Here is a 72,089-nt window from a genome sequence, read left to right on the forward strand (position 1 = left end):
TCTAAAATGTCAATTCTCTCTTGATATTTAAATACTGTTAACTTTGGTCCTACATTTTCTTCATACTTGTTATTTTCTGAAGGACGAACATTCCTGGGTTCACACTTCCCATTTCAGTCCAAAACATTTCTCTTCTACGGTTGAGTTACAGACCTTTAAAAATAGGTTTGCAATGGAAACGCTGACATGCCAGCTGGCTGTTGCTGCAATGACACATTCACAATAGGCAACTCTCTTCAGCAGGCGCAGCGACGGGGAACTGGTAATCGTTACCTTTGTGAGACAGGTCGCTCTAATTTAATCAAGGACTACAGCAGCACAGCATCTTATACCATAGACTTGTTTGTACAATGGTTGACTTCTGAGTTAAAAAAAATCAGCAAGGGAAAGATTCTCGGCCATGAGGTGTACCAGCTTGTTCCCTTGGTCATGCTTATTTCATCAAAATTATTTGGCAATTGAGAACGGTTTGAGAACTCCTCCACCAGCTGTACCTAAAGGGCTGGACTTACTGGTAAGGCATGCAGAGTGTTTAAATGAGTGTCATTGAGGCAGTTTTCTATCCTTAAAAACATGTATGTATGATAGTATCATTTAGTGTTTTCCAGCTCCTAAGATCAAACTGTGATGGAGAAATACTATTTTTTTATCTGTGGTCTTTTTTCTACCCCCTCAGGTTTAGAAATACTGTGGTATTTCTCTCCAAACACATGCTTGGAAACAAAGGAGTCCATCCCCTGGCGTCTGTAACCACGGTGAAGCAGCCTCTCGCTCTCCTAGCCGAGCACACGGCGTATGCACGCTCTTCATCTCACGAAGAACCGAAGAGGAACCAGACGATGGTTTTCCACTTTCCAGCCGCCCGTGCGTTTTATCCTGCCACCTCTAAATTTTGAAAACCAAAACTTTTTGTGTGTCGTGTTCCCCCCCACCCCCGTTACTTCATCGGGAAGGAGAGGCCCCCTCCTCCCAGCCGGGCTGCCCGAGGGCCGCCTTTTTGCGAGGGAGCCGCTCCCGGGCGGGCCTGCCCGCGCCCGTGGGGGGAACCGGCGGCACCTCAGGTAGGGACCGGGCACTCCTGGGTGGGCTGAGGGGACAACGGCCTCTTCGCCTGCGGGCACTTCACCGACTTCACCCCATCGCTCTTTTCACCCGCTTTGCTTTGTTTCACGTGCCGCTCTCCGACACCCTCCCTCCGTTTCCCCTCAGGCCCAGGCGGAACGTCCAGGTGCCGCCGCCGCCACGACGGCTACTTCACCGCGGTCCCTCAGGCGGGGCCGCCCTCACGGGAGCCCTCCCCGTGCCGCCGGCGAACACCGCTCCTCGCCCCTGCTCCCCCCTTCCCGCCCCTGTCCCCCCAGCGAGGCGCCGCCCCGCCGAGCGAACGTTAACGGCACCGGACGTCACCGCGCGTCACCGCCTCCCCCCTCCTTCCCCTCCCCATGCAGGGGATTCTCCGGCCCGCCCTGACGTCATCCCCATGCCGCGCAGGCCCCGCCCCCGCCGGCCGCCATGTTGGGGGGTGTGCGCGGGGGAGCGCAGAGCGGAGCCGCCCCCGCCGGCCGGCAGCAGCAGTAGCCCGAGCTCCGCCGCCGCGTTCCATGGGCAGGAGAAGGGGGCCCGCCGCGGCCGCCCGCCGCCTCTGAGCCGGCCGCGGAGGCGGGGAATGCGCAGCGGCTGGCGGCGGCTGCCCGGCTAGGAGGAGAGCCGGGACATGGTGCCGTTCGCTCCGCTGGAGGACGCGGAGGAGCCGGAGCCCTGCCACAAAATGGAGCTGTACGTGAGCGGCGGCGAGGTCAGTGTGGGGCCGGGGGGGGGCGGGGCTCCCCGCGCCGCGGCCGGCTCCCCGCCGGCACCTGCCTCCTTGGCCCCCGCCGCCGCCCGGCAGCAGCCGGCCCGAGGGCGGAGGGCGGGCAGACTGCAACGCCCCCGGCCCCGGCCTCTCCCCGCCGGCCCCCGCCCCTCCTGGGCTTCGCGGGTCTCCCCCCCCCCCCCCCCCTCCCCTTCCTCGCCTCGCTGCCCCTTGTCTGTCCGCCGCCCTCCCCCGGCAGATCCCGGCGTCGCTACCGCCGCTTCCCCGCCTCCCTCGGGATCCCCCCCGGCCCTGCCGCCCAGGCACCTGGCTTGCACCTCGTCCCCCGGCGCAGCCGCGCCGGGACCGGCCTGCCTGGCAGCTCGCCCCGGCTCTGGCCCGTCCCGCGAAGGCGGCGGCCCCGAGGCGCGACCCGCAGACCGTCCCCGCCGCCGCGGGAGGGCCCGTCCCCGCGGGCCTCCCCCGCCGCCCCTCGGCGGCCGCGGCCGGCGCCGCTGCCTCACAGCCGGCCCTACGCCCGGCGGCGGCTCCGGGGCTCGGACAGCGGCGGCGAACGGCGCTCCCCGCCTGCGTGCGGGCTGCGAGGCAGCGGTAACACGTGTGGAGTTAGGGGGGAACCAGCTTAGCTGGTAAGAATAATGCGTATTAAAGAGCATTAAAGGCCGATTGTGCTTTGTGTCGCCTTCGTAACGATATTAATGTCACAGTTGTCCGTTCCCGGTTAACGCACAGCTCTGGGGGTTTTCTGTAAACTCGGTTTTATGGCCGTTGCTCTTGTGGAAAGTTACTTTAACTTCTGAGAATTCGATTGTACTAATCTGGGTGCGTATTCAGGTAGGTTGTCACTAGGAGAGGTCCCTTTTTGGTTGAGTAACTACACAATAATTATCATACACACAACTACCGGAACGAGCCAGGAGCGCGTGACTGAGGTTTGCGTGCTTAAACGTAAAGAACGAGGATCGACCTCGAGAGTGTCTTCGAGGTGTTGCTTAGCACTCTAGGTGCATCCATAAGCAAGTACCAAATGCTATTTAAAAAAAAATAAATGGTAAAACTGGTTATGCTGTAACAATGCGTGTATCTTGGCAGAATGAGACACTCAAGTGTTAAAACTTTTGCACTTCTAAATCAGAAGCGTAGGATTGCATATGACAAATAAAAGATTACACCTAGGTGTATTAGACACACAAAAGATATTATCTAAATAAAGCTTCTTAAAACTGGTCAGACTTGCTTTCCATGATGCAGTAGGCTTTTCTTATCGTAAGTAAAAAAGGTCTGTAGCAAATTCATCTCCAAGTACAAAGTGTGCAAAACAGGCATTGGTTGAAGTTTTGGGAAGAGTGAAAGAACATCCTTTAAGCGATCTTGTTGAAATTTTATTCTCTGATAAAAGTTTATGCATATAAAGGGGAAGAAACCCCAGTAATTCACAATAGGACTAAAGCCATGAGGTTTTAAATTTCTTAGGGTTGGGGTTGGTGTTTTTGTTATTATTTTCTGTAGCTGTGTCCATGGAGTGCCACTTCCAAATACTGTAATTACTGGACATGCATTTCTACACCATGGCTGTTACATTTTAGCACTTTATTCTAGTGATCCAAGCATACTTGACGCAGTCCCTGTGCCTTAATATTAGGGAAGTCCTTATTATGTTATTGAAGCTACAGGTAAGGATTAAAAAGTCAGCAGAAGTAATAAGGCTTATTTGTTAATCTTATGGTTTGTAAAAATAGTATACTGTGGTTAAGGTGTGAAGCTTATTGAAGGTCTGAGAACTTTCTTGGCCCTGTTGATCTGTCCTTTAAGATTATTACCATATGCAAGTGTTAAAATAATCGAACTTAGAGTATTGCAGCTACAATGTGAACATTTGTGGTTATTGTGCATCTCAGTATTTTTCAGCTGGGCAAATACCCCTCTACCGAGGCTGGCGCTACTTAAAGTACTGTGTTCAGTGCTGCTTTTGTGTGCAGACTTTGCCATATGTATGGATTGGCAGTTAGCAGGGGTGGCTGGAGAACCAGCCCTGGCTCCAGCACAGCGAAGCTCAGACAGGTAGTTCTGCTGCTGGTGGTGATGTTTAAGTTCTCTTTGAACACTTGACTGGGCTAGGGCTAACAAAGTGATGTGGGCTTAGCAGTGCACTGCTGTAGGAGCTTGGTTCTGAAGTCACGCTCATCTAGCCAACAGAGCTCAGGATGGTGGATGTCCAGCTGAAACAGCTGTGTGTTCCTAACATCTGAAGGTGACTGTTTGCCACACTCATTCTTGAAATTGTATTTTCCTCAAGTCTGTACATGGACTACTTACTTAATAGGGTCTGTGTGAAACTATTTCAATTGTGCTCCGATTAAAATGAGACATCATGTTTGTTACGTCCGTGTTACATTTGGCTAGCAGCATTTGAGACTTCATTTATACCAAACCCAGTTTCTTCAAGTTGTGTATGAAGCTCCCAAATTACATTAACAAATACTTGTTATTGTTGTAATGCTTTTTTATTAAGTGCATCTCAGGGATATGTAGTAGTATTCGCTTGTTGGAATTCTACATTCACATAGTTTGGGGATTTAACAAAGATTTATTTCCTCTCTGAGGAATCTGCTTGTTGACTAAATTTAGGATTACATTATTAGAAATAAGTGCATTTCCAGTGAAGTAATGCTCATGTTGACTTGAAGTAAAAAACAGTTGGCAACGGAAGGATGAGGTCTTGAAGGTAGGAGCCGAATTTTCATGCTTCAAGGCATTGAAACCAACATGAACTTTTGGAAGAAATACAGGGTTGAAATATTTTGTACTTTTTCACATTGGTAGTCTTTGAAGTGCTAAGGACTACATGTCAGACAGTACACTGCCCTGTTCCTGGCTGTTCGTACCTTCCTATGATGCTGTCACTTGTGAAGCAGTTTGTGACTGTGGGAATTCCTCAAGCCTAGGTAAGAAGGGTCAGCATCATGCAGTTCAAGCTTCAAATACCGAGTGAACTTCTTTCCTCCTACATATAGGATTAATAAGAATTTTCATGGTAATAAAAATAGGTACGAGGGTGTTGATTGTAATCAACTGTTACAGATTATTGAAATATGATAGCAGTCTACAAAGAAACAGTAAATGTTAACGTTTTATTGACTAAGCTGAATGAAGCAAAAATACTTGGAATTGGGCAGAATATAGTAATTTTGGAATTTTCTGCCTGTTTAGTAGAAGTAGTCTTGCATTTAAAAGGAGAAGTGTAATTGACTGAAGCGCAGGCTGTTTGCAATACATGAATATTGTGAATTGCATAAATGTGACCTCATACTCAAATATTTATTTTTTTAAATAAATACTTCAGAAACCAGTTTCTTAATTGACTGACAGTGACAAGGAAGAGGAGGCTGAAACAACAAAGTCGCTGGAAACTAAGGTCTTCTGCTAGAAAACTGGACTGCGTTGAAAGTTGCTGCCTTCCGAAAGGCACGTTCATGAATTGAGCTTTGCTGCTGTCATACATGATCTGTTGCTCATGCCAGTTTAAATAAATACATCTTTGATTTTGGCCGATGTTTTCAGTCCATCCTCTTCAGCATGTTCTGAGCCTGGTCTGTCAAAGGCCACTGAATTTTGTCAGTGTTAGGAGTTGCATAACTCCTTTGTGAGTAATTACTGGCAGCGACATGGATGACTCAGCTACCTAGTTTTGTGCATCACTGAAAATCTCCACAATTAGGTGGTGTGTTATGTTAAGAAAAGAAAGTAATCGTATTGCCCGTAACTTGAATTCAGTGCCCTCAGCCATTGCGATAATCTATAGCTTATAATTTATAAAGACCTAAGAGAGAACAAGCTGCCTTAAAAAAAAAAAAAAGTACATTAATACTCTTAAATGGAAAACAATTAGAGTCTTTATGCATTGAACATGCTACAATATAATAATAATAATAATTCAGTTTTGGCATACCACTTTTGGAGATAATTTTTGGAAATCTGCTGTGGTATTCTGAGTCTTTAAAAGGAGAGGGGGTCTGTTCGAGGTAGCTCACCTCTGTTCCCACGGGATAGTTTTGGAGAGACTTCATGGTAACTCTAAAACAGAAGAATGGTATGGTTTGTTAATGCATAATATATAGAATTTTAATGTTCATGTAGATGTACTTCTTCATTATGTTAAGAATAAGCTTTGAAATGTGTTGTTTTCATCACATTTAAATCTCACCCTTTTCCAGTATTCTTTAGTCTGCTATTAAACACAATTTCCAGAGTGGCTGCTTTATGCCCTTTGATTGTGGAGTTAGTCTTCTCCCAGACAGGCGGTAGTGAAAAGATCCCAAGACCTTTACTAGTTCAGTGATCCCTGTGCTTTATGGTTAGGTTTGTGTTTTGTCAGAGGTATAACTAGTCTGAGATGCATGTAGTTCTCCCCTGATCTCTGATAATGGGAAAGATCAAAATGTTCTCTTAAAATCAGTAATTATATGTTGCTGAAGGTTTGTGATCCTGTCTGAATGCATTTTTTTTGCCACAGGAAAAGAACTTTATAATTTTCCCTAGTAATGGACTGGGTTTAAGTATTTCCTTTTTTTAAGGTAGATGGCTTTATCTTCCTCTTTTACTTGGTCTGCTTAAAGAAAGTGAGAGTTATGTGTCCTCTTCCTTTTGCGAGAGGAATTGGGGGACTGAGGCTAGCACAGTGTTTGTGCAGGCGGTGAGTGGACAAGAAGAAAATTCAGTGTAGACCTGCAGAATGTCACGTGGCCACCGCCATCAGCAGGACATCCTTCCTCTGGTCACATTGTGGTAGGGTGGGACTCTGCTTTGGTTGATGTAGCTCTGTGTTGGGTAACCCTAATAACACTGCTTCGTCTTCCACGTAATGGGGTTCGCTGCTGTGCTAGGGGAGATTGTTCCTTCCCAAAAATGTGTGAGCGCTGGCAGTAAAGAGCACTGACTCCAGCTTGGGCACCTGCACCCAATAATAATATCTACTGGTTAAAAAAAAAAGCCCAACCCCCCCAAAAGAACTAAACAAACTGTTGCATGGAGAAAGGTTGTGGATGTTTTATAGGAAGAACAGGTGCCTTTAAGCTTCAGTTTTGTTCACAGTGACTTTTAGACATTTAAAAAGAAAAATAAAACCACTCCCCTGTTTGGCTGTGCACAGAACCCCCAAATTTCTCAAACCTATCTCAGGAAATAAGATTCGGTAAGGCAATGTGTTGCTAATTAAGTTAATGATGCAAACTCTCTGCAGATGTAATTCAGAATAAATGAGGAACAAACGTGGTTGCCTTAACAGGATTTTTTTTCAAAGGATTTTTTCAGTCTTCAAAATAATTGGGGTTTCTAATATAAGCTTCCACTCTAACATTTTGAAATAAGTATGTGAAGTAATACCTTTGTAAGTGGGGAAGCAAACTGGTTAGTCTCGTGGTCATTTGGAAGAATTGAGAGATGTAGGTCTGGTGACTGTAGCGGCAGTAACTAAGCAAATTAAGTGCAGTGAAGGAAGAACCGTGGAGGATGCAGAAGCTTTTGTTGGTCCTTATGTAGAATTTTACCTGTTTGAAGTCAGACTAGATTATACGTGAGTGGTGATGAATAATGCTTCCTACTTCTAATAATATTATGGTTATAAAATTCCAAGTACTGTTTTGTCTATAACGTTTTTAATTGTTTGTATGCCTAAATGAAGATGTGTAAAGCAGGGCAGAAGGAACCAGCTTTACATCTTTTACTGTTTTTCCTTGTAGTTAGATGTTTTTGCTGACCGTTTGTCTAGCTTCTTTTGGCTAAAACCTATAGATCCATGAAACCATAATGCATTGACCATGTAAACAGTTAAAACATCCTTAATGTGGGGGGAAGATAGTTCAAATCTTTGGTAATACCGAGATTCCTCTGTTCTACTGTAATTATCAGAGGAAAAGCATGTGCAATAGTAGTTAAGCCTTTTACCAGCCCACAGAAGCCCTTTGGATGTTCTCCCAAGGTAACAGGGTACAGTCCCAGTGAGTCATGGGATCCGTCGCAGCCATTTAAATCAGAAGGCAGATTGTGCTCTGTTACCTTGGAGGCAGTTTGGCGGCGGAGGATTGGGTCTCATAGCCTGCACCTCTGGAAAAGTAAGTTTCTTACCTGCCAGGCCCTCTGACCTTAACTTTGCTCTCATCTTTTTATTTAGTTGTTTTGGTTATTTTTATAACAACAACAACAATGTGGAGTACTTTCTGTAATTTTCAGAACTTGTATGTGGAAAGTATTAACACTGTTTGCCTAGATGTCTCAGTTCAGTTTGTGTTTTCATGAAAAGCTAGCATTTGGAACGTTCGGTTAGTTGTAGGACTTCAGCAGTACTGAAGAGCAAACTGATTCAAGGATGAAAGAATCTCCTTCAGAATAATGGGACTTGCTTGCTTTCAACCTGTTCTTTAAGGAGATATATGTGCTTTCTAAATCTCAATAATGAATTAAATTTGTGCGTTCATAGATATTTAGTAAGTAATAACTTGGAGGTTAAAATAGTTCTGTGCTGTATAAGTTTGTGCATAAATATTCATGATTAAGTCACTGAAAGGGATCCCACTTGGCTGCAGAAGCAGGATTTTGTATCTGGTTTCCACGGAGGTGGGAATTAAGTATTAATTGTAACTTTTTTCCTTTTTGCCTAGTGGGGGGGAGGGGGGGCGGGCGGACAGTGGAAACTTATAGTTACTGAAACTTGGCCAATACAGCCAACTCTACAGAACAGTTAATATGATTTGATTTTTGTGATTGAATTTTTTAACTGAATAGCTAATAGACTACTAGACTTTGGGTTGCAATCCAACAGGTTTGTTGTTGTTGTTTTTTTTAATGGACAGTGACTAGGGCTCACAAACAAATAAGGCAAAAGTGTGGTTGTGTATATCAGGCAATAAAAGTAGATTCATGCACTTAGACATAAAATTCCTTGGGCTAAAAATTGGCAGGCATCCCAGTTTTTGTAGTTATAGAGAGACTAGACAGGGGAAAAAAAAATCCAGGAGCAACAAGGAAGGGGAAAAGTGTATGATAGGAAATTGTTAATTAAGATGACATTTGATTACCTGCCATAAAAATCCAACAACTTACTATATTTGATTTGCCTGAAAGTATGCTCACATAGCGTGCTCAGGAACTATGTAGATCAAATAAAATACTGATTTTTGGTTCAAGTCCCCATTCTGGCAGGGACAGCTTTCTGTATCTGGTTGCCTGGAGTTAAGCTACTGTCTTCAGTTCTATCTGGTAGCATTGGTTTCAAAGCTTAAATTTAAGTAGCAGAACTTGGAAAATGTTGGCTATATTCAAAGGAAGAAAAGGTGAAATGCACACTAAATTCACTTCAACTAAAGACCACGAGTGAATAATTGTATTTCTGAGCAACCTCAGTGGAAACCCATTTTATTACTAGGTCCAAATAAGTTGCTTGAACAACTTTGGTGAGCCTCACATTGATTCACGCTTGAATGTAATCTAGTGATACTGTGAAAAGAAATTACATGGCAGTGAATCATCTGAAATAAAGTTGGAGTTCATATGTGACCTGAACTTTGATATTAGTTCTTGAGGTATTCAATTAATTCATACAATAACAAGTATAGTGGATATCTCGTCCCTCCCAGTATCTAATTTGGAAAAAATATTTATGTGAAAAAGAAATGTTATGTAACAAATTAGTAGCATTGGTTTCTGTAGCATATGAGGTTTCTGAATCCATGGTGATAGGTCAGTGATTTTTGACCTTGAGAAGTTGGGGTGGCAATGCATGATGGATATGAATGGTGAATGTGTGTTGAATATGCCAGTGCTTGGTTAAACTGACCGATTATAGTTAATGTGAAGAGTCTGTGTGTAAACTGTTGTTAAAATAAATAGAATCTTAGAGAATATTGAAAGTAACAAAAGCCTCATGCTACCTTCCTTGATTTTTTTTTTTTTTCAGTGAGGATATGGTTCAAAAATAAGTGCCAGTATCTTGATACAAAAATTGGAGATTTAGTTATATCCAAATAATTAATTTAGGAATTAGCTCTTAAAAGCTCTGCTTGAAATCGAAAGTCCTAGAAGAAGCAGTGGAAGTGGTTGAGGGTTTGCTTAGGTGACGCAGTGGTGGTGGTATAAACCTGCCCCTTCAGCTCTACTTGTTCGTCAAGTTTTCTGTTTTGTTTTTAAACAGGGGCATGGTCTATATGGCATTTCAAGTTTCTTTGTGGTCCTGTGTCTTACCAGTTCACATACTGATAATCACACCATATTGTGGTATCTTAAGCATGTATTTTAGATAACAACATTTTTTCTTGTACTTCTGAAGTTATGTGGTTCAAGAACTTAATTGCTTCAACTTCTGTTTTCAGGAAAAAAAGTAAATTTGAGTTTTCTTACGTTATTTCTAGTCACTATTTTGTTGTGAGATCACTGCCACATGAAGGTAGTGATGCCGAACAATTAACATCTAAGTAAATTGGCAATTATCACTAACAAAATCCATAATTGGCTTCACCCATTTGGTAAGGTATTTCCAGTTTTTAATTAATGCTTTGCATGTTAAAACAGAGCATGTCCTTTATATTTCTGGTTGTTTTGTTTTTTTTTTTTAAATTTGTTTCAGTTGTTAAAAAGAATTGATTTGTTTGTTACTTAGAGAGCTTAAACTAAATAACTTTATAAATTAAACTCTATTACTGTGACTGTGGGCTTGGTATCTTCTTTGTTGTTTGAAGTGTGTGAAGGGAGGTAGGCAACTGCTAGCAAGTATTGTGTGCATTTAAGAGCATGCCATTCATTTGCTTCTGTCCAGATGCAGATCATACTTTTCTGCCTCTGGAAGGTGTTGGTTTTGAAATTGATCCACAAATATTGCAATATACAGATTTACAGTTTCTAAACTACTTGATTAAAGTTTGGGCATTCCTTTTGCTAGATATTTAAATAACTTTTGATGCAAGCAAATCTTGAGAGGAATCTAACTTTTTTATGGAAATAGGTAGTTATTTTTGTCCATAAGAATACTGTGGTATATATTCTCCATTCTACCTGCTCTTGCACTTCTCCCTCTTGCCCCAAACAGACTTGAAATCACTTTTGAATCTTTTCACTTTAAACTGCAAATTAATTTTCATCAGATTTTAGGAATTGAGGTTTTTGAAAAGCATCTGCAATACAAATTTTGTGCATAACAAGAATTTTACGTTAGTGTCCTCTTGTATGGATGGTATCTGTAGCTTTTAAAGAAGGAATTTTTAATTAATTCCAATTAAAAAAACACTATGGAATGATGGTTACAAAGGGATATGCTAAATGATACATAAGGGAGATGCTAAATATAACTACTAAGTAGTAGTATTTGTTTGAAACTAAAGTTTTAAATTAGAGCAACAAGAACACCAGTTTTCATGTGTGTGCTCTGAAATGTAAATTGGGCAAATTATGAACTCTGCTTATTTGAAAATGTTAGGTCTTAATGTTGTTTTTGTTCTTTTTTTCTTTCTTTCTCTTCTGCGTTTCCCTTCCTTCCCCTCTTTAGCTAAATGGCCTTAAAATGGCAGATGAGCCTATGGAAGAAGGTGAACCATATTCCTACCACGTAAGTATACTTGATAGATGTTCAGTTTAGACACTCATTAGTAGGACTTCCTTTTTAAGCAAAATTTATGCATTCCTTGCTCTGTAATAACTTCTGAACCCATCATTTTATTTCACCAGATCTGTAGAGGCTCTAAGTCTCAAAGATGATTTTTGAAAATTAGTACCTGGGTAGGGAACATAAGTGCCTTGTTTGGGAAAGTTTGCCCCATGAGGCGGTGCTTTATGGAAACCAGTTTCTGTGTGCTGGAGAGAGCATTTATAGATCCCTCTGCCTCAGAAAATGCTCAGTCCAACCTCGAACCTCTTATACACAGAGTGCTTAATGTTGCTTTTACTACACTGTCATCTGTTCTTCCTTTGTATTTTTTTAATGTAGTTGTTGTGCATTCATCTGGAAGGTGCTTAATTCCTGCTATTTTAGAACAGAACTCATTTTTACACGAGTATGTTAATTTGGCTTTTATGTAGAAATATCCCAGATAAATCCTGTTGAGCATGATTTTTGTCCGGTGCCTTGGTGATGTGCATATTTAGGAGTTGCTGAAGATCAGTGTTCTGTGTGCAGGCTAAATCTTTGGCTGAACTTCACGCTAATTCTGCACTGTTGTGAAATGCCTGACTTTGCATGGAAAAATTTGCCATAATTTTTCAACACACCCACCCCTATATTTTTGAACAGGATCATGGAAGAAGATATCAAGTAGGTCTTACTGCCCACTGTAACCACTGCTTTGTATTGCAATAATAACTTTTTAAGTAGGTGATTTGGAGGATAAACTCTTGGGGATAGAACCGTGTGGTGCTTGGACGTTTCCTGGTGTGGAGTAAGTAAATAAGGCGTCAGTGTCATAGTCTTCTTACACGTAGCAAAGGCAGATGAGCAATGGCTTGTCTCAGTCTTTCACTGTACTTGAACCAGAAGGATGTTGCTGAGCTTGTTTGTTAGGTGCTTGGAGCTACATACCAGTCAAGCTGTAACGAAGTAAGATGGCACAAAGCCATAATTGACTGCGGCGTTTCTTTCAGTGCTTTGTCTTCTGTTGATCCTGGTGGGAGTAGTTGCCTCTTGTGCAAGGCAACTCAGTGGGAGCTGGCACCTGAACCCTGAAATAGATTTGATTCTCAAGCAGCGGAGCATAAAAATCAGATAACCAAATTTGCAGTTCATGGAGGCCAAACTAGAAATGAAAATGAAACTGGCTTATACATCTGTTCAACTCTTTACCAGCTCATTTCTTGTTGGTGATGCAGAGGACTTCTTATACTTCAGTCATGCTGATTTTTAGTGCTTTGATGATAGTTAAGTAGATGAAATTATGTAGACATCTTTTGTGAAGGTAAAACACTTGTATGAAATGAGTTATTTCTTTATAATCTCAAGTTATTAATTATTTGCATGGAGAACATTTTTTTTCCTCAGTTCACATTTAGAAATACTCTGTCAGTCTCTGCAACAGCCACATGTGATGTCACAGGCTAATGACTCAAGGTGGGTGATAAACAGAAGAGCGGGTGACCGCTTAAAGATCTTTTCTCATGTAAAGGTTCACAGTGTTAAGGAATACAAATAAGGATGAAGTAAAAAGGCTTTTAAATAGAGTATTTACAGATTTCACAGAATGAACTAGCCATTAAGTCTGTTGTACAACTTGATGTATAACTAGATGACTTGCTGCTTTCATCTGTTCTCAGATGACTTGAAATGCTAGTGTTCTTACCTGCATTAAATTCCAGGCATGTGTTTTTTTAAAAGAAAAAAATTAAGATACGTGTATTTTTCCTACAAATCCATATATGCATAGTCAACAAGATGGATGGATGAAATGAAGTTGGGATGTATATACTGTCATCAGTGTATGTCAGCTGTCTTTTTTGTGGACAAGGAGGAAAATGAAGTACCTTAGAGTGAATTAAAGAATTAACTTTGTTATCCAGCAGTGTCTGGTGTTAGTGCCTACCTTTGCATGGGAAGTAGGCAGAACAAACAGGCCTTTTCCAGAAAGAGTATGAAATAAGAGAGAAATAAGAGATGTAGGGGAGAAGAGAGGACCCGTGCTAGAACAACTGGACTGTAGTCGTGAATGTACTAAGATGTTAGTTTGATCTCCTTCTTTCCCCCTCTGGACATAGACACTTAATGCGATCTGGTGATTGTCGTGTGTCCCCCCCTCGCTTTTTAATTATTACAGTAAGTAAGTACACATTTAGATGATCAGATTTCTACCCTGAATTTTTGTGTAAACACATCTAGATAATTTAATCTAGATACTCTTGTATCAAGTCTGATAATGCTGATTATAAGTTTTGATGCATGGTCGTGGGCAGCAAGACTTTCTGTAGTTAACCTGACTGTAGAATGATGTTCTTTGCTAAAACCAACTGTTTCATCAAGCGGTTAGGTCTTTTTCTGGTGGTGTTCATACTTGTAATTGGGGGAGAGCAATGCACCACAGGGTGGGTTTTTTTGGTCTCCACTAAGAGAAGCTTTCAAGATGGAGATCTAATGAGAGGCTAGGAGGACAATTAATCATCATTTGGGTACCCTAAAGACTTCAAGGTACTGCAAATCAGGTGGGATTTTCTGTTGTGATTGGGTTGTATTTGCAGTGTGCAAGAAATTAATTGGTATTGTTGATAGGGCTGAAGGGTGCTGCTCGTTTTGTATGTGCAAGCTCAGGTTGCTGCTGTAGGCCTTAGCACGTAGTTTGTAGTTTCAAGGGTGTGCTTATTTTGACATCTTACTTGTTTTGGCTCACAGAAACTTCACTTACACCATAAAAGCTGCAATTCATCATGTGATTTGTTTTCATCATGAATGTTTGTCTTTTCACAATTGTAGCTGCTGTGCCCTGCTTTGCTAAAGATGAGAGTAACAGGAAAAAGTCAACAGAACACTAAATCTTTTGCTCGCTTCAGAATTACCCTCAGCTTTCTGAAGGAGTTCTCTACACAGGAGAGTCTTTCCATGCACTCTGCACTCCAGAGCTGTATTTCTTCTGTTGAATGCAAGAATTCTCAGAGTTCTTAAGATGACTCATATCTTATTTATGCTCTTCAAATGATGCATGTTCCTCTAGCTACAAATGGATGACCATATTTATTTGCTGCCGTGAAAAGCAATAATTACTTAAAATGATGAAATTCAATTTAGCTTTCATTAAGACTATTTCAGGAATGGGAAAGATGAGAAGAGTGATCACTGGGAAAACTAAAGGCTGCTAGAACAGAGGTGAAGCACAGAAAGATCATCTTAGACTTTGTTTTAAAGATCTGTACATTTATTCCTTTCATGTAAGAAAATCCATCTTTGTAGTTGTAATATTTATGACAAAAGGAAATGAGCAGTCTTTGAGAATTTTACTTCAGTTTAGAAATTTTAGATGCATCTATTTCAGAAAAGATGGGAAAACTCTTCATTTGAACAGCTTTTATGCCTTATTAGAATTTCAAATATTTTAATTTAAAAAAATAAGAGGCGAGCAGGCATTTACATGCACCTCTAACAAGAGTTGATTAATTCAGGCCTGTTCGTTGTTGTATTTTGTTTGCCTTGAAATAATAGGATGAAGGAAGTGTGAAAGAAATTCCTATTACACACCATGTGAAAGAAGGATGTGAGAAAGCAGATCCAGCACAGTTTGAACTACTTAAGGTTCTTGGACAGGGATCATTTGGAAAGGTAAGATAACTAACTTTTGATCTGATGTCTGCTTTGGACCCACTTTGTCTTTCTTCCCTTATTTTTACAATACTACAAGGTTAGGTATAAACCTAAGAAGTCTGAGTACAGGTAGATATGCTTGTGGAAGATGCCCTGTTTTGGAGGGGGGCTGTGTTCTCATTTTTACTATGATAGCGTTTCTGACTTCACGTTTTTTCAAAGAAAAGTGATGTCTTTTTCCACAGACCTGTCCAGACATTCAAGAAAGGTAGTGCCATAGCAGAGTTGCTGGGAATATTTGAAAAGATACTGACAAATTTCATCTCTTTCCAATCTTGCTCTGGTGCCAAGGGGGCACTGTTTATAGCAGGACATCAAATCATATCAGACACAGAGGCAGCAGCCTCAGTCTCTAGGCAGAAGGGTCAGTCAGTAGCAAATTTGAGGAGGTCTGTCATGGAAAGTTACAGTCTGCTTTAACTGAGTAGAGGGGCACGTTTGTGGTTCGTCTGGACTGGCATCTGCAGCTGGTACCCACAGCAAGGGATCTTACCAGTTGGGTTAGAGTTAGGCGTGTTTTCTATGCAGCAGCTCTGGTGTTGACAAGCTCTGTTTGCCTAATGCCAAGGCTATTTGAAATAAAATTGTGGTATTTTCAACCGCCTCAGGACTTAATTGCAGCATCTAGTGAGGAATCAGAAAGAACAATATCTGTGTTCCCTATAGGTTGCCTCGCTTCTTCTGTAGCTTAGGTTGCTGCTTGGGAGGCACCAGCAGTGCAATAGACACTGATAGACGCTTCTGGAGGAGATGGTAATTTGTCTTTTAATGCTGGTACTTGACATGCTTTGAATGTTTGAATTTTTTCAATATATGTAATCTGTGTCAGTGTAGATACAGAAGAAAGATTGTAGTAGTTTGGAACTTGAACCGAAGTAACAATAAAGTAAATAACCTAGGAAATGTATTTCAGGTTTTTTATTTTGCTGTATTTGTGAGGTCATCTACAGCTAAAAGACATTTAAGTGAACAACTATTGAAAGAGCATGTAGAAGAAATATGGCAATTTTTTTGTTACAATAATTTCTTTTTGTAATGTGCCACTTGGTGTCACATTGCAGAAATGAAATTAAAAGTCAAATGTCTCAGTCACTACTTTGAAACACATTAGTTGAAATATTAATCCTAGTGTATAAGAAGCTAATTTATTTTTTAAAACCAGACTCTTAAAATAGATCTTGCGACACATAAAAAGTAGACAATCAGCTTTACATATGTTTTCATTTTCCTATTGTTCTGTTGGTTTTGTCTGTCTCATGGCAGGAACAAACCTCTGCATGGAGTTGTATGAGAGGGGGAAAAAAATTAGGCGTTAGGAGTGTATTCTGTGAATAAGTGACTGTTTGGAAAATCGAGTGTAAAATCTTTCTTAATGTTTTACAGCTTAAGAAACAGTTCTTTATCTGGTAATGTTGCTTGCCAGTTCCCTCGTACACTTCTCGTCCTCAGAGCCGAAAAGGCTCCACACATTTATTACTCCTCACGTGAGATGTCTCAAGCTATCTCAGGGTTTAGCACCTCTGGTAGGGACATCTTAGCCCCGATTCAAACAGATTCTTACTTCACAGAGTTCAGATTTCTGTCAGTCCAGGGATCATTCATGCTCAGAATTCCACCAGCTTGGCGAGATGTCTGTTACAGAGCTCTTGAAACCTGGCAGTACATAGTTCAGGAGCTAGCTTCAGGAATCAGATGGTGACTGTTGCACACCTGGGCAGAGCTCTTTTTACCTAATATTTGTTGCTTTCTATTGAAAAGGGAAACAACAAAAATCAATGGCTGTTGCCTTCATGGTATTTTTCTCTCTCTAGTGTATACTTCCCAGGGATCTCCCTTTGGGTGTAGCAAACCCAAGGTTTGTTTGCTCTAGCCTGGTATAGTGCTACAGCCCATCCTCTACCTGTCCTCTTTGGCATCTGTGCAGGATTTAATGCTGCTTCACAGAAACAAATGGTTAAACCTCGTCTGTTACTGAGTTTCTCTCATCAGCCTTTGATAACACTCTGAGGCTTCAGCAGCCAGTCTGCTGAAAATGGTCTTCGATTCACTTGCATATTGTGCAAAGCAATTCACCTGTCCATCTAGATTTTGCATTACAATTGAAAACCTGACCATGGCAGCTCTGCAAGATGTGGGATTATGGAGATTTTGTCTGCAAATTAAATAGATGGTGCTTGAGTAGTTTTCAGTGGCAGCTATTTTGGTCCTTATTAGCTAGAATTTGTAACTTATACACAAATTCCTTACATTCTCCCAAGCTGCTAGTTATTAAGCACTAAAATACTTGTACATGCTTATTAATAGTTTACTTTTATAATTGTGAGCATATTGATCTGTAGATATTTTCTTATTTACTGGTGTTTGAATTGCTTGCTTTAGTATTTGAGCATCAACATTGAGAGCAGTGCTGTAGGTCAATCATTGGCCAAAATTTAGACAAAAAAAGGCGCCCGAAAACCTTGAAACATGATGATGTTTTTCACCTAACCAGAGCTTAAAATAAAAACAAGCGCTCTCCCAACCCTGGAAACTTTACTGAGTGACGATGTATGAACTTCCGATTCTAGAATGAAAAAGTTGACAAGTTTAATTTCGCTATTTTTTAAAAATAATTTCTAAATATTTAATGTCTTCTAACAAAGTGTATATGTAAATAAATTTAGTGGTAAAGAAAATCTGAATAAGGTAAGATCAGAGGGGCAGTTTTGGGTAGCTCTTGGCATTCTCTTGTGACTTTTTTACAGTGCAAACATTCCTCATAACTAATAATTGCTATTACAAGAAAAACAACTTGGAAACAGGAGCACATACCAAACAATTTTGTAAATTGAAAGACCTAGTAGTTAGAATATTAGTCAGTAGAGATACATGTATTTGTACTGCGTTATTGTATCTAATCCTGTGTATTTCTTAGATGGTATATAACGTGATGATATCTTTAAAACTCCTCTGGAAAGAAAAGAGTAGAAAAACCTGTTGGAGTTGCTATTCCAGAGGGAAAGGGTGCTTTGATCTTAAATGGTGAGGTTTCCTTGCTTTTGTCTCACCACTCTTACAGAATTCATTAATATAGCCTGTTACATTCTTGAGACTTGGGTCTTAAACCTCAAAAATCTCTTAGGAGGTGGCAGACCAGGCAGAATTGTCGTTCTCCAAGAAAGTAATGTAAAGAAACACATTTATGTAAGTACTTACTTGAGAAGTACTTGTTTAAATGGCTTGCTATAGGAAAGAATGTGTAGTTTCTGACCAGTCTGAATACTTCAGAGAGCTTGGTGGTGCATGTAACTCTAATCTGATTAAGGGAATGCAAGTTTGCCCTTCCTTTAAAGATGTGTACTTAGACAGCTTTCAGTGTTCTTTCCTGAAATTAGTAGGAGGTTTGTGATAGTTGCTTATTGGGCTACTAAGCTTGCTTATGCAAAAAGACTTACTATGAACGTTTGGCATCTTTTCATTCCTTGGAGATTTTGAGGCATGAGGTGGGACTAGGGATGTGCTATCTCCTTGTCTGTATTCATGAAGTTAGAAGTAGTCATAGTAATGGGTTTTAGTCAAGTTTACATAAAATATTTTTAGCAGTAATCTTGTAAGTGTTTATATTACTAGGTCTTCCTCGTACGGAAAATAATTGGTCCTGATGCTGGGCAACTTTATGCAATGAAAGTATTGAAAAAAGCTTCTTTAAAAGGTATGTGTATCTTTTGAATCATAGAATGGTTTGGTTTGGAAGGGACCTCAAAGATCATCTAGTTCCGACCCCCCTGCCATGGTAGGGGCATCTCCTGCTAGACCAGGTTGCTCAAGGCTCTGTCCAACCTCTTCTTGAACGCTTCCATTTTTGGAACTTTAGAAAATGGTTTTCATTGCACCTGTATCTCTTAAATGAGGCTTGTAAATACTTCTTAAATTCTTTTTTTTTATTCTTCCATATTCTTCAGTAAGTTCATAACTCTTCTCTGAAAGTAGCTTTTTTCCTAGAGTAACTTGTAAGTTCATGTTTAAGAATTATTTTGTCTGGCCAGATAGCTTTAATTATGTGGTTAAAAGTACTCTTTCAAGGTTTAAAATTGCGTTATTTAATTATGTTTAGTCTTTTCATTATATTAAAACAAATTAATTCCATAAACAATTTTTCTTTTGTTAGGTTAGAACTCTACTGTGGTTGAAATTAAGCCATTCCCTCTTGTATTAGGTGCCATAGCAAGCTAACTTACTATATCGGCTTTCAGAAGACACTTTAATGGATGCAAGTCCCCTGTGTGTAAATAGGGACTATTACTAGTTGGAGAGGAAAAACTAAAATTTAGCAGACAAAAAAATATATATTCAGTACAGGTAGTTAATTCAGAGTTTGAAGGTAGCTGCCTGGAAATGTAGATGAAGCATTTTTTCTTGAAAATAATATGGATTATCACAAAATATTGGGATGTATTGGAAAAAAATTAAGACAGTAAGGAAGCTGGGGCAGGTAAGAAACAAAATAGTTTTACTCTCTGAAAGCATTGGAGTTTGTGGGAGACTTAAAAGTTAAAAACAAATAAGGTGACAAGGAAAAGTATTTCTTTAGATGGCAGAGACTTCCTATATGCTAATTTCTGTTCCATCTGTATTATATCAAATAAATTTGTTTCATACTAGTCTTTTTTTTTTTCCTTCCCTCCCCCCCCCCCCTCAGTTCGGGATAGAGTTCGTACAAAAATGGAGAGAGATATATTAGTAGAAGTAAATCATCCGTTTATCGTCAAACTGCACTATGGTTGGTATTTTTATGATTTTTTTGCTACACTTTCATTATTTCAAGGCATAGCTGACCTTGCTCTTTCTCAGTTTTGTTGTATCCATTTTAATGCCTAAACTAGGTTCATGCAAGTTTAAATCACAAGGCTAAAAAAAGGAATGTAAATATACATGTATATGAAAGTTTAAGTTAAGTCCTTCTGATTAAAGATTTCCTGGGAAATTCTTACAAATGCTGCAGAGATTATTTTTTTTAATTTTTTTTTTCTTTACTTTTCGTTGAGTAAAACCAAAACACAGTAATTCACATACTTGGTGTTTCCCTGTTTGACAAAGAAGAAATAAAAGAACGGTGTTTTAATGATCTCTTATGACTAAGGTTTTCTTCTGTGAAGAGGCAAGCAATCATTCAATAAATTACCTCATGTGCTGCTGAATTATTTCAGTTCTGTAACAAAAGTGTTGCCTTTCACTGAAATTTTCAAGTTGTAAAAGCATTCAGATAGGTTTTGTAGATCATCTTTGTCAAACAATTATTGATTTTTTTTTCTAATTATTATTTTTTTTTTAAGCCTTTCAGACTGAAGGGAAGCTATATTTAATACTGGATTTTCTCAGGGGAGGAGATGTATTCACGCGATTATCCAAAGAGGTAAGTACCTAAAATTTTATCTTCACTCAGTGTTGGACAGGGTTTTTCTGTCAGTATAGGGTTATCTGCTATTGCTGTTTCATCCCTATTTCTTGTCATAGTCAAGTTTTCAATAACTTAGTCGGGCTTCCCTTATGTGTTCTAGAATGTAGTCTATAACCTTAAGAAACATGAGTGTGTATTGATTGGTAGCCTAAGTTTTAATTTGGTATCTGTGAAGTACAGTTCTTTTGTCTAAAAATGTTTTGTTGCTTGGAAACCTAACTGAAGTAAATTAAAATTTAGCAGTAGGGGACGTGTAGTTCTCATGCTCATAGTCAGCCTAGGTGCTCCTGGAAGCCTGCATCTACAAGAGGTTTCTACTGCATTGTAAAATTTTATAATGCTGTAACACAAATCCTAATGCTTAACTTTATGAAGTGTGAACATTGAGTATTTTTGAGATGACTCCATCTAACATTGGCATGCAACTGGAACTTTAATTTTTCATTTCTAATTTTGTTTTCTGGAGAGGGAGCTTCAGAGGAGGGAATGATGCAGCCTCTATTATTTCTTTTCTTTTTTTTAAACATTTGTCATCAAGTATTTATTATGTTACCTTAAGTATAATATGTGTACAAGACTCTTATTTTCTTTTTGCAAACCTTTCATAAAAATCTAAATTTTTAATGGCAGTTTCTCAACAACTTCACAGAGAGCTTTTCAGTGTTTCCACCAGTGTAAATACATGTATATTGCTAATGCATAGGAAAAGCTACTTTCTTAAATGAGAAAACTGGGTATCTGACCGGTTTTTCATGACATGAAGGAGGTGGTTGTATCCCCAGTGTGTAAGGCCGTGAGATAGTGTTTTGTTGGGTTTTTTTTTTTCCCCATATACTTTTTGTAAAAATAATACTTTACTTTAGGAACAGGCAAAACAGAAGGAAGAATTTAAAAGCGTTTTTGTTTTCCTTCTTTATAAAAAGCTGACCTTTGTAAAACAGTGATCATGTCTAAGAATTGAGCTGAAAATTAATTAACCTTGAGGCTAAAAGCTTAAACAAACTGACCGACGTGTGAAGGGTTATTGCAACAGCAGGTAGGGAAGAGGTCAATCTCTGCTTTGATATAGGACGTGTAATTATAGAGGAAATTCTGGTATAGCAGGAAGAACTATTCTTTTGCACTAACACAGCTGGGATTACTGAGTATGCAACATTCTTAAATAAGGGATGCAAGTCTATCCATAATAACGCTAGCTGGATGGTTGAAAGAGGTATGTATTCCCTTTGGGAATAAAGAAGTAATAGTTGTCAAGTTTTCTTACTGTTCAGTCTCTATGTGTTTTTTGGAAGACTTCAGTTACCGTCTGTGATGGCTCTTAAACACTTACTGTGTCTATAAATAAGAACAAAAAAAATTTCAGGCGCCTGTATTTTTCTGGTGGGAAGACAAGGTGTTTTCAAAAGCACATGGTATAAAACACAGTGAGCAATACACGAGGGCAAATTCCCCATGGCATTTTACACTTTCCACACAAGGATTATTCTAAATTAATTTGGTTTATTTATGAGGTTATTAACACACTTTTGTTCATCTTTAAATTCTAATGTGGGTATGAGAGTTTCAGAAGTGAAATGAGTGTATAATGAAGTTTTTCATTGGTAACGTTTAATGAAGTTGACTTGCATTGTGCTTAATTTGACACAGAAAGCAGTTTTAAATGAAATTATTATTGGGAGGCTGTAGGTTACCGTTTAGCGTCATTGTATTCTGAGATGCACATTTTGACTACTCCAAGGAGTAATGATACCCGAGGTTTCCTCTTGCTCTTTTGGATATAGATGAAAAGCGGTATCAACATTACTCTTTTAAAAATCAAGGTGAAATTTTGTGTAGCTTAACTTTATTCATGCAATGTTAATACCCTATCTTTATGTAAATCGGGAATATTTCTGATGCCAATAGGGCAGATTACATATGTGCAATTCCAAGCACAGATCAGTGTACTAGGTAAGCCCAGTTACCTTAATTTAAGTCTTGTTAGTTGTCTGCTGTGCAGTTGAGATGGCTGTTCTCCCTGTTCCTGGTGTTTTCAACAAATAAGGGAATAGTTCACTTAAACCTCAAATTTGGTTCCAGTAATTTAAAGATTACTGGCTTCTCCAGTAATTTGTAGCGCATGACAAGAGCCAAAGCAGGTATGGTTCTTGTATATGAAACTAGAAGTGACCTGTTGAGTATTTAGGGTAGAAATGCGTCTCTCAAACATTCTATATGCAACATCAGTCAGTTTTTCAGTATCTCACTAGGATTCTTCAAATTTCTTTTCCTAAGAGCAGAGTAGGTTCTTCAACTCCCACTGCAGGTTTTCATGTCGCTGTTTCGCCACTGATTTATTTTGCATACTTTCTTCTAAATTTTTTCTGCTTTTTGTTTCTAAATATTCTTAATGTGAATTCAGAGACAGTCACCCAATACAGCAGTCATATACTAAATTTTATGATGCAGTGGAAAACAATCTGTGTAGGATTGTGGCGGAAGGAGTGCTGGTGATCAATAACACCAAATATAACATTTATTACCTTCAAAGTTAGCTAATGCTCTACAGTAACTGCTGATGTTTCTGATTAAGTATTGCAGGTAGTTCTTTTGTAAACATGATGATTAGCCTGTATTAGTATATCATTTCTGTTAGGTGAATTCCCGAGTTATGAGTTCATAAGGTATTTGAAAACTTATTTTGAAATTTAGGCAGACAGGACTATTTTTTAGATTGCAGTTTTAAAAACTGAAGACAAGATCAGAAGGTAAATCTATACAGTTCTTATTAGGTTATGTTTACAGAGGAAGATGTGAAATTCTACCTCGCAGAACTGGCCCTTGCTTTGGATCACCTTCACAGCTTGGGAATTGTATACAGGGACCTGAAGCCAGAAAAGTAAAGTAAAATGTATTTTACCACTATTACATGTATCTTGTTACTTTGCATTTTCTACTATAGTGATGTAAAAAATTTTAAAATATTTTTGTTAGACTATGTAAATAAACATAAAATGTATTTTAAAAAAATCTGATTTCAATGAAATAATATTGGCTTGTTAAATTAGTAACAAGTTGGATATCAAAATTCTTAAGTACTATATTTTAAATGTTATATGTAAACGTTTTTCTTTATGTGTATTGGTGAATGTGAATTTTAATTTTCAGCATTTTGCTTGATGAAGCAGGACATATCAAGTTAACAGGTAGGTAACACTTATTAGTATAGCACTTTCTGAACATATCTCTGTATTTGCTTTTAGTTATAAGCCTAATATATGTACAGTCATGGCTGGAGTATGTGAAAGCCAGTATTTAGCTGTTAGGAAATTTTTTTTATTGGACAGACTTTTTATAAAAAAATCTGTATCCCTTCCCTATACAATAGTTCTTTATCTAGTATTAAGTACTTTTATTGAAGTCTTTTAGATAGTCAGAGACTGTATCTGATGTTTTTGATTGATTATCAGATCCTGATGTCCGTGCAGGTTCCACTGAAGTTAGTTTTTCTTGTTAGCTAGTATTTGCGTAGATCGAGTAACCACAGCAATATGAGTGCAGATCCTAATTGCCGTGGTTAAAATAGAAGAAATGTAGTTGAAAATACAAAACCAGACACTGAATATGTTTTCTTTAAAGGAGCTTTAGTTCAGATGGTGGTATGTCAGTAACTATAACTAAAACTATCCACTATTCAGGTTAGAAAGTGAGCTGTATCAAGACTTACTGTGAAATGCCTTTAACTGAAGATCAAGAGATCATAGACCCAGGCTAAAGTTGCTGACCATGAGACTATTATAAGGGAGCGGAGATGGTTTTGGTGCCACAGAAGGCACAAGAAAACTTCTGAAATATTACTTTTTTCTTGTGTTTCTGGATTATCTCTTTTAAATCCATATAAAATGACAGAAGAATGTCCTATGAGGAATAATTAAAATAAATATATATTCTAGGAAATGATGTGTACTAAAGACTATTTGGAACCCAAATTACTATGAATTTATGAAAGCATTAAATAACATTTAAGGTGATGCTTTTGTATTATAAATTAAATTATTTTCATCTATAGATATTACTGTTAGATTCCAGGAGAAAATGGAGGGGTTTAAACTCTTAAAGATTTGATGGAATAATGGTGATAGAAATCATGTTTATAAAGAGCATCATTTTGTAAAATTCTGCATGACATATTTAAATCCAATTCAATCCTAAAATTCTCACTTCCTTTTGAAACTGGAAAGAATAATTGATGGGATTATTGATTAGCAATCATTTCTCCCTTGAAAAAAGGGGCTCTTGAGAGTTGGGCTACTATAAAGGATTTGTGTATTCAATGGCATTCTTCAAACTAGGAAAAAAATACTCTGGAAATAAAGTGAGAATATATGCAAGAGACTACTGAACTTGAGACAGGTTGCAGAACCATATTGTCTTATGTAACAACAATATTTTTAGTCTGATTTTCTTTATTAATCATTCAGTAATACTAGACCATGCAGACTGTACTCTCTTTGAAACTTTTTCACTTCTGACAGATTTTTTTGTGTGAATAAAGCGGGAAATAAACAGAGAAAATGATAACTTTTTATTATCCTAAGGCTCTAAATATGTAATATTTTGAATATTGAGGTATTTTGAGTGTTAATATTGATGGCTTATCATCAATTTAATGTAACTTACCAAATGGTATGGTGGTATCTCTAGATATCTGCAGTTTTTTATTTAGTGAAGAGGTAAGATAATGACATAATGTTCCTGAGAGCAAACAAACAAAAAGCTGTCAACATTTTGATCTTGAAATACTGTATACAGTGTTGTTTTTTTCTAAAGTTCTTTACTGGCTGTATTCTTGTAATGCTGTTGTTGTAGACTTTGGACTCAGCAAAGAATCAGTAGATCAAGAGAAGAAGGCCTATTCTTTCTGTGGTACTGTAGAATACATGGCACCTGAAGTAGTAAACAGGCGAGGGCACAACCAGAGTGCTGACTGGTGGTCCTTTGGTGTTCTCATGGTACTGTATGCTTCATTGCTTACCTTGCTTAAGGTCATACATACACTGTGTATGTCTAAGTGAATATGAAATAATGTAATTAGAATAAGCTTGTCCAGATCTAATTATAAATACTTGGGTAAAGGGAGGAGAGAATTCAGTAACTGAATTGCTACTAAAATAGCAACTTCTTTGAATAAAATTTAATTTTCACATGCTTAGCCTGGTAAGGAGTACTTACCAGGAACCGTAAAAATTGTGTGCAGTCCGTTAGTAGTTTAGAACAGCTGTAGTCAGTGTGAAACTTGTGTTTGCATATTTAGTTCGCATGTGACTTGATAGTTAAAGGAAAAAAAACCTGAACACTTGGTTTAATGGAATATTACTTACGTTTTTCTAAGAGTAAGCCTGCTGAATGAATACTGGAGTAGTAAAATAAGCCAGTAACTGCCAGCACTCATGCCTTTGCTGTGGTGTGTTAGAGTATCAGGCTGAAATATGTATATTGACATTAAAAGTGAAGCATTGTTTTAGAATTTATTATTCTTGCTGTTTTCAGAGCATGGCAACGTCTAAAACTTTGTTGTGGAGGGGATTTTATGACTTTAAGTATCTTAGGGATGTAAAATATTTCTACATTATCATTACATTGCACTTCCTGCTGTTTTTATGTAAACTGCCAATGAAAACAAAATTTTGATTTGGAGCTTTTTAATAGTCTTTTAAAAGCTCAAGCCAGTATGTCTGCTGTAGTGATGGGGAATAGTACAGTACTTAACTCTGTTTGAGCAATTGGGGGAAGAATTGTTGATTTAGATTAACATTTGTTCTTTTCAGTTTGAAATGCTTACTGGTACACTACCATTTCAAGGTAAAGATCGAAATGAAACTATGAATATGATACTGAAGTAAGTATATCTTCTTTCTTTTTGGAAAGTCAGAAAATGTAATTTTTAAATGTGTTAAAACAGCTTGTTATAACCCCTTGTGCTTTAAGAGTGTTAAGCTAGAGCAGGAACAAAAAAGTCAAGCCCTCCCTCCCAGTAAGGTGTAGATCCCAGACCATGCAAATACTATTAAGTATCTACGGAAATTAAAATCTTAGGGATGAACTCGTATTTTCATTGTAGGTGTGTATAATAAAAACAGTGCAGTAAATTAGACCAGCGTTATTTACCACTTATGTTGTTGTTATACTCTCTTGCTACTGTTACAGCATACCTGATTTTGTAAGCAATAGTTAATCAGGTGTTGCTTTGTGTATGTATGTATGGAGAGTGCACATAAATGCTCACATTTTCCATATTAAATTACCTCGGTTACAACAGAAGCTGCCTAACTAGACAAACAGGGTAAACTGGTGATTAGTAAGTGAAGTTGTTGGGCAAATATGTTCTTGTCATTATTTGTGCTTACCTAACAAATAATTTCCTTTAGACCACATGCAGAGCCTTGGGCCCTTTTGAGGGGGTGATAATCAGGGAAGGGGATGAGAGAGAAGCTCTGTTCTTTCCAGCATAGAGCAGTTTGAGCTTACCCTGAGTATGAGTTCATAGTGCTATTGCCTGTGCAAGTGGACAGATTAGGTCGGTAGCCTCACTTGGAGCTGTAATTGATGTTACAGTTCTGCAGAAGAATTTCTTGCCGTAGCGTAATTGTTTTCATAAAATAAGCATGATAAAGTCAGTAAGCTTTTATAGGATGGTGTAATGATCTACTTCTTGATGCTCTTGCTTCGTGGAATATTAGCAGTCACTTCAGGGGCAGGTAATTTGGGATTTGGTGAGTCTCTTCTGGTTTTGATTCTGGTAGAGGTATTTTGGTGATAAGTTCCTGGTGACATAAAGATATCTTTGAAAATACTTATTCCAGAGATAACTATTTTACTCTGTGTTAGCATAAAGCTTGTTTTGGGGGCTTGGGTGGGATTTGAGGTTTTTGGTCTTGTGTGTTCTTTGTTTGGTTGGGGGATTTTTTTTTTTTCTCCTTTAACCCACTCATGAAACTTAGAAGCTGATAAGTTAAATATGTACGCTTTACAAGGCTTCGGAATAGATCCTTGATACATCCCGTTGTGCAATGAAGTCTATGTAGACAATTTTTAGTGAGATACGATTCTGCCTCTTACTTTTTTTTCTGTTTTCCTTTAGAGCAAAACTTGGAATGCCTCAGTTCCTCAGCCCTGAAGCACAAAGTCTTCTGAGGATGTTGTTTAAAAGGAACCCATCAAATAGATTAGGTTGGTTCATTTATTTGGATCTTTGAAATAAAAGTAGTCAGGTCGAGTTGATTATTTGAAGACAACAGTTGCTAGAGACTCTTAAGCTCCAGATGGTCAGTAAGATTTGGGTTCAGATACCATTTCTTGTTAGCTTAGATCATGACTTCCTGGGTTTGGATAATGAATTATTACTTTCTTGCGCCAGTGACTCTGAGCAATGAGCTAAAGCTTTGACAGTGTCAGAGCAAAGAATATCAACACTCTGTATTTATGGGCTTCTTGTACTCCATTTGCTTCCCTGATGAAATGTACACTACTTAATTGAGTATTTTACATCCTTGGAATATTCTATATTCACAATTTCCTCAAACAACTATGTCCATGCAAAATTTTTAGAAGTTGACTAATTTTTAGTGCTATCTTCTTCAAAGACTTTACCTAAAAATGTTTTTAAATACAGTGTTTTCTTTGTTCAGGAGCTGGTTCAGATGGAGTTGAAGAAATCAAGAGGCATCCTTTTTTTTCTACTGTTGACTGGAATGTAAGTACCAAATTATCTGAATGATAAAGCTGTATTTTTTTTTTCCCAATTTTTCTATGTTGTAGCATTGTAAGTATTTGCATCTGAACAGGGCACAATAAACACTGCAGTACTGCTGACTTACATTCTGGCTTCTACTGTAATCTTACTTGGCATCTGGAGCTGTAGTATTTATGGTACAGAGAGTATTAATTATAAGTTGTACATTTACTTTTTAAATAATTAGAGTTGCAGCATTCTAAAGCTTAAATTGTCTGTTAGAGCATTTGTAGCTGAGACACGATGCTGGTGTTCTCTGTGTGCAAGAATCCTTCTCTTCAGTAAGTGTCCGTCTGCTGCTTCCATGCAGGGCACAAAAGCTCACTCTGGCTATAATTTTCTGACTTCTCTCTAGTTAGACACAGCACATTCCTGTTTTATCAGTTGTATTCCATTTGCAGCTGAAGTATTGACTCTCATGCTCTGAGACGATCAGAAGTCTGTACAAGTTCATGATTGCTTAAATTTTTAACAGGCACCTTGATGCTTTTTGTCTGTGGTTCTCTAATCTGAGAAGTGTTTCCTAGAAACATTCTCAAAACCCAGAAGCTCTATGTCAAATCAATCCACTCTGAAAACACTCCTTTGCTATAATGCCTACAAAAGGGTAGACGCAGTAAAGATGATGTTGCTGTGCTGACAGGACTACCTGCAATGCTAGCCAATACTGTGCCCAGCTGTTTCTTTAAAGCCCGTTGTCATTATCCTTCTCTCTGTCTTGAATTTACTTCTGAGAAGGTGTTTTTTCTAGCTGTGTTTGTGCAGCATCTACCATAGTCCTGATTAGCAAGTAGAGTTTTCAGTAACAGCAAAACTTCGCTGTCTTGTGTGAGTACATGTCGTAAGAGAAGGCTTTGTTGTTATGGCTTGATTATCTACTTTTTCTTTTAAGGTACTGATCTTGAAATAAATATCAGGAAGGAAGTTTGAGAGATCTGCAGTTCTAACCTTTTTTCTTTTATTTATATATATATATGTATATATATTTTTTATTATTATTATTAATAGATACAGTACTTTGTATTTATTTCACTATGGTGGTGTTGATGACCACCTCTGTATTTTATCTCACTATTTCTTTGGGATGAATTCAGATCCCTCTTCTTTTCCTTTTTTTTTTTTTTTGGTAATTTAAATATGTTGCATTTTCTTGTGCAGGAAGATTAAATGAAAGGAACTGCAAAAAATAGGTCTGAAAGGATGAAAGAAATGCCAAGAAAATGTTCTCGAAACTTCCTCAACTTTGCATGGGGCTTTGCCATCATTTGACATGAAATTTTCACTTTCTTAACTTTACATGGGACTTATTGCTGATTCAAGATCACTTGGGCAATGCATTTTTCTAAAGCATATTGAGTAAAGGAGAAAAAATAAAAAAAGAAGCCATTGTTCTGCTTTGCCTTCCTCCCCCCCCCCCCCCACTTAGCTTAGCAGATTAGGAAAAACCTGGAATAGATCTTTGAGAATTGGCAGTTCCTTGCCAAGAGGGACACACCTGTCGCTGGTGAGAGGTCTTTGGGACCCAGAACAGAAGGGTGAAGACTGTGTTCCCTATCTTTCCTTTGGAGTGGGTTTTTCAGAGTTCTGACAAAACAGCAGTGAGCCAGATCTGAGATAGTGGTGGAAGGTAAGATGTGCTATGGCTGTTCCATGTTCTTCTGAATAAGCCAAAGATGAACTGATGATCAGTATCAGCCTGCTGTTGTAGTTTTAAAAGTACAGATCTGGTAGATGAGGCAGACTCAAAAGAATTAAGGAAAGTGCTCTGTATTGTTTGACTTGTTTGGTAACGTTTCTGGTAGCATTTCAAAGGTAAATGAAAGTAACTCAGTCTTTCCGTATTTACTTGTGGTTTTCTACTTGCTATATATTATTCGCTGTTTCAGAAAACTATTTTAATGCAGCAATAATGCTTGAGTTGCTTTTTAGCTTGGCAAAATTACAGCACCCATGGAGGTTTCGTTCACTCTTAATTATGTGACTTTGTCCTTCTACTGTAGAAACTGTTCAGAAGAGAAATTCAACCCCCATTTAAACCTGCTTCTGGAAAGCCAGAAGATACCTTTTGTTTTGATCCAGAATTCACAGCAAAAACACCAAAAGGTAATTGGGCATAGTTATAAATTGGTGAGGTTTGTGAGCCAAGAGGGGTCAAAGTAATGTTACAACAAGCATACTAAGAGAAAAAGCCAGTGACAAAAGGAAAGGATGCAACAGGGTTCCAGTACAAAGGAAGGAGTATGTTCTCCTCAGTGTGTTCCTGTTCTTTGAAATATTCTGTGAAACTTTGATTCAACAACAACAACAACAAAAAAAAGGAATATTAGCATAGTTTCTAGTTCTGGTTTAAAGTCAGATATGCAGTGTTTGGGGGGGAGGTATTTAATACTAAAAGTAAACTAAATCTGATTGCAGCAGTGATTATTTTTAGGATCAGTATTCCACTGAAAATTACTTGCTTTAATGACAATAATTAATAGGCTCAAGAAAGTTATTAAAATTAAATCTTAAAACTAACTATAATGATTTTTTCATTGAGCTGTTCCCCTCGCTATCCACACTGAGTTTGACTTCACTTTTGAGAAAATGGTGATTCAAAGGTGGAGAAGGGTGGGGAAAATGTAGTATGGTACCCACTCCACTGTACTAGATCAGTTGCAAAGACATCTCAAATAGTTTCAAGAAGCCTATGAAAATTTATCTTTAAAATATGCCTTAGATTATTGCACTATGAAAATTTTCAAGTAACTGAACTTGGAAACAAAGTCAGTAAGTGCAAACACTTATTGCTTAGTATGCTTCAAGTTTCACTTCAGGTTTTCTTCTGTGATTTTTTTTTTTCTTTACTGCTGCATCCAGCTTTTAAAACAATTTGTCATGTTTGTTTGGAGAATGCCTGTGGTTCTAATAGGCTACACAGAATTATCAAGCTGTGCTTACTGTGGAATTTCAAACAGCGAATTCAGAGGTGTGCGTAGTATAATCTGAGGAAAATTTGGTTCTAATTATTCAGTAGTACTACTCTTGAATATTCTTGTATTGCCTCACTTCTGCCTTGCCAGCAGCACATATACCACTGAAGCAGCAAAACCTGCGGACACTCTTCTTTGTGATGCAGTACTTGAACATAAGACTATGATCTCTATTTCTTTCTCATAAGTAGTGTTGTGCTTCAGTAAACTTATTCCTAACAACATGTATTCATACACTAGTTCCTGCAGTGTTTTGCAGATAAAACCAAGGAATACTTGCTTTTTGTGTGTTATTGAAATAAGACAGGTAACTGAGTAGAAGTATTACTCAATGTCTAGCATTGCCCTTGTTTGCTTCCCTTCCCTTAAAATGTTTCTTCCAACATATCTCTCCTGAGTGTTAAAAAAATAGCCTTACTAGGGTTTAGCTGTGCTAATCAAATGCGTATGCCACTAGATTCTCCAGGAGTCCCGCCTAGTGCAAATGCACATCAGCTCTTCAAAGGATTTAGTTTTGTTGCAACTACTACTGTAGAAGATCATAAAATATCACCACTCACCAATATACTACCAATAGTACAGGTAACACTTTATTTTTTGGGAAACTTTTTTGACATGCCATGTTTAGTGTTTACAGTCTCTTCTCTCTTGGCTGGGGAGACTATTATAAAATGTGCATTATTAAAATGCTTTTGTGGGTTGTTTTTAAATTTTAAAAAGCAACTTGCTGTTTTTCTGGAGGCAGAATTCAAAAGAGAAAGCATGGGCAAGCAGAAGAAACTTTTGTTGTTGAAAACAGTATTGTGCAAAGAGTGTCTCATTGCTTTAGATGACAGCTCTCATGTTTGTTTTTTTTTTAAAGCAACTTCATGGAAACAGCGCACAGTTTACTGATGCATATGAACTGAAGGAAGATATTGGTGTTGGTTCCTACTCTGTTTGCAAGCGATGTATACACATAGCTACAAATATGGAGTTTGCTGTGAAGGTACTTTTGAATAAATTCTGCTGTGACAGTTCTGAAACTATTGTGTAGTAGATTTGTAAATTTAAATGCATGAATTTTCTAGTTACTGTAGCTGTTAGTATGCTGTGAGAAACTGGGTTTTTTCCCTTGTTTAAATTGTGTACTGGCTTCCGTAGCTCTCTTTGTGGGTAAAGTTATGGCCTTGAAGAACTGGCTTTGCAGTTACAGTCTTGAAGCCTGAAAATACTGTACAATGATGGACACACCTGAAATAAAATAAGATCCACAAGGGTGGAACTGGGTTCCAGGGAAGTAGTGATGCTTCAGACAATCGCGTTTCCTCGTCCATTGGAGCAGAATATGCTGCATTAATGATACAGTTTTAACTGATAGCAAGGATAGAGCAAGACATTTTTAAAAAGGGTAGAAAGGAGGACCCTGGGAACTACTGACCTGTCGGCCTCACCTCTGTGCCTGGGAAGATCATGGAACAGATCCTCCTGGAAGATATGCTAGGGCAAATGGAGGACAGGGAGGTGATTCAAGACAGTCAGCATGGCTTTACTAGGGTCAAGTCCTGCCTGACCAACCTAGTGGTTTTCTACAACTGGATCAATGGACAAGGGAAGAGCTACAGATGTCATCTAGCTGGACTTCTGCAAGGCCTTTGACATGGTCCCCCACAACATCCTTCTCTCTAAGCTGGAGAGATACAGGTTTGATGGGTGGACTGTTCGGTGGATAAGGAATTGGCTGGATGGTCAGATCCAGAGAGTAGTGGTCAATGGCTTGATGTCTAGATAGAAAACGGTGACAAGTGGTGTCCCTCAGGGGTCTGTACTGGGACCACTGTTGTTTAATATCTTCATTAATGATGTTGACAGTGGCATTGAGTGCACCCTCAGCAAGTTTGCTGATGACACCAAGCTGGGTGGTGCAGTCAGTATGTCAGAGGGATGGGAGGCCATCCAGAGGGCCCTGGACAGGTTGGAGAGGTGGGCCCAGGTGAACCTCATGAGGTTCAACAAGGCCAAGTGCAGGATCCTGCACCTGGACCGGAGCAACTGCTGGTATCAATGCAGGCTGGGAGAAGACATGCTAGAGAGCGGCCCTGTGGAAAAAGGCTTGGGGGTACTGGTGGATGAGAAGCTGGACATGAGCCACCAATGCGCAATTGCAGCCCAGAAAGCCAATCGCACCCTGGGCTGCATCAAAAGAAGCATGGCCAGGAGATCGAGAGGTGAATTCTGCCTCTCTACTCTGCCCTGGTGAGACCTCACCTGGAGTACTGTGTCCTGCGCTGGAGCCCCCAACACAGGAAGGATGTGGACCTGGTTGAGCAAACCCAGAGGAGGGCCATGAAGATGATCAGGGGGCTGGAGCACCTCTGCTATGAAGACAGGCTGAGAGAGTTGGGGTTGTTCAGCCTGGAGAAGAGAAGGCTCCATGGGGACCTTATAGCGAACTTCCAACACCTGAAAGGGGCCTGTAAGAAGGCAGGGGAAGAACTGTTCACAAGGGTTTGTAGCGACAGGACGAGGGGTACTGGTTTTAAACTAGAAAAGGGTAGATTTAGATTGGACATTAGGAAAAAGCTCTTTAATATGAGGGTGGTGGATCACTGGAACAGGTTGCCCAGAGAGGTAGTGGAAGCCCCATCCCTGGAGACATTCAAGGTCAGGCTTGATGGGGCTCTGAGCAACCTGACCTAGTTAGAGACGTCCCTGCTTACTGTAGGGGGGCTGGACTAGATGACCTTTAGAGGTCCCTTCCAACCTGATACATGCTAGGATTCTATGAATAAACAGTGGGATGTGAAGCTGGAAGATGAAATAGTCATGATTAGTAAGAAGTAATGAACTCTAGAAATTTTTTTACTCTGTTGAAGTGAGAATATAAATACAAAAAAAATCCTTTATTAAATAGGCTTTGTTTAGCCAAGTTGTTTTTCCTGTTGCTATATTTTGCAGATAATTGATAAAAGTAAGAGGGATCCCTCAGAAGAAATTGAGATTCTCATGCGTTATGGACAACATCCAAATATTATTACTTTAAAGGATGTATGTACCTCTTTTTCTCTGCTACCTCTTATTACACAGTAGTCAATAAGTAAATATGGATGTTGGGACTTCATTGGGATTTATTACATTTCTTTTACATAGTAAAATATATTGGGAGAGCAGTTCATACAGTAAAGTGAGGATTTCAAAATATGACATTATACTGATATTTTGTCTAAATGCTGTTTAGTGAACTTGAAGCGAGAAATTATGTAAAGGTTAGAAATGTCTTGTTTCCTCTTATTTCAAATGAGTAGCTAATGTGTTGGTAATCTGAAAAAGCACTTGGATGTTGTGCTGTCTATATAAAGTGCCAGCAGCTAAAAATCGTCCATGGGGGGTAGAGCAATAGGGAGTGGTAGGGCTACTCTCCTTTTACAACAGAACTTCGTAGACCGAAAAATTTAATTCGGAGTCATGAATTACCAATTGATTACCTCAGTGTCTCACAGAATGACACATAGGCTTTCTTACGCTTTATGCTTTAAGGCTTCTGAATTGCAGAATTACATTTTTCAGTCCCTGCTGTTTATGCTTTATGTTCATATGTGAATAAGTGAACAGTCTAGTCTGTAATTTTCACACTTATCAGGAAGTATGATTATAGCTCATCTGTTTTTAATACCTATGTGTGTATTTATGTACATATGCACTTGTTAAACTTCTCATCAGGTGTATGATGATGGTAGATTCATATACCTTGTCACTGAACTGATGAAAGGAGGGGAGCTGCTTGATCGAATTCTCAGACAGAAGTTCTTCTCGGAACGAGAGGCTAGTGCTGTATTATACACTATAACTAAGACTGTGGACTACCTGCACTGCCAAGGAGTGAGTGATTTCTTCTATGACACAGCTTCTTTCGCATTTCTTAGAATTAACAAATGCCTTTTGTTATCTGATTTGGTTGGCTTGTTTTTATGGCAGAAGGGAAGAAGATTTCTGAGTATTTTATGACAAAGGTGAATAATATAAACAACTCATCCTTTTATTCTGGCAAGCCCTTTTGAGTCTACTTTTACAGTCTATGAAACAGCAGATGCTTGTTCTCTTACACTTGTTGACAAATGGTTACATTAGTTCCAGTTGCACTATGAGCCAGCAGGTTTTCTTGACATTATTTGTACTTGAATTTTTTTGTTACTTGAAAGTTACATAACTGTGCCTCACTAATATATAAGATTATCTCTGTTAGTAAGTATATTAATCTAGAGAATAGTTTTTTATAAAGTGCAAGTTACGTACAAACAAATATACATGCAACTTCTGAATTATAGATTTAAAAATTTCTTTGTTTAAAGGTAGTGCATCGAGACCTTAAACCTAGTAATATTTTATATACGGATGATTCAAATAATGCTGATTCTATCAGGATTTGTGATTTTGGATTTGCAAAACAACTCCGAGGAGAAAATGGACTACTTCTAACACCATGCTACACTGCAAACTTTGTGGCACCAGAGGTATCTCAAGCTGCCGTGTGTTTTCTCTATGCTGTTTTTGATGCATCAAGTACTTTTCAACAGTGATCAAAAAAAAAAAAATTCAGGAATTCTGATTATTTTCCTTAATTAGATATACTTTATAAACACTGATGCATATGTTTATAATAAACCTGCTTTAAAAATAGCAGAGTCCACCCTCAAAAATAAGACGTAAGTTTTTGAGAATCTTGAGATGATGATCTAGGAGCAAGAAATATTATTGATAGTTACTGCAACTTGTATATTGAAAAATAAGTAATCAAATCTCTGAAATTTTGGGATTGACTTACCCTTCCTTAGGCTGTGTAGTGGTATTGGTTTGGGGTGGTTTTTAATATATGAACAGTCTTTAACACTCTGTTTATAGGTTCTCATGAGACAGGGATATGATGCTGCTTGTGACATATGGAGCTTGGGTGTTCTTCTTTACACAATGTTGGCAGGGTAAGAAATATTTCTTAGCTTTTTTGTTTACCTAAAATTCCAGTGTGCTGCATGGATCCATGCTTTCATTAAAATTGTAAGATACTGCCTCATTGATTTGAATGCAGAATGACAAAGACCCTGAAGTGGAAGGGAAGCTGTAAGTAAACGCATATATAAGCTAGGGCTTATCTTACAGGTATGTTCAAGACTTCTCTCTTCTATAGTTCATGACTGGGCGATGCCAAAGACTGTCCCCAGTTTCCAGGAGAGAATTTAGTCTGTGAAAGTATGTGGTGATTTTCTTCTTTCTCCTTCTGTCTCTTGTCTTCCCCACCCTAGTACCCTTGTAGTCCAACTTCTTGTATCTCCTGCCACGGACTTGACTCCTGGCCCTTTTATAGGACACACTGGGTTGTAATCTCCTAAATTTTCTAAAACTCTAAACTTTCAGTAAGCACTATGAAGTACCCGAATGATGAAAGGTTTTCTGAATTTTGCTCTAACAGAAAAATAGCAGATTTTTTTTGTCTTGTACTGTCTATTAGAAACTGATCCTCTTGATAAATTTGACCTTTTCCATGTAAAATAACCACCACCACTACAGTTCTGTTGTCAAAACTCAGGTTGCTGTATGATTTAAGTGCAAGTATGGAGGTATTAGGCAGTATACTGCCCGTGCACATGAGAAACATTGTCTGAACAAAAGGTATGGCAGATCAAAAGTATCAGTGAGGAGTGGATTCAGCATGAGTTCCTGTCCTTCTGTTTTGTTCCTCATATGCTCATCCGTTAAAATACTAGAACTAACTGGCTGGCATAGCTCCTGAATCTCTGTTGATGATGCTGGTTGATCTTTCTTCTATGCAGAGCTTTCAAAGTACTAAGATAGAACTCATTAAGCTTAATTATTATTGTTTGCAAACTAATTTGTAATCCAAGGGATATTATGATGTAACTACTTAATCAGAGTAAGACTTGGGTTTTATAGTTAAAACTAAGTTGGTACTGGCCTATGATCATTGGAGATGCCAGAACATCGTAATACTCTTGACACTGTTAAAAGGTGTAATTAAGTGATTCAGACCAGTTTTCAGATTTGCCAGTTTAGTTCTTTCGAGTTCATCACAGTAGGACTTGTAGGAAGTAAGCCAAATTTACAGGAAACTCTCTAAACTGTTCTAAGCCTCCAAAACCAGTGTTAAACCTTGTGGTTTAAGCCTCCCAAACTCACTTAAGTTAAAAAAAACTTTCACAATTTTCTCGTAGATTTTCCCCAAATGATACATGTGTGCTCATTCTCTGTCTACTCCAGCTTTATTTGGGCTGTTCTGTTGGGGTACTGTTCCAGGTTTGGATTGCTTTACATGCTCTGGTAATCTAGCATAATTTGTGTCTGTGAATCACTTCTGTTTAACTGAGAAGTCTGCAGTGATTAGAATGCATTATTAAGATACTGACTTAAAATATCTTTTTAGTCTGCATTTCCCATTTATTCTACTTGATTAACCACAATTGCAGGGAAAAAGAAAATAATAATTTTGAAGATTAAATGCTAATGTAAGAAATATTTAATGGTATATAGTGTGTTTGACAGCAGTGGGATATCTACTCAGTCTGATTCACAAGATTTTACTCATTTCTAACCGCTTCTTACCTATAATGAGGTGTTTTGGTTTTCGGTTTCTTTGTTTGTTTTTCTTTCAACAGCTATACTCCATTTGCCAATGGTCCTAATGATACTCCAGAGGAGATCCTGGTACGGATAGGCAGTGGAAAATTCTCTTTAAGTGGAGGCAACTGGGACACTGTTTCAGATGCAGCAAAGGTGTGTAAATGTGTTTTGTTTTGTTCTTATATTTTTGTAGAATTCGAATGAACATCTAATGAACTTTATAAAGCAGGCTAGTCGAACATAGTAGTTTGCTATTATTACCTGCAAACTTTATTGCAATGAAGACCATCAGGCCTCCTGCTTAAAGCAGGGTCAGCTGTGAGATCTGACTGGGTAGCTCAGGGCTTTATTCAGTCTCACTTTAGAAGCTTCCAAGGGTGGAGACTGAACAGCTTGCCTGGGCAGCCTTTTCCAATGCTTGGCTGCTGTAATGAGGAAAAAGCTTCTAATTTCAAGCCCGGACATCTCTTGCTTTACTTTGTCCTCAGCCTCCATTCCTTTTGTCATGCTGGCTGAAGGAACGTTGGCCTTCTTGGGTGGTCACACTGGTAGTTCAGGTTCAGTTTGCTGTCTGAAAACTCCCGGTCCTCAGCAAAGCTGGTCCCCAGCCAGTCAGTCCCCACCCTGTACGCTGGTGACCGCTTCTTCCTTTCCAAGCGCAGGACTTTGCGTTTGTCCTTGCTGAACTTTGTATGGCTCTGGTTAACCTATTACCCCATCCTGCGTAGGTCCCTTTGGATGGCTGCCCTGCCCTTGAACTCATTAGCTCTTTCCCCATGCCTCCAGTTTGGTGCCCCACTGCAAACATGACAAAAGCACGCTCTCCTCCTTCCCCTAGGTCACTGGTAAAGATTTTAAATAAGATACGTCCCAACATAGGCTTTTCCAATCTTGAGTAATCTTTTCTTATTCCTGTTTTTATTGGATCAAAACCAGGTGTTTGTGGGATTCCCTAAATGGAAGGATGACTCTTTACAATTATTGGTGTTAGTTCTAGTAGCTAAGCAGTCTTGCATTAAAAGGTTAATTTTTTTTGTAGTGAAATTTCTTAAATGTTATTCAGTGGTGAGGTCATGAGGTCTTTTGTCTTTATTGTTACTTTCCACAATTAAACTAGTACTTTAACAACCAAATACATCTGGATGTCTTGATCAGCTCGATTATGCAGCTGTCTTTTTTTTTTTTATTTGAAGACTGCATCTTGCATTGATTGCTGTGTGTGTTCTGAGTTTGCTGTTGGCCTGGTCTGTGGGTATCTTAAGTCATCAGTGTTACCTTTTATACAGCTTGGTATTAATACTAAACCTTCTCCTGATCCTTTGGAGCTGCACTATTTGTTCATTTCAGCAGGAGTGATTCAGAATACTTGTTGGCTGATGCTGTCTTCGCTCAAGTAATTTACTTCTGTGTATTGAAGAATGCTTAACATTTTGTACCTAAAACAAGGGGAACATTCTGTCAGCTTGTTCATCTTTTGTTTTCTTTCAAGCTATTCCTGTCTGTTCTGTGCCCTTCCCACCCAGCTCTTCTGTTGACTGCTGTTGTGATTAGTAGCTTATTGCTAATGCTTCTGAATGAGCAAAATCAAATGTCCATTTCTGTTAGCTTTACTCTTTGTATAGCTTCTTGAAGGAAAAATTCTTTGATAGTGTATCATGATATATGAATTCAATTGCAATATGTAGTCAGCAGACCGCAAATGTGTAGTCCAAATGAGGAGAGGTGTTTGCAAATAATAGTTCTCTTCTGTAAAGTGTCTGCTAAATTTTAATAGGATTTCTAGTCTCTTAAATATTGTATTAATAATGAACAAACTGCAATATGAAACACACAAACAACAGTAAGTTTCTCTACAATAAAGGCTTGCTCTGTTAAACTGATTAAATAGTACAACACATTGTTTTCAGACTTCTGTGGTGTCAAGGCACAGAATGATCCATTTATCTGCTGATTTTTGTGTGTGTGTGTTTGTATTGTGTTAATCCCTGTCACATAGGGTACTTTTTTTATTGCTGCCATAATTCTTTAAAGTCTGTATAAGAATATTTTAACTGAATAATGTGTGTGTTTTTTCATTTTTATATAGGACTTGTTATCACATATGCTTCACGTGGATCCACATCAGCGGTATACAGCAGAGCAAGTATTAAAACATTCGTGGATAGCCTGTAGGGACCAGTTGCCACATTATCAACTGAACAGGCAAGATGCACCACATCTAGTAAAGGTAAAACAACCTGAAAGCTGAATCGCTTGGGCTGGTGGATGTGCTATGAATTGGGTTGGTTTTACAGCTACAGGCAGAACTCATTTTTTTTTTTCTTTAGCTTTCTTTTGGTTTCCCTAGTCCATAAGTATTTAAGTTACATAAGCAGACAAAGTATTGGTAAACTAGAGGGTTTTTTTACCTATGTGTAAACGAAAAGATTTTTCTGGGTGTTTTGTTTTCAAAGAGGAAGGTAACTTTGGCCATATCTAAACCTGATAAGGAAGTTACCCAAGACTGCCACAGGTGGTCTAGTATAGTTGTTCAACAAATCTTTTGGGATTTTTCTATGACTAGCTCATATTGGCTTTCCTAGCATAAATTAATAAACTACACTACAGTCTTTCCACTGGTATTTTATCTGTTTGTTCTGTATCTGTGTTTCTGACTTGTGACACAAAAACATTCTGCTGTATGCAGGCAGCTTTAAGTTGACTTCATTAGTTGTGCTGGATTCAAAACCAAGGACGTGTAATAGGCAGTCTTGACTGTTTTCTCTTTGTAAGTCAGGACCTGAATAGCCACTTAAGTGGCTGTATTTGATAAACTGAGCTAAAGTTGCTTGGAAGATACTAATTCTGACCCCCATTACAAGGTTACTCCTACATCTAAGGTATGTAAGAGGAATAGGCAGGAAAGAAAAAGAAACATCAGACACCCATGCTTAGAAACCGGAAGAATTCAGCAATAGATGTTTGGGGTTTTTTTCAAAACAAACTTTAGAGAATGTGCATGACCTGCCATAAGTCCTGGGTTTTTTATAGTTAGTTAAGAATTTAATATTCAATTGCTTTATTTTCTGATAAAAATGACCTTTACAGCCTTTTATATCTTTCATTGTTCTCTAGGGAGCCATGGCTGCCACATATTCTGCACTGAATCACAAGACATTTCAGCCAGTGCTAGAGCCTGTTGCAGCCTCAAGTTTAGCTCAGCGACGGAGCATGAAAAAATTAACATCAACAGACTTATAGATCCACTGGGACACCTTAGCAAACAGAAGCAAGGGGAAAATCCAATAAGTGGCTCTATTTTGCCTGACCTGTGATCAAAAGACATCTATGGTTTCCTGCTACACTACTTGAATTCTGTAAAAGTCCTTTTTTTTAAAAAGAAAAAAAAAAATCCACAGGTTCATACTGTGTTTTACAGGCCGTATCTGTTAAATTAATTTAAACATCGGGTACACCATAATGAATTTCTCTACACTGTCCTTTAAGAGATCTGTTGCAAATATTCTTTCACATTCTGTATAGTTTTGCTGGGTTCATTTAAAATATGGTTTAGGGGACCGTTGCCAATGACCAAGTTGTACATGAAGTGTCAGTGTACGTTTTCTTTTCTTCACACCTTTAGACCGTGTTGTGAAGGACAAATTCTTAATTTTGTAATTGGGCAATTAATTTGTTCAACTTAAATTAAACTTGTTCATTACTATTACAAAAAGCTGACTAATGTATTGTGCCAGTGTTAAATGCATTAGTGTTAATTTGGAAGGTCTGTGTTTGTATGATGCCAGTAACTGGTAAGTTTATGTGAAAATACAAACAAAAGGGATGTGTAAGGTTCTGCACTTTACCCATAAACTTAATTTGATCACTCGTGACAAAAAGAAATGCTGGTTAGCAAAAAGCCTCTTACAGGAAAACAAACATTTCTAGTTGTTACCATGAACGTTTGTGTCCTGCACTGAGCTGGAGGCAGAGAGTTGTGTATAAACTGTCAGAATTAACGATCTCAGTAACATTGGTGACCACTTTAGCACAACGTCATGCAATCCAATACTTTTTGTTATTTATGTTTTCTATCCATTAGTACAAAGACTATGTTACTGCTTCCTCAGCAGTTGTTTCCACTGAACATACCCAATATGAAGTTTGTTTGGCGTATGACACAAACTGACACTTTATTATAACAAACTTGGCATGTGGATTTTATTTTTTATTTATTTGATTTTTATAGAACGTTGCTTCTATCTGAATCTCTCGCCGCATGTACAAATATTACAGAACATAAATGCAAAATTCTATTTGCCTAACTTTAGGAGTAGCTTGGGAAAATAAATAAGCCTTGCAGTGTGCCCAGATAAGGGCATTCTGACCAAGAAATTTCACAGTTATGAACAAGTGTCCTGTCGCCAGCACTCACTTGCCCTCTTTGTCTTGGGGTTAAGACTTTGACTGTTTCTAAATGCTGTGATGGAGAGGAAATTAATTCCAGGGCCAGAATTATCTTGGGGTTTTCTGACTCAAAACCTGTGCTAACCACTAATAAACTGGGAACTAGTGCATTCAGAGATGATGACCTTAAGTATTTTTGAAAGTAGTAGACACTGCTGTGCAATTGTGCTGTCAGAGTAGGATGATACGCATTTTAAATATTAAGTACATTAGTGACCAACAGTTAGACCATGAACAGTTAGAGAATCCAAATGACCAAAAATCAAATGTAGTTCAGACCGATTGGCCATCATTGAATTTCCTGTTCCAGATGCCTTTGGTAGGCAGTAACGAGACACCAGTGATGGCAGAACTCTGCATTCTGAGACAGGGGAAAAAGCTTTTGGGAGAATTCTGGCCCAACTGCCAAGAGTGGCAGTAGTAACTCGGACCTTAAAACGCAGAGGGTGCTGGCTGGTTTTGCTTATACCTGTGAAGTGCTTGGTGGCATTGGAAGTACTGTTAGATAAGCTGCTTTCTTCTGTTGTGGTGGGGGAAGATGGAAATTATCTGGCCAAATAGTTAGGTATGAGTATATGTAGACTTGAGACTTAATGAATATAGCAAACATAGGTGTGCTATTTGTATCATGCAGAACATACCCCATACTAAATTTCTTGAGTGTTTGATAGATGTTGGAAGCTTTAGGGGCCATTTGTGCCTAGTTTTGAGGTGCCTGTTTGAAGTGCTTGAAAGCTTATCAAAGAACACAACTGCTTCCTGGAAAGCTTATTGTTTAGTACAAAATCTGCCCCTTAAGCAGCTGATTCATCCTTCTTTTCATTACTGAAGAACTTTGCCAGCAAGAATGCCTGTAAACCTCTTGTCTACAGTCTATCAGTGTAATTTTTTTTTGTAAATTTACAAATGACTGCCAGAAGAATTTGATTCACACAAACAAACAAAAAAAAACCAAACACAAAAACAACCACAAAGTGGTGGAAATAAAGCCTCCTTATCCAAGGTCAAGGTATAATGTGGATTGAAACGTAGTATTAAAAACTGTGTAGGGGATAGAGGGTAATGCACCGCGTGGAACACAACTGAAATGTCAAACTTGAATTGTCTTCAGCTTTCCCGTAAGGTAGCAGCTGGTCTTTAATGGCTTTATTCATGAATCATTTAACAGTGTTTATATTGATATTTTCTTTTAGCTTGCTTAAAAGCACCACATTATAAGCACCTTAAAAGCATTTTGCACAAAAGCAGTTGTAAGCAGCTGAAGGTACTTAAGTTCTTCTTGGTGTGCAACACAGAGGTGGTAAGAGGAAAGCACACAAACAAAATGGATATTCTGATTCTTAGCAAAGAATTTAAAACATCATCTATAAAGTTATCCCTGCTGATTTTTATATTGTTACTAGCCTTTAGTGCAAGTGGTACTCCTGGGGTAAAGGCAAGGTTTCAGTGACTGCAACATTACAAAGTTGTCTTATTACAAAGAAAACATACAGAGAAACACCTTTATTGTATGTGACAGGCCAGTGTACCCTGGTATGCCAAATTTAATCCTTAATTTGGGAGGGAAAAGTTCACTTGCTGTGAATATTTCAACATATCAGTCTTTGAAACATTTTGGATATGCAGGGATACAAAAGAGTTCACTTGTGGTTTACTCTTACTATATAGGTTAAATACCTATACTTCTTTGGGAATTTCTTGCATACTTCTCATCCTTTCTTTTTTTTTTTTTTTTTTCAAACTTAGGCTTTGTTCAGTTAAGCAATTATAAGTAGTATGGTCTGCTCATGAGTAATCAGTTAAATATTTGAAGTGGAAGAACACCATTTCAATGTGCTGGAGTGAATGGTTAGTGTAAAGTGTTCCACTTTCATATCTCCTCTGCACAGTTCAAGATTACAAACTAGTTACAATCTTACTGATTTATTTTTTTAAAAAATTAAAAGATAAATTTTTACAAAGGCTTGTAATTACAAAGAAATAGGCATACATATGTATTTAGAGGGATTTCCAGAGAACCAATTAATATCTTAAATTATATAATATTTTGGATATAGCTTCTGTTACTGCCAGCAAAATAGCTTCTGCTCTGGTGTTTGGTAATGGCAATTATAGGTAAGTGCTAGTTCTCAAGTGCATGTAGAGCCTGATGTGCTCTCACTAAAGAGAGTAGAGTCCCACAGACAACAGCTATACTTGGGGCAGGCTCATGACATGTTGTACTGTTCTTTCACCCCTTGGATATTGTGTTTTCTATCTTCAGTTATGCTTTTGCTAGGAAGTGAGGAACTCTATTGTATCCCTGTTATGTATCCAAAAGCTGTGCAGTGGTATCAGTATCAGCCAGTGGTGCATGACAAGGAGTGCCCGGACCAGAGAGCATTACCGTGGGTGGATTCATTTAAACCACTGTTCTGTGGGTTGTGCAGTCTTGGTGCTGTTTTTTAGCACATTGTGTGGGGTTTTTTTTCCTATTATGCTTAAAACTAGTAAATTCTTTTTGACCATGTGGAGAGCCTAAGATGTAGGTGGTCTAAGTGTACTGTCCCTCTGAGGCCCATGATGTAGTGGTTTAAAGGTTCTTGCATCCAGAGAGGGCATCCAAAACCTCACCCAAGTCGGTCATATCAAGCTTGGATTCTGTCTTCCATGTTTTAATTTATTTTTCAAAGCTAATCTTCATATGTCCAGTAGTTAAAATTATCTCTACAAAACTTCAGCAGTTGGAAGTTGCAGCGTACTTACAAATGGGTCATTTGCAGTCGCGCATTGCTGCGTCCAGTACTCTACTCTCTTCCCTCAAATGTTACAATTAAAAACTTGAGATTGTTTGTAAGAGTTGAGTTAAACAAATTACACAATCCTACAGTAATTATCCTTATTTGTATCAATTAATTAGGCTAAAACATCAATGCAAGTATGGGGTTTTATGTTCTTCTGTAGCACTTAAGTTTTTCAGCCCTATCCAGAATTAGAAGTTTGCAAATATTTGTGGGAGGGAAGGGAGAAGCAGGATTTTCTTGAAGTTTTTGGAAGGCTTCTGAAGCTGTGATAATGGGAGCTCTATATGATTAAAAAGCTAATAAATTTCTCCTTGAAAGTTTATTCAAGGTCTTTGGTGGGTATGTATTGATACACACCTGCGCTGTTTCTCATCCCGTACCATCCTTCTGCATTAACACCCCTTTAGTTTGGTACATTCTGAATACTGTTTGTCCCTATTTCAGTGTATTTTTCAAATGTTTATTCCCCCAAATTATGTTGTTGTTGCTGAGCCTACATTTTACTTTGGGAATAGAGGGGTGAATACAAATTTAAAAAAAAAAAAAACAAACGCTCTTAGTGTATAGCTAAAGCTGACCTGAGTATTGTAATAACGTATGTTATTAGAAGTCCCTCCCAAAATAATCAGTGACTGGTTATCTTGAGATTTTTCCTATGTAATGAAAGCAAACTTTCTTTGAAAGCTTTAAAAGATATTTAATTGGTTATGTCTCTTAATAATTAACATTTGGGCAATAGCTTATTACCAATAGTGAGTTTGAATAACATCGAATCCTGTTCTGGGGTTGATGTTTTTTGTGAGAACCGAAAGGATGCTTGAGGTGGATCTCCTTTGCAGGACAAAGTGTTCCTATTTTGTGTGGTTTGCATTAGGCTTATGAGGAGTGTTTAAGTGATTGCATTGCCATAATATCCCAAGCACTTTGGCATCTTGCACTGATACTCTGATTAGAGCTAAAACTCTTCTGGCACGTGACTGGCTATAAATCTCAATATGTGAAAGGGCATTAATTGAAAACAGTGTGCAATGAATTACATGCTCTCTGAGGTACTTCAAAGATGAAACTATACAAAAGGTCCCCGTTATCAGATATTGTAACTGTCATTTCTTTCTCTAAGCATATTGTGGATTTTGTATCATATTGTATTTATTTCATTTAATTTTAAAAAAAAAAAGTTTTCTTTAAAGCTCTGTATATATTGACATTAAAGTTTGCATTGTACTACGTTCTCTTCTCCTTGTAAGGCTGAATCTGGTAGTGCATTGTACGGTATGTTGTTTTTCTTTGCACTGTGCTGCTAGAAGATACTATTGCCTTGAATTACGACATGCCAAAGACAACCTCAAAATTGTATTTATTTTTGTTAAACTTTGTGAATAATGATGATAAAGGTACAGTTTTAAATAGCTGGCAGTTCCTTGAGTACTAGAATAAAAAGGTTGCAAATTAATAATATTTTATAATCGACAAAAATCCATGATTTATGATTTGGAAGTTCACCAACTCCTTTTTTTTTTAATTGATATAAAAAACAAGTGCACATTCCTAAATTAAATGTACTGTGAATCGTATTATTTGGTAAATCTTGCCAAAAATCTCACATAGATCAAGAGCTGTTTATAAATTTATACTCAGTTAAGTGTTTCATGCCACACTTTTAATAAAACATACATTCACTGATAGGATTGATGTATTACTTTAGGGTGGGCTGCTCTACCTTCTATACATTTTTCAGGTATCTACTCAGATTTCACTTTATGAATTAAGAGGAAATAATTTTCCTGCAAAGATCTGGTCCTTTGAAAATACACATACGTGCATTATGAATGAGAGTAATGGCATTAAAAAGTGACCTGCACACTGGTCAGAGTTTAACTTGTGCGTCAGTGAGGTCTCAGGAGCTGGAGTAGACTGCTCTGCCTCCTGATGCCCCTTTGTCTTTGGATTTAAGGTGCTAAATTGCTGCAGATTATTGAACTCCTCTCCTGTACATGAGCTGTTACTGAAAAGCCAAATGTTGGTGTCCCCACTGCTAGGGGATGGAACAGCTCAGTATGCAGCTCATAATCCCCGTCATGGGACAAGAATATGAGATTTTGGTACAATAGCATTAATGTTAAATTGTAGTATCTGGGTTTAGAATACTTCTAAGGTGTTTGGTAACTACTGCTACTGAATACTGTTTGTATTCAAAATGGGTTCAGATACCTTGTTTTTAGGTTACCGTGACAGTCCAAATACACAGAAAAGGTTTTTTCCACAATTGCCTGAATTAAGTACGTCTCCTGGATGATGTCTGTTCACTCAAGGCACTTTTCCAAGCATTCAGCCTTGGTGGTGGTGGAGTCACCTGGCCCAGGGCCAGCCTTTGCTGGAGGAGTGAGCTCTGAGGTCTTGGGCAGACAACCCCTCGGCAATTTGGGGAAGGATCGAGTGCTTCAGTACGGCTTGGGGTTTTTGTTTGTGCATGTTTTTGTTTGGGTTTTTTTAATGTTTTCATTAATAAGTTGGTAAAGGTAGGAAAGAAAAGAAATGAGGGCCAAGCTGTTCCCTTGCCCCTGCCTGGCTGTGCCAGCCTGCAGCGTGCCTGGGGTCTCCCCAGGTCGGGCCAGGGCTTGGCAGAGCAGCAGCGGTGGTGGTGGTGGTACTGGGACTTCTGAAGTTGCAGAGCGGACTGCAAAGCTATGCCTTGATCTGGGAAGCAATGGGTGACTAAAGCCATATAGGAGGCAACATGTGAAAAAGTTTGAGATGGTGATGATTTCCTTGGTTTTGTTGAAGATGGGCAGGAAATAATAACAAAATTAGACAAAAAGATTTATTTTAAAATAACAATATAAAGAAAGTCCTTAAAACCCCAGGCTCCAGGTAGTGAGTTCCTGTAGGCTTCATGAAGATGTTCCTTGTGAGAGAAGAGGCATGGATTGAAAACCAACTGACTTTACTCATCAGATGCCAGTGAGTATTTTCAGAAACCAAGGACAGGGACAGAGTGTTAGCGAGGAGACTACAGAAAGTGCCTTAATCAATTGCATCCTGCTCATCTTGCTTTCCTGCAATGTTGGTTCTCAGAAGCTGTTTTCTTTCCCTGTGATTCATCTCTGAAGCTCGATGACTGTAAAAGGCACCTTCACATCTCTGTCTTTTGTGCTTTTATGGGGTCAAAAATGTTTTAAGGTGAAGAAAAGGCTCTTGAAGATAAATAAAATATGCTTGCTTCAGCTGAGTATTCTTCCAGAAGTAGGCAACAGATGAAGTTCACATCATCAACAGCGCAGTGTATTGCCATGCTGGACACTAAGGAACTGGGACCTTGAGGAGACCAGGGTAAGCTCCTTGAGCACAACCTGTTCAGTGATGGACCTAGAGGCTAGAGAGCAGGTAAGGATTGAGACTGCAGTTAAATGATAACACCAGTCTTAGAAATCTTGAATTAAGAGCTCACTTTCTAGACTGCTCCTTATCTATGAAGTAAAGGTTGAGATTCGCTGTTGAAGGGGGTACATTTCCCTTCTAGTAGGGCTGCAGTGGGGCAGCGTGTGTGCTGCTGCCATGCCATCCTCCACTTCAAACACATCTTCCCCCGAGCACTAGCATGTGGCAGGAAGCAATAGCAGGTCTCTGCTGGCATAGGTATTCTGCCAAAATACAGATTTAACGGTGTTTATTTTAATTTTTATTTAATATATTTTCCCAGAATTTCTCTTAAAGAAAAAGGCTGCGTCTTCTTTCATGCCTCTTGAAAGACACATAAGAGGACTCCTTTGCCAGCAGTATTTCATCATGTCAAATTCTCGATGGCTAAACAGAAAAGTTTAATGCCCCAATTCTGGCTAATAGTGCAAATTGCATTATTCCTGAATGGGTACATTTCTGGCTCTTGTGGCTGTTGGCGTCCAGCTTTCTGTCCTGGTCTCTGCTGACGTGGATGGGATTCATGACCATAACCAGCTGCATTCCTCTGAATTTAAATTTTAATTATTTGTTTTTACTTCTACTGGCTTTTTTTTTTTTTTTTTTTTTTTTTTTTTTTTTGAGAGTGGGAGGGGGTTATAGATGTTCCTCCCTCGGCAGCTGGACATACTTAAGGCTTGTTTGGAGGCCTGTGATGAAACCGAATGTTGATCATGTAGCGAAGTGCTAGAAACAGGGTCGTGTCCTACTTCTTTTGAGCTGGATTTAGCAGTTTCACCGGTCAGAAAGCAGCACTCGTAGCAGGGGTGGAGCACAGCGCCGGGGCTGCTCTTCCTCTGTTGCTCCGCTCTTGAGAAAGGGGGCCCAGTTCGGTACAGACCTACCCCAACCTCGGCGTCGGTGACAAGGTCAGCCGCCCTTGTGCCTCCTGCAGTGCCCGGCCCGCTGGAGCCGCCGGGGCTCGGCCTGGGGCCTCCTCAGCGCCTCGGCCCGCCCGGCCGCTGTCCGCTCCGCCGCCTGCGCTCCCCGCTCCGCCCGGCAGATGGCGGCAGCGCCCCGCGGCCCAGCAGGCTCTGGGACCGCTTCGGCGGCCCGGGCCCGGGAACGCGTCCGGCCCCGCTCCCCCGGGAGACGGGAGGGCTCCGCGGGCGGCTGCGGGAGGGGGGGAGCAGCGGGCCGGAGCGCGGCGGGGCCGGGCCGGCCGCAGAACCCGCGGGGGCTCGCCGGGACCCGGGCGGAGGAGCCTGGGCAACCCCGGGGCGCGGAGCCGGCCTGTGCTGGAGCTTTTCGCCTCCTCCTCAGCGGGCGAAACCCCTGCAGCCACGCACAGAAACTTAAGATCTGCGAAGAGGAGCAAGAGGCAAATTTGGAAAGTTTCTGAGCTAGAGCGAAAACCTCCAAACCTGCAAAATACGGGGTTTTTGAGATTAAATAGAAATATTTTGAGGACAAAATAGAGAGCAGGGTGTCTAGTGGTTTTGCAAAACTATTGCAAAAGTGACTTAGATACCTGTACACTTATAAATACAACTTTGGATGTGTTTACTGCTTCGATTAGGGAATTCATCGCGTGCCACGGTACTCCAGGGTTCGGCATCGGGAGTGCATCCTGCGATAGAAAAGCGCTCGCTAAATCCTGCTAGTAAGGTAACGATTTAGGACTAACAATTATTTAAGAGCTTGCCTTGCCAAGTTAGAAAAGCGCGTTATCTGCTTTGCTGAAGGGTGATGAAGAGACACCACTGCCCTGGGGCGCTGCGCCCTGTAAGGGCTGGTATGCGTGTGGGGAACGGTAGGCACTCCTAGTTGAGACTTCTCTTAGGTGTATGGGTTTTCTTCTGTCTTAATTTACACTTATTTATACCAGACGCTGCCTCAGTACGGAGCATGTACGTTTACTTCTGACATCAAATATGTTATCACTTCTGCCGGTCTTAAAGTCAGCGCTGCTCAGGTGCCATGGTGCAGATCAGGGAGCAGAAAATATACCTGGCGTTAATAATTGGCTTTGATCAGCGAATTCCCCCTGCACCAAACTGGGAATGTATCCTTTAGCCATCTTGCTAATTTTCTGTGCCTTATGGAAAATGATCAAACTCAAAAAAAGCCTAGAGAATTCGTTTAAATGCACTGGCAATGGTTGTCAGTGATGGAATATGTCACCAGAAGGGCAAATCGGAGGCAATTAGTAACGTAACTGAAAGTTCCCAGCAAACTACTGACAAAGGCAGTGTAAACTTGGTTTCAAATTAATTATTGCAAATAAACATTTGAAATGCTACAGGCCAAATTAATATTTCAGAATTCTTCACTATTTATTACTGTGCTTAATTTTCTTACTTAAATATATTTTGGGCCTAGGGCTGTTGAGAATTTAATTTTTGAGGTACTTTAATGAATTAGAAAGCATGTTTTAAACTGAAATGAATAACTAATAAATGCCAAAAGTGATTAATTTTCTGAAATGTGGAAAGGCCTTTGTATTTAATTGAAAAAAATGCCCTAAATTGTTGGAAAGTAAAGAGAAAGAAAATACAAAGTGTATTGATTGAAGTTTTGATTATCTTCATAAATGACAAATTGTTTTCCTTTTGCTGTGTCGTGGCTGGGGTGGGGAGGCACCAGCTCTTTGTGCTGTGTGGGATTAAGCCCTACTTCATCATGAGCGTCTCCTGCATCCCCTGCACGCTGCCCTGCTTCAGTGTTGTATAAAGAGTTGGTAAAACAATGCTAGTGATGAGACTGGAAAAAAAAAGTACCAAAATGAATAAAAAATGAGCATAACCATCCTTTTATTTTTTCCTAAAAGACAGGAAAAGAAATTCCCTCTGGATGAGATGTGGGTGGGTTGCTGGTGTAGGCTGTGTAAAAGATCGACGATTCAAGGACTGGCCTGGGTTAAACAGGATACATTTTTACAAGGGGTTGTTCACAGATGCGGGGAAATTGAAAGTGACATAGGTTAGGGTGTGAGTTATCAGGTATCAGACACCTGATTTCTGCCTTTAAAATACATAACCTGTAATAATTCAGGTGCCTTTAGGTGAGTCGTACCAGTATTTGCTGCCTGATCTGCTTCTGCTTTTTGCAGTTCACCTTGCTACAGTGGATGAGTTGGGACTGAGAGCGGTAAGGTTGGATGTAATCAGCAGCACTTGCTCTGCAGGAGTTACCTGATACAGTTCCCAGTGTTTGACTGGATCTGGGATGCTCCTGAGCCTATTAGCATTTGGCAAAATGCTGCCTATAACACAAAGATAATTCTCACTGTCTGGATTTTAACTAATAGTGCTCCCTCTGCATCATTCCCTCCTGGTGCCGCTGGGAAAGCTGTACTATAGAACATCTCATACATCGTGTCTGACTCTGTCTGTAGTTTGTTTTGGCTTGAGTCGAGCAAGCTTCCTACTGAACACTGAAATGCCCTTGCTGTGGTGCTTCTTTCCAGCTGGGACACAGTTACTTTTTTTTTTTATTTTCTCCTGACAATGAGATAATTTTTTTAATATAGAAAGTAGCCTTGAAGCAGAAGTATACTTTTTAGGAAGCTTCTCCCTGGCACTGGGGTGATAGTGCTGGGGAAGGTATTGTTCTATGGGAATTCATGAACCCTTACCCTTTTGGCTCCGGGATGTAAAACAAGAGATGCCAACCTTTTCTAATGATTAACGCTTAGGTGGGTGCATAGCCATGATTTTGAACTCTTCTTTACAGATTATATTCTTTAATATTAAGCCTTACTGGTCCTGGGACCCCCCTCTTGCGATGCCAGGACACCCTCTGCACCCACCCACAGCACAGTAAACCCTGGAACTGCACATCTATCAATTAAACCGGCTCCTCCATCCACTGTGTAAATAAGACAGAGCGTTTTGCTGCAGGATGGTGCTGGGGAGGAGTGGACGAGCAACGTTCGGTCAGTGCTGACGCTTGGGACTCTCTTGGATGCCATCCCCTGGGGAGGGTGATCAGGGGATGCGCCACAGTGGGTGCCTGGACCCCCTCACTCCTGGGTACCACCAACACTGGCGAGGGTCACCTGCAGAGAAAGACAAGGTTTTAATTCACCCTTTCAATCAAATCCCGTTGTCCAGAGGGAAGCCGCCTTACCAAGGGTGCAGACCTGGGTGCTCTGCCCAGCTGCCTGGGACTGTGCCCCCATGGGCGCCTGGTGTTTCAGGGGGGTCCCTCCTGGCAGCCCCTGGCAGTGGCTGAGCCCCGGCTCTTGCGGGGATGCTGGCTCTGGGCAGGCAGCTCCAGTTTAACCTGCGCAAGGCCATGATGGCGAATGCTTCCTTTAGCGAGATGATTTCCAGGCAGGGAGGTGCAATGCTGACTCCTGTCGCTTCGCAGCTTTCCTTGGGGGTCACGGTGAGGGGAGCAGGGGTGGGGGTTTTGTGTGTTGCTGATGATTTTCCCTGTGTGGGCTTTGCTGTGCGGCCAGAGCGAAGGAGACATAGTTGGGGGGGTGCTGGATGCACACGCCCTGGTTTTGCTTTTTTGGATGCTGTTTTCTTCTATGAGTCCCCAACCCACTTGCCATATCCTGCAGATAAGGCAGTGACATAGGAGTAGATACAGCCACAGCTAGCTGGACAAACAGCAGTTTGCACTATTTAAAATTGGTGTAACTGAACTTCTCCTGGAATAGTACAACATCATGGATATGTGATTTTATAAGCCTATATATTTCTGAGTTTTTTAATGTGTTAGGGTTTTTTTAAGTGAAAAAAATAATTGTGAGAATTAAGAGGTTTTTCTAGTTTAGGTGAGCTTTTAATTTAAATTTTGAATCTGGGGCTTGTGTAATGCTGAAAATTATATGAGCCTCATCTTGACGTGGGGATTTATGTGCACAGCTTCCTGCATGTTGAGATGAGAATACCTATCATTAATTTTTGTGGCTTGAAACCGAGCTTGATTTAGATGCTTTCTTCCCAAGGGAAGAGACATTTTATAAAAATCACCACAGCGGTAATTGTTTGGAGTTCAGAGTGAACTAACTTAAATTTCACATGAATCAAGTGTGTACTGTGAATGATTTATGCTCTAGCACATGCCTTCAAATGTCCTTACACATTATACACAGCTAAGAATAGGATGATTTGCTGCCAGTGACACTTTGTAGACTATTCAGCCAAAGTGTTTGCTTGCAGATCTTGTTATAGGAAGGACCTGCTCATCAATGGGGTCAATAAAACACAAATTCCTTCCAATTTTTCCCTTCCTGAGTGTGCAGAAATGCGTCCACATACACATACGTCCCAGCATCTCTTCTACAAGGAGTTACCTCTTTGTAGGTGTTGGTTCTACACCTTACAGCCACCGCTTCTCCTCAGCAGAAGACACAAAACCTTTGAGAACCCGGAATGTGGATGCTCAGCAAGGCTAGAGATCTGGCAAAGGTCTCCCTGCTAACTGTTTTTCAAAGGTGTGAGCATTACGGGGAGGGAAGCATTATTTGAGGTGCAGAGATAAAAAGCTGTATGCCATTTAGTACTTGGATGAAACTGGAAAGGGAAATTTAAAATAAAGCATCAAACACAATTTCTTAATGACTTAGAGGAAAAAGTTATCGTAAAAATGCATCATCAGGCAAGAAACGCTAGAAAATCAATCTGTAAAATTTTACGTTTCTTGGCAAGTTGGTTTAACCTGCTGTGTTTTTTCCCTTATTTTTTAAGCTAAGATTTATAGAAAAGAGATAAAGTCCTTTTTTTCTTTCTCTAGGCTTTGAAATTTCTTAAATTCTTTTTACTTTGAAATTATTTTTCTTCCAAGCCTTTTGAATGCTTGAATCGATTTCTGTTTCTTATTAATGAAACCATTCATCCAAGAAAACTTTGGAGAAGAGAGATCTAATTTACAGACCTACCCTAGTGAAAAGAAATAAGGTGAACAATCAGCTGGACCATCCAAAGGATTATTACTATTTCAATATAAGCTATTTAAGAAAATGTCTCTGGAGAAATATCTGGAAATGTAATAACTTAATCCTAAATATCATGAAAACGAAGCAAATAACTGAGTGAATTGTAGAGACTGAGAACATGTGCAAAGGCAGACTCTCAGCCGGGAGGTTTGTTTTAGGCAGGAGAAAGTTTTTGTTTTGCTGCAATCTGGCCCTGAAAAAAAGCCTGTCCTGAAGCTGGCCGGGATGGCCTGCAGGCTGCTGGTTTACTGTGAAAAAACTCTGGGGTTTTTTTGTGTCTTGGCACTGTAGTACTCACATATGATGTGCTTTAAGGCCAGAGGGATGATCAATTGTAAAGGTGATGTTGGATTCAGTAACGTTTGCTATGGCAAGTTCTGAGTTTCTGGTTGAACTAAGGCTGACACTTACATGGAACTTCTATTCAGTTTGAAGATTTCAAATACCGAGGATCCTGCACGCCCCTCTTCGTTGATGTGTTACCTGACGTTTTAGAAGTGTGAACATTTCTATCTGGGTTGTATTGTAAGTATATGCGGAATTATGTGAATCCATTGCAACTGACCTAAAATTTTGTTGTTATTATTACTTTTTGCCTTTAACCAGCTGTTTTCATCCTCCTTTTATTAGCTCTGCCAAAAATTACTTATTTTTCTAAGTAATCTTGGAGTAGGGACATAAAGCTGAATACATGAGGTGATTTTAGGGATTGAGGAAGAGATGGATGCAGCCACAGAGAAAGTGACAGCCAGCGAGACTGGACCATGTGCAGTAAGTTTTCACCAGCATATGGAGGTGGCCACAGTTCGGACAAAGGGTGCCCAGATGCTGGACAGCTGAGGGTATTTTGAACTCCCTTGTCAGAGCTTCACCACTGATTGATGGAGGGATCCTGGCAGAAATGCTCGCTGCAGGATCGCGTGCTACCGCTCTGCAAATCTCTGCTAGCTCAATACCTACCCTTACAACACACCATTCCCCAAGTTGAGCTTGCCCACCTGCCAGGAGGGAACAGAGCCAGCTGGGGCAAAGTCTGACTTTGTTGTGGAGATGTCAAGCAAACCTGCACTCTGCCCACTGCCAGGCCTGTGCAGAGCAATTATTCATGCTGGAGACCCAATGCTAGGAGACATGGGCTCAGAGAGAGGGAATGTCTAGTACTGGTAGGACGAGATCATTGTGCTGCAACTTGAATGAAAGGCATTTTTTTTTTCATAACAAAGATAAGACAGGCCATGAAAGACACTTTTTTCCACGAAGGAAGAAGGCGTTATCCTGCTTAAATGATTTAGACAGACTTTATTTTCTAGGAAAGCCATGAGTCTCTTCATGGATCATTGTCTCCAAGCTGAGTTGCTCAGTGAGACCTTTCGTCTATGGAAAAGAGACCCGAATAGTGTGAACTGAGCTGGTGACCTTCCACCACTGTAAGTCAGGAGCCATAGAAATGTTTGTCAATGCTTTGAAAAGAAACAGTTGTACTTGAGATGCTTTCCTAGGAAAAAATCCTCAATATGGAGCTACAATGAGGGTAGATTTTAGAGCAGATCTGCCAGGACACATAGGTTTCTTTTTCCTTTGAAATAAAATATGGAAGTCAGCTGTGGTGTCTGAGCTTTTGAGATATTATAAGGAAAATATTCAATGCACCTTTTCTTATTTTTAACTCAGGTTAGGTGAGCTCTGTGTATAATTAGTTTTCTAGAAGCAACACAAATATACTTTTAATACTGGGAGAAAAATAGCATGAAAAATTCTCCAAATGAGAACTTGATTTAGTGGCCTCCCGTTCAGGGAGTGATACGCAGTAGTCTGCAGAGAAAAATCCCCGGGTCCCAACTCAACCAAAACACATGGCCACCAGCCCCAAAGGCATTTTTCCATTAATGGAGACAGGATCTTGGCCAATGTGCATCATCGCTTGTTCTCAGTCAGATGAAATCCTGAGGTTAGTGCAAAACGTAAGTATCTCTATACTTCCAATAACTGGTGATCCTAGACTGGTCAAAAAATGGTGATTCTTCCTCCTGCAGAGATAGTTACTCAAGCTGGGAATTACCCTTTTTGCTTATCTCCCCTTCCTTCACCCATTCTTGACATGCGTAGAAAAAAATGGTGTTACCGTAGATTGAATTGTGGGCTAAAGTTAGTGTGCAGGCTATATTTCCAGTAAATAAGATTCCTCCTTGTCATTTGCAATACTCAATAATTACTGTTTTGTCCAAAACCTGTTTTTTCCCTTTCTTTTTAAAGCAGGATGGCATCTCAAAATCACACATCATAAGCTCTTTTCAACGCTACTACATTCTTCCTGGTCGGGCACGTTTTCCCCACTCGTTCGGTGTCTGCAAGCACTTACTCTTCTCCAATGGATGACATCCCCTTTGCTTATGTCATACAGCTGCCCCAGCAGATAACATCATAAGGAGAGTAGGAATTCTGCTGGGGATCCTATCTGGTTTCTGTATCTGCCATTTGCTGTGCGAATGCTGCACGTGGCATCGTAGCTCTTTAAATGCTGCGAATTAGGGGATGCTTCCACGAGCAGTGGAGCAATTGTCAAAACTGCACTAAAATAAGTTCTCCCATAATACAGTATTTTGTTAATGTGTTAAGATTAACCTACAAAGTTCATTTATCCATATTACATCGATACGGACAACAGACAATGTGAGAAGATAGGTGTCTTGCTTGATCATGACATAATGCCAATATTTAATTTTCTACTCATTAATAAATATTTGTGGTATGTTGATAGAAATGAAGGAGAGGTGGGCATTAGTTGGATTCGTACTAGTCCTGGCGTGGTGCTAAAATCCTGCTGCTGTCAGGCATACCAAGCAGGTCTGCTCAGGCATACTGTGCACTGGGACTGATTTGATTTGTATGCAAGGCTGCAGCCAGGGAAAGCGTTGAACAGTTGCCCATGGGATGGCTGAGAAATGTCTTTTTGAGAAAATCTGTATGAAAATGGAGGAAATACACTGCCATATAGAGGAGGTTCTTCTCTGTGTGAGATAATGTGATTTTTTTAATTATCTATTTTTTTCAGAAATGGCTAGGCCTGGTTAGAAATTGCCTTGTTTGGGTTTGTAGGCAAGAACAATATTTACTCATGTAAAAGGTCCAAAATGTTAATTCCTCCTAAATCATTGCATCGATATTACTAAGTTGGCAAATAATAACTCAAAACCTGTATGGTGACTCTTGAACTCTACATCATAAGGCAGCATTCAGAGGAAAATTAGTTGAGCCATCTTTATGTTGGTTGAAAATACGATGTGATGTGAGCAGAGTGGGGGTTTTATTCAGAGAGTCGTGGCTGGTCGAATTTGCTTGTCCTGGGAAGAGGTGGCTACAGAAGATACTGTCTCAGTGCTTGGGTAAACACGAAGTGTTGAGCTGGTTATAAGGAAAAAGCAATCTTTCCCTTTAGCATATGCTAGCAGCTTGAACTTAATAGTAGATGGGGGAAAAACTGAACAGCTTCTGCTTCCTTGCATGCGAGTGATAGGAGTAAAGGAAAATAATATTTTTTGAAACTTTTAGTAAGACTAGTGTTATTCATAGACTAGAATACTAAACACCCTGAAGTGGGTATTGTGTGTAGAAACCCACTAAGGGTCATGGGGGACTCTTCCCTGAGAGTAGCCATCTGGGAGGGAAGATTTCAACACCAGTGAGGCTTGTCTAGGCAAGTTCCTCTCAACCGTATCTTCTTTCAAAGTCTTTGTCTTGCTTCTTTAGATATTTTGCCTTACTAGGCTTTTGTCCCCATACTGAGCACAGATCAGAGTTTCTGTTAGTCAAGTAGCCCTGATCCACACAGGTAGGAACCACGTCTTCCGACAAATATTAAGCTGGATGAGATTACCTGCTGGTTACCTGTGCTGTTTGTCAGGGCTTGTGTCCAAATCTTATGTCCTTGTACAAAATCATATGTGGTTAGTGTTTGACTCTTATACCATGACAAAATCCATCACAAAGGCAGATCGTTCCATTTATTCATACTCTTTGAATTAAATGGCGTCTGATCAGAATTTCCTGGGAGAGAGCAGCAGTGAAAGAGAGCAGGATAAAGTTGATGTTCTTGCTGTTGCTGCGCAGCCTGTGAGCCCATTAGGCTCTGCAAGTTACATTTCTTTACTTAGTGAAGAACATCCCACCGATGTGCACCAAATGTTTTCATGCAGTATTGCTCTTACTGGCATTTTTCAGGACTCCTGCTTTAGCTTCCTGGTCTTCTATTTCATCACCTAGAAAGATCTTTGATTTGGGGGGGGGGGGGGGGGGGAATGTCTATTATGGGGTATAATATCGAAACTTGAGCCGTGTGAGTTTAAAATTCAAGTGATTCGTTTGTTTCTGTCCTGGAACAGAAATTGCAAAGCATATCCAGAAATGAGTGCATATTATGGGACCACAGTGGTATCCAGGAGGTGCTTAATACACTATTTGCATTTAAAGAGCATGGTGACTGCTGAGGTATGTGCCTCAAGACAATATAATGGGTCTCTTCACCATTAGCAGTCAGGTGTTTGACAGTTGCCAAATGTTTGCTACGACAAAAGCACAGGCTCTAAATACGTCTGAGATGATGATAAGCCTAATGAGATTCATGGACCAAAACCTCAGTTGCCTGTTGGTAGAGAGAGAATTTCAATAGCACCTTGAGTCTGCACATTGGGTGTGGTGGGTGTGACCATCCTCCTGCAGCTCAAGGCCAGTGGGGTGGGAAATGGGTCTGCAGGCAGTTCAGCTATGCGATCTCTGACTCCTTTACCACCTTTGATGACCTTTTACAAACATCTTCAGAATTTCCTGAACAATTTTGTCTGCCCCTTTCTCTTTTTTTTTTTTTTTTTTTTTTTTTTTTTAACAGTCAAATAGAATTTTTGGTTGATTGAGGCATTTCTGTTCAGGTCAATGTACGTGTTCAATGTCAAGTACGTTACAGGAAAAGAGAAGAGTTATGTCTACATATTTACATTGAAATATGTTGTCTTGCACACAGTGTCACTTGTGTTATGGACCTGAAAATGCATCGTTGATGTTTCTTAGGCTACAGCAGAAGACCTGGATTTCCATTAAGGATTTTTCAGACTAAGTTTTCCATGGTGACAAATTTTCTGAAGAGATTGGCTTCTCTGTGGTGGAGGAGAAGCTTGATCTGTAATTCTAAAACTTTGCTTACATTTTACTTCAAGTCCTTTCATCGACTGCTCTCTAGTGCAGTGCAGGTCATCATGTAGAGGAAAACAAAACAAACAAACAAAAATACTGTTCCTCTACACAAGGTCTATGTCAGCTGCTTGCCCATTCATTAGTGGAAAGGAGACGATGTCTTGCCAATGTCTTGGGACATGGAGGTTTTGGAAAGAGGAGGTTGGTCTTGATCGGTGACTTCGGTGGTAGCTCCCCAAAAATTGAATCTAGGTCTGGAAAAGAGCAACAGTTCCAAAAGAGGAAATTTCTCTGTTTCTTTTACCGTGACATCTTCACTGTCATTTTATAAAATATGTCTGAATTTGAGAGACATATTATAAGTGTTATTTATTAGAGAAATGCTGATGTTATTAGCATTGCAGAGAACAGACCTGCTTTAGCCAGTTCCTAGATATTCTTGAAGTGCAAAGGGCTTTAACATCCATAGAAGCCATGGTTCCTGTTGGACACCATGAGCTCAGGCTGACCAGGGAGCCCTGTGCCAGCAGCTGCATCCTTCTGCAGGCAGGTACCTCGTGCAGGTTTTGTTGCATCTTTGCCTCAGAGGTGGAAAACTTCCAGGTTGAATGAGTTATTTGTATTAAAGCTTGTAAATTATTTTATGCTCCAGATAGGGCAAAAAAAAAAGAAGAAAAAAAAAAAGTCCTTTCTTTGACACTTTCTTTAACTGAAAAAAATGCGAGACTTCATTTTGAAGTGATGTTTTCAGCCTAGATACATCCAGTTACCAAGACAGATCTGATGATGGTTATGATGCCATAATAGATCTCTTCCATCATATATTCTTTGCACCTATATGTCACAATTCTCCAGGTCTGGTTGTTGAGTGGTTTTGGTTTGGGTTCTTGGGGGATGTGTATTTTTAAGTTCTTTAAAAAAGTTACACATCTCTTTGGTGGCAGCGCTGTGATGCGTTGAACTGATGAGCCTCGTGGGGAATGAACAGCTTGGCTGGGTTCCCTGAAGGGCTGGGGAGTAACTGGATGCAACCAAAACCTCCCAGCTACCTCCTGCCATAACCCATTTCCTCTCCTCTCCCAGCTGCACTACCAAAGTGTTCACAGCATCAACTTTAGGTGGGCTTGGCCCAACTGATAAGGTCAGACACCCAAAAAATACACTTACACACACATGTGCTGGTGGCAACCTTTCTTCTAATGTCAAACTCCCTAAATCAGGTGGTCATACGTAGCCCAGATACAGTTGCAAACACTTGCCTTTAGATGTAATTTATTGTAAGTGGTGATTATATTCACAAAACAAAAGCTGTAAGGGAAGAAATATTTAAATGATAATCGTTGAACCCTTGGACCCCGTTACTGCATCACAGAGCAGATTAGCTCATTTATTTTCATTGTACAGTGCAATGAGCAACATTCATGCTGAAAAGTAAACGAGATTTGGAAAATCACTGCATCTGAATTACTGTAAATTTTATTAACAACATAGATTTAAATAATGCCTTTTCCTGTATTTTTTTATCCTGTTTGTGTCCCTGTTGGCTTGCCCAAGTCTGTAAATCACTCATTTGATCACTTGTTCAAAATTTATTAAAATTGATTACCATTGTTTTCACATGCAGAATTAATTTTCCTGATTATCTTCATCACTTTAATCCTCAGACTACTCATGCCCTGTCATGGTCAAGCAGTGGGATGCTCTGAGGTGATCATCTCCCTCAGCTACAAAGGGTTGATCATAAAGGACAACCTTCATGGTCCCTGCAGGTCAGGGAAGCAGCTACGGGGGCTGCTGGTGTTGGGACCCCAACCAGACGTGGGAGCTCCTTCCACAGCCTCCTGTCCCCTGGGTTTGCCCACATCCATAGCCTCACAGCAGCCTGCCATGCTTCGTTATCCACAGATAGCCAGCAGATTGTACATGTGAAAATACTCAGTTGCAGGCACTCAGTGATGGTAACTATAAAACCATTGCTTTGGGGAGAAAACAAAACAGGCTTACTCTGCTCACAAACTTGTATCTTTTTAATAAGAACGAACAAACGGGTTGTTTTAAAGAATTGGAGGTAGGAAGCCTGTGCGCAAACACACCTGAGCCCATCAGCCTATCTGTCTATAGGATTCAGAAGGAGTCGGGCTGTGCTTCAGCACAAGGTGGCTTTCCCTGGTGGGACCACGGTGACTTCACAGCCCAGGCTAGATGGGTCTTCTGGTCCTCTATGGGAAGGCTATTCCTCCCAGCACAGTGAGAATGGGAGCTTTCAGAGAACCAAGCCAACACAGGAGGTTTGTGACACAATCCTGAGAGCTGCCAGACTGCTGCTGCTTCTGATATCACCTTAGGAAGCCAAAGCATTTGGGTGTCATCTTGCTATGATGTCAAAAAGAAACTGGAGTCAGTCAGGAGAGAAGACTTTATCATATGCAGGAGTCTCTCCCGAGCTTGCCAAGAAGACATTGAACAGGTACCACCTAAAGGTCCCTGCATCTGCCTGTCCGCTACGGCATGCAATGTTCTCCAGCTTTGAAGGGCTGATCTGCTTTCTCCTGCCTGCAGTGCTAGTGCTCAGTGCAATGCTCTAAGCAAGACACGATGGGGCTTGAGGGCGACCTCTGGACAGCACTGCCGCTGAGCGACAGAGCTAAGCCACAGTGAGGGATGGACTGATGGTACATGGAGGTATGGACAAGTAATTGGATGTTTATATTTGTAGGAAATATTATGTTGGCATGTATTTAGGGAGTAAAGTTAACGTTAACAGAGGAGGGTAAATATTATAAGGCAGTGGAAAGTAAGTTGACTCTAAACTGTCATGTTCAGCGTTTTTGTATAAGAAGGTCCAGAATTTTGCAAAGAAAGCAGATGCAGGCTTGCATAGAAGAAGGTTTTTCTTGCGAATTATAAAACAATGAAGATGCTCTTTTCATTATTAAGTATTCTTATTTACACAGTAGTTAGCTACTTAAGATACTAAAATTAATCACTGCAGTTTACATTAGGAAGTTTTCATAATACCTATTTTTTCTTTTTTTCTGGAGTTCATTTTTCAAAGGCTGCATGAGGCTTTGAGGCTTCAAAGAGCTCATGGGAGCTAAAGGGCCTCCTTCCTTCAAAGCTTTGCTGCTGCTTTAGGTTCACCCTCTATAAATTGCTATACCCAATGGGAAATATTCAGATGTCTCCTTCTGTAAGTAGATGGCTCCCTGCAAACAGTTTTGCGTTTGACTGAGGAGACTCCTGAGCAGCTATTTTCTTCATTCCTTGTTTCTCGTTTATGAGGAAAACATAAAAATGCTTTCTGCACTTAAAGTCGTTCTGGTAACACTCTAAATTCTATGCTTAAGGATGCATCTAATTAAAGATCGACTATGGCATAAAGTGTAGGTTAATTAAATACCAATCAATTCTGGTATAAAATACATATAAAGGGGCTTTGACTCAGACAGACAGTAAAATGAGTCTCCAGGAGGAGACATCCCTCTTGCACACTGTGCAGCTGAAGAATGACTTCCCAGACGCTATTCCCCACTGTATTTGCCATTCAGAATACTAAAGTACCTGTATGAAATCTCTGTTTATGGAAACAAAGCCATGGTCTGACCTGTTCCTGCTGCTCAGAAGAGATTTCGCAGAGACTCTTCCACTGATTTCAATCAGATCCTCACTTTGTAATGGTGATGTTGGTATAGTTAGATAAAACTCTAATGGAGGAAAGAATAATTCCGAAGTGCTGCGGTTAATTTTTTCCAAAGATTTTTGACAAGGTCCCTCATAGAGTCAATGCCATGAGAAGCATCAAATGAAACCAGTATGTCCAAAGTTAACAAGATGAGATGACTTGTCATGAAACAAATTGTTAAACCGTAGATGGCCTTATCGTAAGGTATTGTGTATGCTGAGATTTAGATGAGCTGCAGGGAGGAGAGGATTTTGGAGGGTCTATAAGAGGAGTCCAATGTGGGAGAAGCCTCATGTGATTGTCCCTCTCCTGTGTTCCTCCTCGGGCCCATGAAGAAACATTTTAGGGCTCAAGGTGATGTCGGTCTGACCCTCTCCAGCTGTTCCTCCGGGGTACAGCTATCTCTGTTTCACCAGTACTGGCAGTGAAAACCTAGATGTTAATGCTGAAATTTCAGAAAGACACCTGGAGGTCGTGCTCCTGCTCTGGTGGCCCTTAATGTGAGGCCAAATGGTCAGACTTGAAAAAAAGAGGCCTTAATCTTAAAGGTTATACAGTGGATTGAGAGCAAAGGTTCTCTTCTAACTTCTTCTTAAGAAGACCTTAGAAGAATTACTTTAAGATGCTTATGGCTCTCCATGCTCTAGTACTTCTGCATCATTGCTTGCATGGTGAAAAGCAAATTTATCCTTCTTCAGAGTAGGGCTTTAAAAGTGAAGTGGTTTTCTTAAAAAAAATATTTAAAAATCCTTGATTTTGAAGTTGTTCAGAACTTTTTTGGGCAACATTCTTATGTTTAAACCATGAAAACTAGATTCTGAACATATCAGTTCTACTCAGAAGGAAAATGATTAACATAATTTTGAAATATTTCCATTTTTAAATACATGGTTCCATTAAAAATACTATTGTTCTTTTATTTCTCATAAATCCTCTTGAATCAAAGTTTTTCCGATAATGAGTCTTTTAGAGACATCCGTCCCCTCCTTTAGAAAGCTACTTTACATTACTACAGTGATGTCCCTCCAAGGAGCTCAAGGCACCTAGTCAGCATGGTAGGACCTCTTAGAGGTATTTTTCCAGTTTTACAGAAGGAGAAATGTGAGCTAAAAGCCTGTGAAGGCCTCACCTGGGATCCAGCAGTACCTTGCCATGCCCCTGGCTGTTGTCTCTTTGCTGTGTGCTGCCTTCTCCTTCCATTGTGGTTCCCAAACCTCAATGATTTCTACACTTGCATGTCAGCCTATGCCCTTCTTCCCAGCTTGGTGGGTTTTCTAACTAGCTCTGAAGATGCTTCTCTGCTTTTCTTTGTATTCCTTCTTTCCTTTTCCTTTTAGTCTGTTTTGTCTTTTAAATTACCATCTCAACTTTTGCATTTGCTCCCTCCTTTTTCATTTTGTCTTTACCCGCTGACACTGAGTTAGCAGATGTCCAGGGTTAGCTGCCTTTTCCTACACCACATTTGAGCCAGCAAAGCTAAAGGGAGCTCAAAGCAGAAGTGAAGCCCTCTGAGCCTAACAATGCTGCCTGGCTTCTTGTTGATATTGTGCCTGACACATGCATATGAGGTACGGGTGGCAAAAATGAAGTTGCAAGTTAATTGTTCTTGTTGCTGAAAGGCCTAGGTTAGTTGCTGCCATTACACTAATTTCTATACTGTCTTAGTGACCTTCATATCATATTAACAATTTTATATTATGTTAGCAAATTGCTCAGTGAGAGCTGCTAGTTCTGATTGCATTCTGAAGGTCATTAATATGATATGAAAATATTATTGTATTCTCTGCTTTCATATTTTATTAGTGATATGGAAAGCAATAAAAAGGCTGATTTTTGCTGGGGGGTTCCCCAGGGAAACATGCTCTACAGCAGTGGTGTCCCACATTGGCTCCTAATCCAATCTCAATGGGAAGTTCAATTTCCTCATCATTAATTATTTAGCTGTATTTAACTGCTGTAAATTCTCAGATTAATTTTTTTAACTGTTGAGTTTGATGACCTCTAAAGACATTGGTATTAACCAATGCAATATGAAATACAGTTGCTTAATGCAAATAGAAGCTAACTCTTCCACGAGGATTTGTGTGAAGGCATAATAATGGCAAATTTAATTTTTCCACTATAACAGTGAAGGCTTATTGTATTACTACCTCTGGTGCAATTCAGTATTGCAAAATGAAGGATGAAGGTGATTGCAGCTGGCACATTCCCTTAAGGTAAGCCTGGCTCGGGTGGTCCCTGGCGCAGGGTGTCTGGGTGGTGGCACCAGGGCTGTCCCCAGGACACATTGCCAGCAGCCGGACAGGCGTTCCCTTCTATGAACTTCCTGATGCGTTTGGCTACTGATCGACAGCACCAGCACAGGGGAAAGCTAGTGTAACCCCTCTCTTGGTTTGGGCTCCTAAAATTTTATTTCTCAGGTAATAAAGAGCAGTAAAGTCCTAACGTGTGAGCGATAGGTAGAAATGTCATCAGTCACCTAACAGAGCCAAATGTGAAGGCAGTAACCTTTGGGCAGTTTTTGTCTGTTATTTAAGCACAACAAAGCTTTAATCTTGAAGAAAGAAAGTTAAAAACAATGAAGACTTTAATGCAAAAGAAAGGTCATCACTTGCAAAGACAAATGATTTTTCGAGTTAACAATGCACTATATCAAAATGACTTCAGCTGATGAGCAGCAGCAGTTAGGTGCTTTAATGTTTTAACAGCCTCACAGTCCCTTAACTCACACTTAAAATGACACATAACAGCAGTTTATCAGATGTTACCAACAACAATGTTGAATTATAATATAATAGGGTCCAAATGTTTTTTTCTAATGTGATTGTGCCAACTAGTATGTTTTAATATTTGAATTTATGCTTTTTCCCCAACACGAGGCTGCTTTGAGTTCATCAGCTTCAGCCACATGGTGGCTGCAGCACAGGTGACATACAGCACCTCAGATCCCAGGAATATGCTTCCAAAACAGATTTATAATCAGCTTGTTTGGTGGTAAAGGCTTGCAGGAAAGAGTCTGGAGGTTCCCGCAGCCTGGGGAAAATCCCAGCAGGTTTCTGTGGTGCTCTGCACAGCACTTCAGCGAGAGGCAAACAAAATGGATTATATCATTCAATAGAAATCGGTGCTGAGGGATATGGTCTGAATTTATAGCAAGTGCCACTGTGTGGTGGCAACAGGCTTGCCTGAAATATTCAAACACACCTGATTATTTAGCTTCAAATAAATAAAAACGAAGTCAAACTTCTAAGGTTGTTGAAATTTTTCTTTGAGCAAGAAGTGAATTATGAAACTCAAAACCCAACCAAAACAATATTAGGTGCAGCTGAGGACCTGGCTCGGTGTTCGTGTGTGCTGTCCCCACGCCTGCACCAAACAGATTTAAAAATGTTATTTTTTTGTCGGTGGCCGGGAATGGAGCAATGGCATCGCATGGAGAGAGCGGGTGCTGCCCGCCCCTGTGCAGTGCTGCTCGCAGTGCTGTAGATGGCAATGCTCCACCAGCGCTGTGCAGCGCCACCGAGCCCTGCACCCCAGCACCACTGGTGCACCCCTGCACTGTGCACCCCAGCACCACTGGTGCACTCCAACACCGTTGTCCCCGACACTGTTCACCCCAGTACTGCTGGTGAGCCCCGCTGCCCACTCCTGCCACGGCTGCTTGCTCGCAGAGGGCTCTGCTCCTAATTGCTTATAGAGATGGGGGTGGCTAATGCCCCCCACGCTGCGGTGTGGCCGCTGCTGCTGGGTGGAGAGCACTGGGGGCTTGTTGGGGTTTAGTCATTCACCCTGGTCTGGGCACAGCAGTGACCCCGAGCTCCAGGGAGAAGGGGTCACCACCACTGTGTGACGGAGGAGAAGCACTGGTGTAACTCCATGTCCACGTATTTTTGCTGACAGCGTAACTGTGATGCTGCTGCTTACCTTTCAGTTATTCCCTCTCCTGTCCATGCAGGGCAAGACCCAAATGGCAGGAGATGCCCCAGAGCCATGCAGTGCATCACCAGGCGTGTGATTCACATTCGTGCACAATATGTCCATGGCACCACCCATGGCACTCTCTGGCCTTAAACACGGGGCTGTAAAACTCAGTGAAAACCTAGGACAGAACAGGCAAAGCCACACCGAGCCCCAGTAGGAATTTTACTGACAATAACACAGTCTTTCAGTGTCTCTTACAGGAGAGAGGAACACATAAAGTACAGTACTGGTTAATATTGCCTGAGACAACTGTTTGAGAGTACTGAAGGTAAGACCCTGTGAACTGAGCAATATTTCATCACAAATGGAGTCCTTTAACCAGCAAACTTGTTCTGGGAAAGTTTCCAATTCAGACAATCTCTTGCATTGTGGGGTGGTGGGATCTCTCATGCTAGGAGCATCAAAGGAGTCTCCGGAGATGTTTTAAAAGAGGACAGGAGCCTGGGAGGGAGACTTCAAAATCCTGGCAAGCATACAAATAAAATATACTTTGGTCTTAAATTAATGTAAAATATTATGAAACTGTCTCTTGGAGATTATTCCCAATGCAGAGTTAAACAAACAAGCAAACAAATAAACAAACAAAAAAACAACCCTGGCTGGTGTCCACAAAGAACAAGTGCTCTGGTTCCTACCCTCTGAAGGGCAATATCCTCCAACAATCACCTCTTGGGGAAGGTTCCACATCACCAGGCTTTAACTGCATCCACTGTTTAAGAAAAAGACAAAGAGACACCCCAGGTCTCCAAAAAAAGAGAACTTCTCCCTTGACCTAAACATTAATTTATGCAAAGGCTTCCCCCGGCAAAGCCTGCACGTGTCCTGCTGGGGCTGTGTCCACTCTCTGGACCAGCGCTGCTCTTTCGGCCATCGTGGGGCTCTGTCAGAGCACAGCTTTGCTGCTCCAGGCTCATCCTGAATAGCAAAGCTGAGCCGGGAAAGCTGGCTCTCCCCCTCCGGGGCCTCCATATGGCTGGAGAGCAAAGTTGGGCTATGTCTGTCTCAGGAAGCAAACAAGAAAGGCAAAGCAAGGTGGGGAAGGAGGGGGGCAGGGGGGGCGAATAAAAGACCAGCAAATAGACCCTGAGCAGAGAAGGAGTTAGAAGAAAAGATAATAATAATACTAATATTATTAATGACAAAATTTAATTAATAGGCCACTAATGAATTTCATAAGCACCATAAAATTGCCATAACAGGCTAATTGCTTTGCTTGTCTTGCCAACAGCCAGTGAGAAGATGAAGTGTTATAATCCCCTGGATTTCGATGTGGGAGGCAGCGATTAAGGGGACGTGCTGGGGTGCCAGGGTCTGCGCGGGCAGTGTCACCACACCAGGAACTGGCCTGTTCCCTAATGAGGTTACCCACTGTCCTTTGAATGGCTGCCACTGTAGAGGAGCACAGCTGGGGGCAGCTTCACGGCGTTTGCCGAAACCAGTGGTGCAGAGGTTTTGCCCAATGTGGATGTAGTGAAAACAAATGGTTTGCAAATTAATTTCCATTTTGCTATAATTCTGGAAGAAGGATGGAGAAGTCATGGTTTTATTGCAGCTGCTTTCATGCTCTCTTTTAAACCCTCTCACCCTCTTGAAAATATTTTTTGACTTAATACCAGCACAGGTTTTTTGGGTTACTCTTTGTAATAACCGTATACCTGTAGGAAATTACTTACAGTAACGGGCTGTAGAGATACCAGTTTCCAAAGCCACAGGAGCTCTGGTTCCTCTCTACTGCTTGGTGCCCTTTAGAAGAGCCCCCAAACACAGAGACACCTGATAGCTCCTGGGGTTTATTGAGATGGGCCTGCCCGGTGCGGGTGTGCATGGCCCAGCCACCACCCCTGTCCTGGGCACTGTTCAGGTTGCACTTGAAGTAGTTATTCAATGAGATGGGTGTTTTTCCTGTGCTGTTTTTGGCGATGTTTACACACTTGCCATTGGTTCTGTGACGAGCAATTTGAATTTATCTGCATTGACCCTTCTCATTTAGGGATGGGGAGAGGCTGCTGTTACGTGTTGGGTCTGTTTTCAGGAATTAGTCCTTTCTTTTCTAAAGGTGGTAATCAAGTGAGATCACATCATCATTTGCCATAATCTTATTGCTAAATGAGATTTCATCTCATCCTATGATGTCTGAAGAGAAGAACAAGTAGCTGGTTTGGGTGACATGGTTCTGTGTGGCATAGCAAAATTCTTTGGCTGTTATTTCACATAACTTGTGCTGCTGACTTTTCTGTCTTTGCTCATTTATATTCCTTCTGTTCATAACAAACATGTTTTTTCAGCACTTCTTTGTCATAAGGATGATGAGGATTAACTAAACGCATCTAAACATAACCATAAAAAAGGGGGAAAACACACTGCATGAGCAAACCTGATACTCTTCCCAGTTCATTAGAATTTAATGAAGAAATACTCAGTGCCCAACAGGGGAATCCTAATTCATTACATCTTTTGAATTCTCATTAAGCACATGTACAGTGACTACTAGAAAACTGCACCCTTTAAGCTCTGTTGTCCATTATACCGACTAATAAATATCCATTATACTTAAATACTGATGATAAGAGAAACTCATGGATGTTTTATTCCTGTAATTAATTTTCACTGGTTAACTCCTGACAATTTTCCAGCGTTGTACTGGTGGTAGGTGAGTCAAAATCATTGCACTGGTGAGGTTAGAGAGAAGCTGCTCTAAAAATATTTTGAAGATGGAGAAGCTGATGGACCACAGCTAAACCTCCCTGCACCCATGCAGTGGCTGCCTTTTCCCTACCTTGAGGATATTGCTTCAAGTTGAGGGGCCCTGCTGCTTTGTTATAAGGTGAAAAGCTTGTTGTCCACTTGAATGGTGCCAACTGGTTTTGGCCCAGTATCTGAACGAAGATAGAAGTCACCTACTGTTACCCAAGAGGTAATATTTTGTACAGTTTTCCACCACTCTTGGGCACATGCTTTTAAAGGAAGCCTGTGTCAGAAAACATGGTATTACTAAATGCTTCTGACTTACTGTTTAGCTTAAGGCAACGTTTAAAAGCTGATTAATCACTTGGAGCTATATTTTAATTGCATTATTGTAAGTGGCAAAGGGGTTATTCATTCTTATATCTCTTCACAGTTATTAATACTTTCATCTTTTACCTTTCTTACTAAAATGGTTAACAGCTCTGTAATAAGGCATCTCTTGAGGTGTTAAGAGTCAAGAAATGGCTGGCTCTATTACAGCTACTTTCCAGAGGACTTTGTGCTGCCGTTCCTTGCAGTTCAGCTTTGGTAGTGTGTACCAGCCAGCCCCACCGAAATCCCCAGCTCATGATGTCTTGATGTTGCAACAGCCAGAAACGGTTTGCTGCTGTCAGAGAGGACCTGGGCTCAGGGATGGGGGAGAGATTCCTCCACACGGGAATCAGGATCCCTGCTGACTGAGGTAAATCACTGGTGGTTTGGAGACTGAAAAGCAGCTGATAAAATTGGAGTCAGAATCAGGGTGGTGATAAATGCTCTGTCCAGGAGCTACTACTTCTCTGAAACGTGGAATGAACCATCCCTTGTGATCTTGGCCCCAGAAGGAGCAAGGGGTGAGATGAGGAACACTGGTGTTGTTATTTATGACTGCAGCACAGAGCTCCGGCCGCTTGTTTGCGATGACTTGCCACTTTGGCGTTAGATCAAAGAAGATTATTAAAGGAGAACAGCAGGAAAGATAAAAACGGCTGTCACAGAGGAGCACTTCAAGCACACAGGCACTGAGTGCTGGGTTCCCACTTCAGCACTGGTGCTGGAGGTTGGTGCCCTCATGAAGTACAGGTGTCTGGGTGGGAGGGGAGAGGAGGACCCTGGCTTTCCCTGCGACTGTGAGAGCATGTTCTTCCATGGAATTATACCTTATATTAGACCTTATAGCAGCCTACCAGTACCTAAAGGGGGCCTACAAGGAAGCTGGAGAGGGACTTTTTACAAGTGCATATAGTGATAGGATGGGGTAATGGCTTTAAACTGAATTAAGGTAGATTCAGACTAGATATAAGGAAGAAATTTTTTAGGATGAAGGTAGTGAGACACTGGAACAGGTTTCCTAGAGAAACTGCAGATGCCTCCTCCCTGGCAGTGCTCAAGGCCAGGTTGGATGGGGCTTGGAGCAGCCTGGTCTAGTGGAAGGTGTCCCTGCCCATGGCAGGGGGTTGGAACCAGAGGATCTTTGAGGCTGCTTCCAACCCATACTCTTCTATGATTCTATCCCTCATTGGCTTTACAAATGTCATATATGTGTGGGGGTGTGTGTATATATATATATATATATATACATATATATATACACACACATACACAGTAACATTGTTAGTCAAATACTGGAAAATGATAGTGTGTGGTTGAATGATCTTGATTGGGGGGTAACAAGTTTTTATGATATTCACTAAAATTAAATCCATACTCAAAATTATTTTTCGTAGAAGAAACTTCTGTATATCTCAAAAGATCTTGCAGCAGGTTCCTTAAAATTTTCTCAACAAATTTCTTCCTGATAATCTTGCGTTTCCTAATTCCCTCAGGCAGGTGCTGTCAGCTTCTGGAAATTTTGATCAAGCCCTTTGCAGGATAACTTTAAGTTATTTAATGTTTTCACTGTGGTGATAACTCTGTCAAAACAAAGTCTTCTTCGGTGCATGTAAAATTAATCTGTGTATCCAATCCGAAATCAATGGGAGTAATTAGAAAGTTGATCCAAAGCAGACTGAAGTTAATGGTT

At 40.1% G+C, this 72,089-nt stretch overlaps 1 protein-coding gene across 2 annotated transcripts; it reads left to right on the top strand.

The window, feature by feature from the left end:
* Positions 1-1,714: 1,714 nt before the first annotated feature.
* RPS6KA6 (ribosomal protein S6 kinase A6) lies at positions 1,715-41,965 on the top strand. 2 transcript variants are annotated; one of them, XM_086470451.1, is made up of 22 exons: positions 1,715-1,795; positions 11,346-11,405; positions 14,970-15,086; positions 18,738-18,819; positions 19,807-19,887; positions 20,441-20,520; positions 23,337-23,443; positions 23,713-23,750; positions 25,414-25,556; positions 26,373-26,443; positions 27,686-27,774; positions 28,233-28,297; positions 30,337-30,439; positions 31,721-31,890; positions 32,171-32,296; positions 34,246-34,335; positions 35,008-35,166; positions 35,637-35,798; positions 36,187-36,263; positions 37,953-38,070; positions 40,004-40,144; positions 41,032-41,965. In XM_086470451.1, exons 1-22 carry the CDS (start codon positions 1,715-1,717, stop codon positions 41,155-41,157), a joined length of 2,286 nt encoding a protein of 761 aa, XP_086326577.1. In that variant the 3' UTR covers positions 41,158-41,965. The 2 variants fall into 2 exon arrangements, with proteins under 2 accessions (XP_086326577.1, XP_086326578.1); XM_086470452.1 differs by having other exon boundaries at positions 31,766-31,890.
* The last annotated feature ends 30,124 nt before the right edge of the window (positions 41,966-72,089 follow it).

This window comes from Leptosomus discolor, chromosome 9, assembly GCF_034619465.1.
Source record: "Leptosomus discolor isolate bLepDis1 chromosome 9, bLepDis1.hap2, whole genome shotgun sequence".
Classification (NCBI taxonomy): domain Eukaryota; kingdom Metazoa; phylum Chordata; class Aves; order Leptosomiformes; family Leptosomidae; genus Leptosomus; species Leptosomus discolor.

Excerpts from the sequence above, each read along its gene's own strand:
- RPS6KA6 (XM_086470451.1), top strand. The coding sequence starts at position 1,715 with ATGGTGCCGTTCGCTCCGCTGGAGGACGCGGAGGAGCCGGAGCCCTGC. Across the intron at positions 25,557-26,372 it reads GGTCCTTTGGTGTTCTCATG|TTTGAAATGCTTACTGGTAC; the intron begins GTACTGTATGCT and ends TGTTCTTTTCAG. Across the intron at positions 30,440-31,720 it reads CACAGCAAAAACACCAAAAG|CCTTACTAGGGTTTAGCTGT; the intron begins GTAATTGGGCAT and ends TTAAAAAAATAG.